The sequence below is a fragment of the Papaver somniferum genome, chromosome 10, assembly GCF_003573695.1.
Source record: "Papaver somniferum cultivar HN1 chromosome 10, ASM357369v1, whole genome shotgun sequence".
NCBI lineage: Eukaryota > Viridiplantae > Streptophyta > Magnoliopsida > Ranunculales > Papaveraceae > Papaver > Papaver somniferum.
The window spans coordinates 42197671-42268923 of NC_039367.1; the positions used below are offsets into that span (position 1 = coordinate 42197671).

At 38.6% G+C, this 71253-nt stretch overlaps 6 protein-coding genes across 8 annotated transcripts; 3 read left to right on the forward strand and 3 right to left on the reverse strand.

Moving 5' to 3' along the window:
- Nucleotides 1-10630: 10630 nt before the first annotated feature.
- Nucleotides 10631-13185, forward strand: LOC113318842 (transcription factor bHLH104-like). Its single transcript, XM_026567097.1, has 5 exons — nt 10631-10884; nt 11424-11492; nt 11700-11777; nt 12182-12344; nt 12671-13185. Exons 1-5 carry the CDS (start codon nt 10787-10789, stop codon nt 12917-12919), a joined length of 657 nt encoding a protein of 218 aa, XP_026422882.1. The 5' UTR covers nt 10631-10786; the 3' UTR covers nt 12920-13185.
- Nucleotides 13186-13351: 166 nt separating this feature from the next.
- On the reverse strand, nt 13352-15067 carry LOC113318843 (auxin-induced protein 5NG4-like). 3 transcript variants are annotated; one of them, XM_026567099.1, is made up of 5 exons: nt 14686-15067; nt 14552-14614; nt 14004-14352; nt 13767-13925; nt 13352-13678 (listed from the first exon to the last, which is right to left on the reverse strand). In XM_026567099.1, exons 3-5 carry the CDS (start codon nt 14193-14195, stop codon nt 13481-13483), a joined length of 549 nt encoding a protein of 182 aa, XP_026422884.1. In that variant the 5' UTR covers nt 14196-14352; nt 14552-14614; nt 14686-15067; the 3' UTR covers nt 13352-13480. The 3 variants fall into 3 exon arrangements, with proteins under 3 accessions (XP_026422884.1, XP_026422885.1, XP_026422883.1); XM_026567100.1 differs by having other exon boundaries at nt 14547-14614; XM_026567098.1 differs by having other exon boundaries at nt 14004-14614.
- Nucleotides 15068-16516: 1449 nt separating this feature from the next.
- Nucleotides 16517-18605, reverse strand: LOC113317618 (WAT1-related protein At2g39510-like). Its single transcript, XM_026565771.1, has 7 exons — nt 18287-18605; nt 18133-18195; nt 17911-18027; nt 17575-17806; nt 17277-17435; nt 17049-17200; nt 16517-16939 (listed from the first exon to the last, which is right to left on the reverse strand). Exons 1-7 carry the CDS (start codon nt 18490-18492, stop codon nt 16741-16743), a joined length of 1128 nt encoding a protein of 375 aa, XP_026421556.1. The 5' UTR covers nt 18493-18605; the 3' UTR covers nt 16517-16740.
- Nucleotides 18606-21920: 3315 nt separating this feature from the next.
- LOC113315566 lies at nt 21921-24295 on the forward strand. The gene is made up of 3 exons (XM_026563829.1): nt 21921-22779; nt 23010-23533; nt 23720-24295. The coding sequence occupies exons 1-3, from the start codon at nt 21921-21923 to the stop codon at nt 24293-24295; spliced, it is 1959 nt and encodes a 652-aa protein (XP_026419614.1).
- Nucleotides 24296-36408: 12113 nt separating this feature from the next.
- LOC113315567 lies at nt 36409-37512 on the forward strand. The gene has a single exon (XM_026563830.1). It carries the CDS (start codon nt 36409-36411, stop codon nt 37510-37512), a length of 1104 nt encoding a protein of 367 aa, XP_026419615.1.
- Nucleotides 37513-38772: 1260 nt separating this feature from the next.
- On the reverse strand, nt 38773-40618 carry LOC113318902 (CASP-like protein 5B3). The gene is made up of 3 exons (XM_026567183.1): nt 40190-40618; nt 39238-39370; nt 38773-39126 (listed from the first exon to the last, which is right to left on the reverse strand). Exons 1-3 carry the CDS (start codon nt 40318-40320, stop codon nt 38938-38940), a joined length of 453 nt encoding a protein of 150 aa, XP_026422968.1. The 5' UTR covers nt 40321-40618; the 3' UTR covers nt 38773-38937.
- Nucleotides 40619-71253: the final 30635 nt, after the last annotated feature.

Below are 71253 nucleotides of genomic sequence, written 5' to 3' on the forward strand. Positions count from 1 at the left end.
AATAGCCTTGCTTATTTGAGTTCTTTCTCTCCTTAATACGAGGAATTGGGAGTATACGTAAAAGCTACAGTTTACCGTATTGAATCTTCTCTCTTTCTCCTCCCTTTCTCAAAAGAAAAAAAAAATCTTTGAGCTGCCTTGCTCAGATCTGGTCCTTTGTACCAGATCTGAGCAAGAATTCTTTTTTTCTTTAAAAGTTTTTGGTAGTAGGTAATGAATAAGATGTTTTTACATCGTTTTTGGTGTCTTTTGACATATTTCTTCGCCGTTTTGGGACGATTTTTTTCATCGTTGTGGGGCGAGTTTTTCAAATTTTAATTGGTGGTTCGTGGCTTGCTTATCTCGATTCAAAAACATCGATGATTCATCATTACATCGCTTTCAATCAACATCCGTGTTTGTGTGGAGCATGGGCAAATTACTCCTTTGTTTTAGGAGCATCTCTTATCGAAGAAGACTACAATCTCATTAAATGGTCGAAAATTATTTCCGGATATACCATCATCTCTCCCTTATACATAAGAAGAAATTGGATATCTTTGCAGTTTATTGTTCTTTCTCTTCGCGATCTGTTTGTAATTGATGTCCTTATTTATATTAGGATCTTGATTATCTTGTATTTTGATATTTTTGATATTTTTGTAAGCGAATTTTGACTTGAATGAATTGAAATATGTTGATTGTCTAAAGAAAAATAAAAAAAAAAGTTTACCGTATTGAAAACATGTACGTGGTAGCAAAAATAGCCACGATAGTTGCTTCATATCGACTATGCCAATGCACTCTTTATCGGGTGCGTATGGCATCCAAACGTCCAAAGTTCTACATTTTACTACACGCTGAAATCATACAACGTGAGGACCTAGTTAGCAATTCGGGATTCGGCAAAGGTACGGAACGGCAAACGTACGAGTATTATACGGTTTTGTAAAATCCAGATTCGGTCCAAAATTCGGTCAACGGGACGTGATTCGTCAGTAATTCGGAACGGCATACGTACGTGTATAATTCGATTTATAAATGTGAGTTCGGCTCTGAAAATTCGGTATCTATATATAACAAATAATTTGTATTTATAAGGTCATAGACCAATTTTTATGCATATGTGTGAGTTATTTAAAGAAAAAATAAACTTAATATGATGATATTAATAATATATACAACATTAGTTATCCAAGAGGACATCGTATGGTGGTTTAGATGCTTGGTTAGTGAGTTTGAGATCTCTCTCACCTTCACCTTCAAATCTCTTCAGTCGTTTTTGTTTCATAAAAATTACAACACGTCTAATATTCGGTCGTGTATGCTCGGAAGGCAGTAAAGCCCAAAAAGTGGAGTCTTTGAAAAGTAAAAGCTAAAGAATTTATGGCGAATTAAGCGGACGTATCATTCGGAATACGTAAAATTCGTGAACGGTTCGCGAATAATCCGGGAATGCCACATAATACGCGACTTGGGTTCGGAGTTGCAAACGTACGCGAATAAGACGGTAAAATTCGTGATACGGAAAAATTCGCGAATGATTCGCGAATCATTCGCGAACTTACTAACTAGGCGTGAGGATATAAATTGTTGCGACTTTGATTTTATCTGGTGGTCAGCTCCAAATTGGGACCCACATTTACCTCTTTGACTAGTTTTTGAATGGAGTTTAGTAGGTCCCAGACGTTTTTCTTAAAATGGGCAAATGACCATTGAGATAGCTTCAAGGCCAACAACCCATCATAATCATTTGCTCATCACTAGACTTTTATCCCTTGTATTTTAGGGTCAGTTAGAATATTTAGTGGAGTTTTTTTTTTAACAAAGATTTAGTGGAGTTTAAAAACAATACTACTTGTTTGTTGTTGAAATCCCCACCGTCAGCTTTGTAATCAATCTTATCTAAAGGTGTGAACATGAATATTCTCATCATAAAAAATGTGATGCGACATAACTAAGCATGTCATTTCAATTTGCTCAACTTGAGAGTAACTATTTAGTGCATCACACCTTGGCCGTTCCATTGTCTTACATTATTTCATACTTTCCTCAGGTTTAAGACCTATAAGAGCACTCTGATTATTATAGATTGTGTAACGGACGTCAGACTTTTTTGTTTCTTGTATTCTGCGCGAGATAAGCACTATCATCGATAGACCTTATTCCATATTTCTATGGCTACTTCCTTTCTCTCTTTTATTTTAATGAAGATTATTATTGGGGCGTCACATTCTATTAAAGGGACGTCACCTAATAGGATAAAAACGGATTACCCGTAAATAATTTTAAAAATCTCTTATCTCAAATAATTGTGTAATAACCAAATAACCCTTATTTATTTAGTTAATTTTAATTAAATTTAATTATTATCTAATTAAATTAAGAAGATGAATTTTGATATATATTTGTAAAGTCTGGGATAAAGTTATGTGGGAAAAAAACTAGAGAGAAGAGGAAAAAGAAAAAATTGGAGATTTTTTTCAAAACCTAGATTGTTTGATTCACTCAACAAAAATGGATGAAACAAGTTACAAATTCGGGTGGGTGAATCTTTGTATGATAGATAAAACAAATTTTGCATTCCTCATGTTGGAGACCAAGAGATTGATGATTTGTTAGATGGTAGAGAGGGTTTAACACAAAGTGATGATGAATCTCTACCAATTGAAGAAATAAATCAACAAAGTGAAGAACCAATGGTTGAAAATCAACAGGTACACCTCTAAACTATCTCCTATGGGTTCAATTTCGCTCAAAACTAGCTTAAGTACGTAAAAAATTTAGATTTTTAGACTTTCATGGAAGATTACGTCTGGGTTGGGCTTGGTTTCCAACCGTAAGTTAGTTTTACGCCTGGGTTTGGAAGAGGGTTTGGTCTTCATTTCCAACCGTAAGTTGGGTTTACGCCTAGGTTTGGGATAAATCCGAGCGTAACTGGTTTCCAATAGGACAAAACTTGAGAATTACGCCTAGGTTAGATTCATCCAAAACACAGACGTAAATAGTTTTTGCATGGGTATTTATTACTTGTTTTACGTCTCGGTTAGGATTTTGGATTTCCAAACGTAAGTGAGAACGTCTAGGTTATATTTTCATCGTTTCCAACCGTAATTGAAAACGTCTAGGTTAGAGGTTGAATTTTTCAACCGTAACCTTTCCTATGCCTAAAACGTCTGGGTCCGTGTACCTTATAATCTGGACGTAATTCTAGTATTCTTTCTTTTTTTGACTAATAGTGTGATATTTTGGTTGATAGATTGTGCTTCCACCTAGCCCAATGCCTTCTCAACCTAATGCAAACGAAATTCTAACCGAAGATTCATCCCATCACTATTTGAATGACTTGGTAAGTGTTTTTAATCTTTTTTGAAACTAATGGAAAGATATGTTGCTCATTCACTATGTTTTTGTTTTTTTTATTAACTTTGAGTTTTTGGAACATGTAGAGATGGAAAGATAAAGAAGATGCAAAGAAATGGGCTAGAGAACGTGGCAAGTCAATTATGTGTGTTATAGTTTGTAATGGATCAACAAATGACCGCCACTTTCAAATGGTTTGCGAGTGTAGTGGAGAAAGTAAAAGTCATGTGAAAAAGGGTACCGTATATGAACCAAAGACGAATAGGAAGAATACTACTTTCACTAAGAAGATTAAATGCCCGTTTAAGCTTCAATTCAAGCACAACAAGAAAAGTGTGAAAAGTGAGGACTGGTATTGGTATTTGGAGAAAGTTGTATGCGGTCGTCATAACCATCCCATACCGGATACTTTGCCATCCCATCCTTATGCGGCGCGGCTTAATGATGAAGAAAAACTCATTGTAAGTTCCATGGCGGAAAACCGTATGAAACCTCTTGATATACTTGGTCATATAAAGCTCGTAAACCCAAAGAATGTTTCTACTTTGCCAACCATCTACAACGCCAAAACAAAATTGAAAAATCAACAATGGGAAAATAGAAATCAAATGCAACAATTAAGGCATTTGGGGGAGAAGTATAATTACTCGGTTTCCCATAATGAAGATGAGGATGAACAAATAAAGAATCTCATATTGGCTCATCCCGAGTTTATACAATTGGCGCGGTGCTCCAATCAAGTACTTTTAATGGATTGCACGTACAAGACCAACAAGTATGAGATGCCGGTGTTGAACATTGTTGGACAAACTTCCACCAACTCTCCGTTTAGTGTCGCGTTTTGCTTCTTGGAAAATGAGCTTGAAGAGAGTTATGTGTGGGCACTACAACAAGTGAAGTTATTCTACGTGGAGGGATATACTCCAAAGGTGATTGTCACCGACAAGGAACAAGCATTGTTGAATGCAATAAAGAGGGTTTTCCCGGATGCTCATCACCTTCTTTGCACGTTCCACCTATGGAATAACATTGATACTAAATATAAGACCATCATTCGTCCAACAAAGAAAAGTCAAATGGAAAGAATAAAGAAACTACCGGTTGATCAACAAAAGGAAGCCAAAGAGAAATTTAAGAAGGATGATGGGTTGGCGGAACTAAGATGGGTTAGTTTCCAAAAGGATTGGGAAGCCATGGCATATTCTCTCACCGTGGAAGACTATGAACAACGATCTCGTATGGTATTGGCTAGTTTGAGAAGTTATCCAACTATGGTGAAATACTTGGTGGACAATTGGTTGGATCCGCACAAAGAGAAGTTTGTAGCCGCATTCACAAACCAATATAGACACTTCGACAACCAAGCTACAAGTATGGTGGAATTGTCTCACAACCGGTTGAAGAAGAAGCTTCATAGTGGTGATGGTGGATTTGTTACGGTATTCCAAGCCATGCACGCCTATTTCCTCCGTGATCTCGATAGAGTTATGGAGTTTTTTGAAAAAAAACCGATCTAATAGACACACTAAATGGAAAGACAATGCTTGGCTTCATGGAATTAATCATAAAGTGTCGCAGCGTGCAATTGATTTGATCATGAAAGAAGTGATACAATTTGAGGCGGGTAACTATGACAGAAGAGAGCGTGTTTGTCCTAACATGACAAGTTTGGGCCTCCCATGTCGGCATGTCATAGCCAATTACAATTACAAAGTTATTCCGATACAAGATGTTGATCCCTTTTGGAAACAATTATCATTCCATGAAACAATAGTCGATCAAGATTTTGGAGGAACATTTGCCGATACCGAGATCGGAAAAATGCTAGCCACGAAATATGATACATTAACACGGGGGCAAAGGCAAATATGGTTGAGTAACTTCGTATACCCACAAACTAGGAACAATATGAAGGAACCACCTAAGAGAAAGAGAAAGGGGAGGCCTTCTACGAAAAAAAAGAGGAGTGTGGTAAGGAAAACGACAAAAGAATTGTTGGAATAATCAAAGAAAAGAGATCCTTCGGGTTATGAGTTGTTGAGAAAAGCCTATGAAGCGGAGGATGAGATGGAGGAGGATATTCAAGGTAGAAATAAACGAAGAAGAGGTCAAATGGAAAAAGGAGAACCTAGTCATCGAAATGTACAAGAAAAAGTTCTTGAGCCTCCCTCTCAAGAAAGTTCAACAAGCAAAGTTGATTTTAATGGAAAAGGTCCGGCCTTTCGTTCCAAACAACTAGCAAAAAGCGAAGTTGTTAAAGGAAAAGGTTCCAAAGAATGCGGAGCAAAAGTTGGGGGAGTTAAAGAAAAGAGTTTCAAAGAATGCGGAATAAAAATTGGAGAAGTTAAAGAAAAAGATTCCAAAGCATGTGGAACAAAAGACGGGGAAGTTAAAGGAAAAGGTTGCGAAATTCCCTCCCAAGGAAGCACAAGAAAAAAACTTGGCGGTAAAGCCGGTGTTAAACAATTAACAAGAAATATAGGAAAAAGTCTGATTGTTGGAATATTTCCTTCAAGTGAAAGGAACGGTACGGTTCGTATTCCAAACACAACTTACAAATCACCCCCTAAAGATGAGGAGGGTCGATATTTCCGGAATTTATATATCATATATGAAAATTACCTTCCTTTTTTCCCGAACTTTGTTCGTGACTATATTAAGGCCACGGATGAGGTAGATGGAGATGGGAATTGTGGTTACCACGTCTTCGTTGATCAACTTGGTCCCTTTGAAGACGCGAAAGATTGGGATTGCTCACAAGTTGACTATGTAAGGCAAAAATGTTTAATTGAACTACTGGGCACCAAGATTATTACATACCAATGATGAGATTTGAAAAAGACGAGTCTGAGACGGTGTTAAACGAAAGGTTTTTCGCATGGGAAAAGCGGTTACACGGCAATAAATGTTTGACAAGTGAGTATTGGATGTCCATGCCAATAAATGAGCTCCTTCATGCGGACTTGGTATAGTGCATTATTGTTGTCGTTCCAAATATCAATATTTGGCTTTGGGTTGTAGTTGAGCACGACATTGGCACTTTTTACGGAAGAAGCATTAGCTAACAATTTGAACAATTTATGAGTGACTTTTTCTTGCACATAACCATATTGGCGGAGAACTCGACGTGGATTGGCCATTACGTACCCATGAGGATGAAACAAAGGCCCGTTGTAAGATTCCAAACTTGAAAAAACACGATGATCAATCTCTTCTCCAAACTTATCTTCCTTTAGATCTATGTAAGGATCAAATATCACATCTTCAATAGTGAGAGCATCCATTTTCAACCTTAAATCAGTTATCTTCTCTTCTTTGTGCTTTATTTGGGTACCAGTGAATACAAACTTCTTTCCTGTAGGACGACCAATCTCATCGTCTGACCATGATGTAGAAGGTCTCATGGTCGGAAAGTGGTCATATACCCATGCCTAACAAATTATATATAACCATAAAAACTATATACATAAAACCAATAAAAAAAGAAATGATAAATATAACGAAGCCGAAACTATATAAATTACCTGAAAAAGACCAACATTCCCAGCAAGTTCAGTGGCTCCAACCCTCGAAGCTTTTCGAAAACTATCAAGTAAAAAAGCGAGGGTGGCAGTGCCCCAAGCATACTTTTTGGTCTCCTGGAAATTTTTTAACCATTGTATATAGTGAGCATTAACTCGATTCCCCGAGTTATCAGGAAAGAATATGGTACCAAGGGAATGCAATAGGAATGCGGTGGCTGTACGACGAGCTCTTGTTTCATCTATCACCTCATGACATTCTACTACAGCCTTTTGTGTTCCTCCAAACATATCTTTCAGATTCTTCAACAGTATCTTTGTGACAGGTATAGCTAGACCTTCTCTTGGTTCAGTTGGTTTATCTCCACCATCCCACTTAAACTGTTTCTCCGTCTCAGCTTTCTCCCATCCAAGTGTGTCTTTAACAAGGACATAAAGGTCTTCCCAACTCATATTGTTGTCAAAACTTTCAAAAACAGATTTTCCTTCAACGTTTAAGTTCAAGATTTGCTTCACATCATCCGGCGTTATTGTCATCTCGCCGAATGGAAGATGAAAGGTATCGGTTTCTAACCAGTATCGCTCTCTAAAGGCACATGCAGTAATAGAATCAAACTCATGCTGATGGTTGAGAATTCCATTACCTAGCCCTGTATCCACTACAAGATCACGAACCTCTTTACATTCTTCACCTAACGACCAATAACCAGCCTTTTTATGTTTTAGTTTCTTTATCGCAATTTCATGATCCTACAAAGAATGTATAAACAAAAAATTTGTTAAGAGAAAGTTGTTAAGGCAGTAATAGAATCAAACTCATGTCTAAATTATACCAAATAAACAATATATCAAGTTGAACAAAATCATGCAAAATAAGAGAACGTTATAGATTATTACCCTGATTTCGCAAACCTTAGCAGCCCATGAATGTGGATAACCGAATAAGACCGCAGATTTATCGGGCGCCTCACCCCAAAGTGCACCATTCTTTTTCTTAGGCAACAAATTACTGCCTTTAGGAATATGCTTGCCTTTTGGTGAAGGTTTCTTCCTCGGCTTCTTTTCCTTCACTTGAGGTTTAGGTGTAGCTTCAGGTGAAGCAACAACAACTTGTTTCCCTTTTCCTTGAACAACAACTTCTTCTTCTTCTTGTCGATTTGGTGTATCTCTAATCACGAGTGTACCTCCCGATATCACCGGTAGTTGAAATTGTTCCCCTTCAATTTCTAGATCTTGGAAAACATTATCTTCAATTTCAGGACATGTTGAGCTACTTCCTTGAATCATATCCTTCTTCTTCTTAGCATCCTTGTGGATACCTCTATGATCTACCCCACAATGAATATCATGGCGAGGTGGAGGAGTATCTTTTGGTGTTAAGTTATTTCCTCTATTCTTTTTAGGCTTTGCTCTATCATGATTCCTGCAAGTTACAAGAAATAGATCTTATAGAATCAGTATAGATGAATTAGTCACACAGGCCAATCTATTAAAAAAAAAAATTTGTTCAGGCTTAATTACGCCTAGACTCGACATATAGAAAACCTGGACGTCCAACTTTACGCCTGGGAAATGTAGTGCAAGAACCTAGGCGTAAACTCAAAGTTGGAATTCTTCAAAACATCCAGGAAGAATTACGCCTAGGATCGACATAGAGAAAACCTGGACGTCCAACATTACGCCTGGGAAGTGTAGTGCAAGAACCTAGGCGTAAACCAAAATTGGAATTCTTTAAAACATCCAGGAAGATTACGCCTAGCCTTTACATATAGCAAACCTAGACGTCCTAAATTACGCCTGGAAAAAGTGTGAAAGAAACTGGGCGTAAACCTAAAGTTCAAATTTCTTCAAAACATCTAGGAATAATTACGCCCAAGTTTCAATCGAAACGTAAAACTAGAATTACGCCTAGGTTCGCCATGGGAAAAATCAGTAACTAAACCTAGGCGTGAAATTGGAATTACGCCTGGAAATCAACTAAACCTAGACGTGAGCGACATGCAAATCAAAGTTTACGCTTGAATTGAACTAAACCTAGGCGTAAGTTCCTCAAAAACTAAATTACGACTGGAAAATCTAGTACCATACCCAGGCGTAACAGTAGCAGAAAGTAAATAAAACCCTAATTTTACTTCGATTTCATTCGATTTAAGCATAAAAACGAGTACAAAAGGATGGGTTTGTTAGATTATTACCTTACATACACCATGGGTTGTTGTTGAGGAGTTTGAAAACTTGATTCTTCAATTGATTGAATCGGTAGAATGAGTTGAGGATGAAGTTGAGGTTGATTGAGATGTTGATTACCATCACTGGGATCAGTCTGCTTGTTCCTCATCTTTCATACAGATTTCAATCCAACGATGTTAAGGTTTTCGAATCGCCGATTAATCGAAAGCGATGAAATAAATTGATGTGAAAATAGAAATTTACTGTGAAGAAGAAGAAGAGAAAGAGGAGAAGAAGAAGAGAGCAGGAGTCAAAAGGTTGAAAGTGTGAAAATTAGATTAAGTTTTTATTCTGTTTTAGTTTTAATTTTAATTGAAGGGTAATTTGGAAAAATTGCTATTGAATCAAAAGTTTCCCTTAACCAGATTTTTGGTCACCGGATATCCCAGTGAAATCCCTCTAATGGAGTGTGACTCCCCAATAATAGCCTTCTTTTTAATGGGTCTTCTTAACTTGCAGCCCTATATACATGTTAAGGAGTCATTAATAACCCACTTTTTGTCTTGGAGTTTGGTGAATTTTGTTGGAATTGTTGTTGTCTTGGAATATGATTTACATGTTTTTTATAAAATATTAATTCCGCTTATACCCTTTTCACTAAATAGTTTAATACTAACTCAACTTCCGTTTCTATGGCTTTTAATTTCGGTGCTCAAGTGGGCTTATCAAATATTTTTTGTAGGTAGCAAAATTTAATTTGTTATGTTTATTTAAAAATTTTGCAAAAAAGAAAAACGTTAATCTAAAAATACATTGACAACAGTTAAAATATTTCCGGTTAAACTTCACGATCAATTGGAGCAGTAGATGTCATTTGCCGACGAATTTGGTGTTAGTCAACTAATGGGAAGAAAATCGGCGAAGAAAATGGAGAATTTCAATCGATGAGATTATCTAAGAGGAGATATTAACTGAAATGTCAACTTTAAACAGAATATTAAGTTCTGTTAATTAATCCATCTGATATTTGTTACTAGTGGGACCAAGTATGTAAGTTCTTCTTAAATATCAAGGGTATTTACGTAAGTTTCTCTTTATATATTAATTACAAGTATTCAAGTCGTTTGACCAAATTGGGTACTAATTCTAGGTTTAGCAACACTAATTTAACACGAGTACGATTAACCTAGATTCTCCCACGTGGAACTTAAAAATGTGGCGCACATTCATTTAACCTACTCAATGCTTCAAAAAAAAAAAACCTACTCATTATAATCTAACGGCTAATGAATCACCTATATCTTCACCAGGAGATTGTGACACGTGGCAATGAATTCTACTAGGGAAATGTTCATCCATGATGTTTCTTATCTTATGTTAATTAATTAAAAAAAATAAAGGAAAAATAGATTTTTCACCCGAAATTGAAATTGAAATTGAAAGTAGAAAATACAGACTTTTTCTGACCCAAATATTCTGCTTAAGTAGCATCAGGTTTATTAAAGTACCTAAACAGCCCTTATAAGTATGCGTTAGTGGCCGAGTTGTGTAAGGGTAAATTAGTCCTGACGAAGTGTAAATATCAGAATGTGATTGTGGAGTCGTCGATTTACTTTCCGCTCAAATCTCCCAGCGCATGAAAGCAAAGAAAAACGAAACAAACAAAACAGAAAAGAAAGAAAAAAAAGGATTGCAAGTATTATTAAGTTTTCGGGAATTTAGAGGGTAAAGATTTACAGGGTTTGGTGAAGCAGATGGATTCATTTCAAGAGGATAATAATTGGCCTCTCATAGATTATTCTGCTATCATTGAAGATGCAGCTTCTACTGATTTTTATTGGAGTAATCAAAGGTATGTAATTGGGTTTTAATTTTTGTGATTGAAATGTTTGTTTTGTGGATTTTATTTTTTTAATTTAGGGTTTTAATGTTTTCTGCTTGAATTGGGTATTTTACACAAAAGTAGCTAAAGTTATCAAGCACATCTTACATGGGTAAAATTGCTGAGAGGGTTATGTTTTGGTAAAATTCTTAATTTTGTAGGTCAAATTTGAGAAACCTACACTTTATTCTTAGGGTTTTGTATCCAGTTGATGCAATCAATGCTAGTTTCAGATCATCACAGCATTCATGTGTTTCTTAAATTTCAAGCGGTAGAATATTGAAAGTTATAGATAGGGATTTCCTTACTTCATATACAATATTGGTCGCTTAGTTGTAGTCTAAAAAATGATTGACCTACTGTTTTTCAAGTGTATTAGACAAATCATAGATACGGGTAAGCGCTAATTCGGTTCTTCTTCCTTTTGTTTGATCACTGTGTGAGCAAGATTTGGTGTTTAATAACTTTGGAGGAAAATTTCCCCTTAACTTGGATTCTCCATTTTGCAGCTCATGCATGGAACTTGATCCTTCATCCACTGGCGTTTTAACTCAAGAAATTGGAGGCACGAAGAAAAGGTACACAACTCCTAAAACTAACCCCCTATTTTTGTTTTTGTTTTGATAATATCCTATTTAGTTTCTTGTTAATCTGGTAAGTGTGATGTATGTTTGGTATTAGGGTTGTTCATCAGTGTGTTAGAGGACATTTTTCGGTCATTCGAAACTGTTGGCTAGCGGTGATTTGATTTTGTTGTCTTGAGAATTTGAACTTGTTATGTGCAGGTCACGCAATGAGGCATCCAGCAAGTTGGGCACCAAAGCTTGCCGTGAAAAAATGCGAAGGGACAAGCTGAATGACAGGCATGCATCTGTTTGTGTTGCTTCTTTGAGTTTGTTTTTTTCTTTTTTATTTGTTGTGGAAAATCTCTGTTGATTGTTGCAAGTATTTGTGTATTTGCAAATAGAACATTCCATTTTGAGATATCTGTCCTGCTTTTTTTACATGTTGATGGGGAAAACATCTTCGTTCAGTTGTACAAAAAAGGGACCTTGTTTTATTTAAGATAGTTCTATAACTAGCTGCCCTCAATATTGACTTGCTGTGTCAGGCTGTCAGCTGATTTATTAGCAGTATTGTGTCTACTATTTGGAGTGTTACGGTCATTTCAGCTAAAAAAGTGCATACTATTCTGATATTTGTTGTTAGGCTAATCCAGTTTACTGGCAACAAATTTCTGATGTAAGGTCCTATGGTTATCATGCAGGTTTTCAGACTTGAGCTCCATTTTGGAGCCTGGGAGACCTGCCAAAACTGACAAATCTGCAATTCTCAGTGATGCTATAAGGGTATTAAACCAGCTAAGAACTGAAACTCAGGAGCTAAAAGACTCGAACGAAAAACTTCAAGAGGAGATTAAAAGTTTGAAGGTACTTCTCGATATAAGTGACATCTTCTTTCTGAATGATCTTTGTATAAATCTCAAATGACTGGAACATGGCTCAGAGTGTCAATCAGTATGTCTGTATGAATGTTAGGCCAGACCTTTGATGTTTGAACTAAAGGATCCTACATTTACCTTTTGGGTACTTATTTCAGTATTGGAGCTAGATTTCCTAACCAAAAGCATTTCCTCTGTGCTGGGTTTCTTACCTTCAGTTTGCAGACTATCCTTTATAACACCATGTTGATGATAAATCATCTTTTTGATCTTGATTTTCGGAAAGCTCTCTAAATTTTTGTGTTGCGATTGCAGACGGAGAAGAATGAGCTTCGTGAAGAAAAACTATTACTGAAGGCAGACAAAGAAAGGATAGAGCAACAGGTGAAATCCATGAATGTTCTCCCAACAGGTTTTGTATCACCACACCCAGCAGCATATACACCAGGAGTTAACAAGATGATGGCATACCCTAACTATGGTGGGTACCCGATGTGGCACTGGATACCTCAAACTTCCCTTGACACATCTCAAGATCATGTTCTCAGGCCTCCCGTGGCTTAGAAATTTGACAAGAGTTCTTTCAACACTCCCAGAAGCTTGTTCAAAAGTTTTACCTGCTACTAAATGTAAATCTCTCTATCACCTTTATCTGCCTTATTTTTTGCTGCAAATGATAGAGAATGTCTAAAATGTGATCTCTACATCTCTAGGATAAAAGAACTGATCAATATCCAGTGGTCTCTGGAAACAATTACATTGATTATCAAACTCATGGATTTCTGTATCACACAAGTTTTGGTCTAAATATGTTAACTGATGCAGAATAACTTCATCTTACTGAACTAACCCCGACGAAAGGCTGTATTCCTCTGAATGGAGGCAATATCAATATTGTGGTATATTTTGTGTTTTTCAGAATCACAAGAATTGTCTCCTTCATCTTCTTAGCTCTGAAGTAGAAATTAGTTCAATTTCCCCCAACTTTCCCTTCCATGAGGAGTAATAAATTTCTCGCTTAGACTATTCCCTCGTGTATTAGGCTCTGGTATGGATATTTCCTTCCCTAGCATTAAGAAGCTATTTGCATCTTGCTTTCCTTATGCTCATCATAGCTCAGATTCGTTAGTACTTGAGAATCGGTTTGAGGTTCATTGTCACCCTCTTTGCTCCACCCATGTACAATCTTTCACCAACAATAAAGTATGCCACGACAGCCACCTTTAATGTGGAAAGAGGATCAAACATGGTAACAAAAACTGGACCTTTTTGCTCTGTGCACCATAGTTGTACGTATATTATCAGACCAGAGCAAACCACTCCCTGCCATGGAACCATTCACAATTTAGAGTTCAAGAATATTTGGAAGTGTGACATTTCAACATTGTTCTGAATCCATCAAACTCCTTACAGCGTAAATGATATCCCAAAGTTCCACATTTATTCCGATTGCCCACGCTTTAGGTCTATGTTCTATAAATGCTGTTAAGACTGCTGATTGTGCTGCACCAAGAATACTCATCCATGCCGTTAATGAAAGTTGTGCAGGGTATTTCTTCAATGCAACGGCCTGCAGCGTTATCTTGCATGCATCATTAGCATGCCCTAGGTTGCTTCATATCTATTGTGTAAACTTTAGTCTAAATACCTGCATGATGTACCAAATAGACCATATTATGCAGCTAGCAACAGCAAGGAGTGAACTCCAATTCTCATGCTCGACACTGTTCCTTTCAATACGAATTACTGCACCCCATAAGTTTCTAATTGCAGGTCCTCTGAACAATGTCATGGTCAGTACACCAGCGAAGGAAACTGAGGTTCCAAGAATTTTTGCCATCCCTCGGCTTCTTCTAATGTCAAGACTCAAGAACTTCTAACCTTCATTTGACATACATATAGGAAGTACAAGCTAAAGGTATGCAGTTGAGAAGAAAGATTTTGTATGGGTCTTTGATAATATAAATTTTTCCACATGTGTACCCACCTCAAGACAACTGCAATTACAAGAGTCAAAGAAGCAACTGTGTTGATCATCGCCGCAATGAAAGTTGGTGAGGTATATTTCATGCTAAGAAAGTACATATTCAGAGTTAAACAGACCCTGTGATCTTGAAAGAAACTTGGTTTTAACCATTAAATCAAGAAATTAACTGAATTCACGAAAACTCCTTAATTCAGGAACCCTTACCCTACCCGATAAGTGATAGTGCAGATATCTCAGTAAACAATGCTAATGTCAACTTCGGCCTTACATTCCTGCAAGGAAAAAAGTTTCAGAAAAACAACTATGAGTAAGTTGAATACGTGCATAATTTCGCATTTAATACCTTTCTAGGAAATAGGCGAAAGGCAGCACAGCTAAACCAGATACAACATGCCGATAAGTTACATAGACATGAGGATTCATTCCATGATTGAAAGCAGCTTCAGTTATGAAATAAGCATTAGAAGGTGCGGTTTGAATTTCCTACAATAAGTTCGCCAAAGTACACATAACATAACTGCCATTCGTAATCTCTCGATCTAAATGTCAGCTCCAACGTCTCCTGTTTTTGTTAATTTCCTTACGCCTAAACTGGAAAAGATACAGTACATGTCACATGACTGCAGAAGAGTTTGATTAATTATTCTTTTGCATGTTGTTAGCATCATGTTCTTATGTAGGGCTTGATTACTTCCCGGCATATTATTTGTACAGAAATGAAATAAATAAATATAAGAAACGGAAAAGATATTCTTTCATCACTGTCTAGTTAAGCTTTAAGAATAAGATATTAACCCACAAGGCTACAACAGATAATAACTCTTCCGCCTAGCACCACTTTAAGTGTTCATGGATTGTGACATCATTACCACTCAATTAGAATACCCTTCATTTTTTTTATGGAAAAGCAGGTATTACAGATCTGGTAATGAGCAACCTCACATATCCCCTAATACTGCCCCTGGTTTGGCCAATGTATTATCATGACAAGTGGTTTTGGCACTTTGTGAGAGACCAATCCCACAGCTCTGGTATAACTCTCGCAGAAGTCCTCTCCAACATGTAAAGTTCGAGCAGACATTAAAGACCGAGCTCAACCCTCGCTCTAAGTTACAGGGATTATTTATTATTCCACATTTGTGGCTTGAGAAGTGCATTCAAGCCACATTTGTGGCTTTATTATTGGTGCATGATATTGGCAATGCAGAAATAATATCCAATATTCCGGATCGCAGAGTTTGGCTTCACTCGGCTACAGGTGAGTTCTCCGCTAAATCGTGCTACAATGTTCAAATTGAGGAGACATACCAAGAAGAAATTCACTTCACAAACCCCCATATTTTGTGGAATGATATAATCCCTATAAAAGTATCCTTCTTCATTTGGGCTACACTATGGAATGCTTCACCTACTATGGATGTATTGGTAAGACGAGCAGTGGTACCACCAACAACGGATATTAGATGTAAGCTGTGCCTCATGGAGGAGGAAACTAACAGCCACATTTTACTTCATTGTTCCTTTGTTTATGAGGTGTGGAGCTACTTTCTGAAATACACAGGAATGAATACAGCAATGCCTTTCACGACAGGGATGTGCCTTGATGGGTGGACAAGAAAGTGGCCTGATGTCAGGCACAATTTTATTTGGAATTGCCTTCCGCATGCTATCTGGTGAGCTGTCTGGTTGGAGAGGAATAGACGATTCTTCCATAATAAAAGCCAAAATGAAGCCGACACAATTATTGCGGTCAAAGCTATCTTATATCAGTGGGGACTTCCATCCAAAGTATTCGGTGGATTATACTTTGAAGATCTGGTGGCTAGGTGGGAGGAAAAGCTTTATCCGAAGTGATTGGGATGGCATTAAGTTGGTGTATGTATTGTTTGGGCGCATGAGCTCTCCTAAGTTGATGCTTGCTAGTTTAAACTGTATTGTTTATCTTTATCTTTATTTTTTTTCCCTTGTAACTCTCTGTAATCTATGCCTCCTCGGCATCCAGTTATCAATTTTAACCCCCCTTTTTAAAAAAAAAAAAGAGAAGTGCATTCAAGCATGAAGCATGCATCATTCTGAACTTTTTTAGTTTTAAATAAGTTTAGGGATTAATGTGGTTTACAGTCAGAAAGTGAAAAGGGAGAGGGAGCACTATCGCATGATCAGTCTACGACCCATTGGATGGAAGAATACTTCATATTATAGTAGTGCTGCTTTTCGTTCTTCAATATTATGTAAATCACGGGGCATCTGAAACCAATTATAGATTCTTCAATTTGATTGATATCTAACTTGGTTACATCCGCATTTGGGAAAGGAAAAGTTAATCTAAAACGCGCCTCGGTCAAGTTTGTGAAAATCTTGGTAAAACTAGCTCAAGTGTGGAACGGGAACTTTGCAACTATGTATTTGCATCACTTTTAGGCTTTTCTTCAGATTTCACCACCATCTCCATCGAAGAAATTTGTATCTTTGTTTCCTTTTGCTCTTCATCACTCGAACTGGAGGGTGCATGAAGCTCGGTTTGAAGTTCTTTATCCCCTTCTTTACCCCACAACACAGTGTAGAGACCAAAAATGACAATAACTCCTCCTATGACGCTACAAAATTTCAAAGAGAAAAAATGTTTTAAAAAATGACACAATTTTTACAGTAAAATGTACCAAAAAAGCATGGCTGCATGTATAACAGGCTACAACTTTGACTTACCTTCCCATATACAGTCTTTCACCTAAAACAAAATATGCCAAAACTGCCACCAATACTGTTGAAACAGGATTGAACATAGTAACAAAAACTGGACCCTTCTTTTCAGTGCACCATAGTTGGATGAAAACTATTAAGCCAGAGCACACCACTCCCTGCCATGTTTCATCCATACATTTAGTCACGATTTGGTGAACCCTATAATGGTGGAAAAACGTAAATTTTTCTTACAGAATAGATGATAGCCCATAAGTCTATGTTGAAGCCAATAGCCCATGGTTTTGGTTTATGCTGTACGATCACAGTGAAGACAGCTGATTGCGCAGCGCCAACAAAGCTCATCCATGTTGTCAATGAAAGTGGTGCTGGGTACCTTTTCAATGTAATGGCCTACAATTTGCATTTTGTAACATTAGCGTATACCCATATTCAGGAAGAAAAAGAAAAAGCATCAAAAGAATGATCAGGAATGGTTATTAGAGAAAGCATTGAAAAGCTAAAGGTGATCCAGTTTCTGGTGGACTTAAACCTGCATGATGTACCACATGGACCATGTTATGCAGCTAGCAACAACAAGAACTGAACCCTTCAACCAATTTTCTTGAATCGTACTATTTCCTCCAATGTGGATTATAGCACTCCATAGATTTTTTACTGCAGGTCCTCTGTATAATGTCATGGTCATGACACCGGCCAAGGAAACTACGGTCCCAAGAACTTTTGCCACTCCACGGATGCTCTTGATATCAATAACTTCCAACCTACACAAAACAAATTTTTGAGAAGAAAAAATATATTTGAGATGAGTGCACCAGAGAAAGTACATTTGTTCATAATTTTATGACTAATTATTGTACATCCCCACCTCAGGACAACTGCGATGATAAGAGTTAGAGAAGCAATCGTGTTGACCATAGAAGCGAGGAAGGTTGGAGACGTATATTTCAAGCTTGCAAAGTACATGTTTAGAGTTAAGCTAACCCTGTAAGAAAACAATTCGTTCAGTTACTTTAATTCATCATATCAAGTTTCTGATAGAAATTCCTAAGTTCAATTTTACTTTACATATATATGCAACCTAGCTTACCCGAGGAGAGAATGAACAAATATCTCGGCAAACAATGCCAGTGTCAGCTTGGGTCTTACTTTTCTGAAAAAGCAGAGAAAATTTGTATTAACCGAGGAAACTGTTCAGACTTGTTCAAGGATTATTCCAAAAAATTGATGTTAGCTAATATTACCTTTCCAGAAAATAAGCGAAAGGCAGTACGGCAAAACCAGACACAATGTGGCGATAAGTAATGTAAACATGAGGATTCAATCCATGGTTGAAGGAAGCTTCAGTTATGAAGTAGAGAAATGCATAACCCACTTGAGTCATAACCATAAGGAAGTGTGGTTTAAACCTACTATAAGTTGACAAAATTTCATACAATTGCACGCCCATGGTTAACAAGTGTGTTCTTCCCGAACTTCTTTCTTTTAGTAAAAAACAGAAAAGCTTCAACTTAAAACCACATTCGAATGTTTACATGTACATGATTTATTTACGAAAGATATACTGGTTTATGTTTTTCTTATTAGCATATTGTTGGTATCAGGTTCTTTTATTGATCATATTCCTATTCGATTCGACAATTGTCAGATGATAAAATGTGAATCATATTTTGTTCCTGCAGATCATATTCCTACTTGAAAATCTTACAATTTCACCTACTTATTATTTGAGTAATATGAATATGGGTGGCAAAGTGAACAAGGTGCTTGAGTTTTTCAACTTGCTCGTTAGGATAGGGTGGGTGTAGAGAATACAAAACAACAATTATACGATTTTCAGACGAAGTGGTCGAAGATTAGACTATGCTAAGATTTTTCATTTTGGTTCCTGTTTCCAAATGTCGAGCATAGTAACTTAAAGAAGAAAGTCTATTATTGGGACGTCACATTTCAATAGAGGGGCTTCACTTATGATTTTAAAGTCTATTTAATTGGTTAGGGGGTGTTCTAAAGGCATTTAAGAAGTCTAAATTGTCCTTTCATCTATTTAAACCTAATAAAATCAAATCAGAACCTAAAACTAAAATCAAAATCTAAATCAATTTTTCTTTCATCTCTTCTCTTAATCAATCGCAGTGGTGGTAATCAACAACAATCCAACTAAGAATTTATAATCAACAACCCAATCAAGATAACCAAGATGAAAACGGTGACCAATTTCAAATTCCTCGACCACACCTAACGGTTTTATGATGTTTGACACAAACCCATCTATTTTTTCCCACTTTTGTGTTTCAAATTGTTTGATTTATTAAGATGGGCAGAGAAATTAGGTTTTCAAAACCAGTTACGGTTAAGTTTCTAACCGTAAATACTTTTACTGTTGGGATCGACTTCAAAAAAAATAAAATAAACGTAAATATTCTTGAGTAACAATATAAGTAATCAATTTTGTTTGTTTTTTTTAAAATCAGTTATGATTGGATTTCATTCAAGTATTTCCCAACCGTAATTTTTGATACGGTTGGATTTTTATTTTTTTTTGTAAGTAATCGTAAAAAGATCTTGTGTTATTTTAGGTGTGAGCAGATCCTATCACTCAAAATTTCTGCTTAAATTCTACACTATTAAGGGCCATAGATTAGAAAATATCCAATGACCATAATATGAGGACAAATTTACTTTACTTAATTTAATTGATTGCCTTGACTTTGAGCCAGCCGAGCATCTCCAACCATATATTTCTTGTTGGCTAGGTAAGAACTAAGAGCAAGTCTTATGGTGAAACCCAACCTAATCCAAGTGTGGAAAAATCATGGAATGTCAAGTCTAGAGACTTCCAAGTTGGGGTGTTCCACAGAAAATCCAAACAGAGTTCCACGGTTTTGTGGAAGGGTCCGTGGAATCCATGTGAACCCCAATAAGAATTGCGCAGTAGAAGACAAGAAACGCTAATAAGAATAGCACTCAGTGCTATTAAGAATATCGTTTTTTTATCCGTAGATTTAAAATGAGTTGTTGAAATCTAACGACTGAGAAAAAAACGCTATTCTTATAGCACTTAGTGTTATTCTTAATAGCTTTTTTTTAGTGTTATTCTTAATAACGTTTTTTTAGTGTTATTAAGAATAGCGTTTTCACTATTCCACCATTACACTTGCGCTTCCATCCATAGTTCCAAGTGCTGAGGTGGCGTGGAAGATGAAAGATGGATGGATTCCTCCATAAGACTTGCTCTAATAAGATCTCCAAATCTTTGTTTGTGTAAGTCAAAACGCTTGAGCAATGAAAACGCATAAGGTTACGAGTAATTGAAGATTAATATCACGAAAAGAGGAAGACGATGCCTCATGAATATATTTAAACGTTTCGATTTTGTGAAAAATGATATACAAAGATTCTCTTATTTTTCTAATCCGTAAGGAGTCGTTCCCATTTGAAGAGAAGATGTGCGGCCATCAAAGTTAAAGATCTTCTTTTCCTTTTCTTCCTCACTTCACCTTCCAAGTCAAAAAAAAAAAAAAAAAAAAAAAAAAAAAAAAAAAAAAAAAAAAACTGAAATAACTGAAGAAAAGAAAGAAGAAAAAACACAAATAAGTTACTGTGGACATGAAAGACCAAAACCCAACCGTTAAAAAAAAGTTAAAACTTTGAGTTATGGTCGGATACGAAAGACCGGAACCCAACCGTAATTTTTTTAAGGTTGACTTTGAAATACAAAAACCCTATTGTAACCGGTTTGTGGTTGGTTTTTTCCGATTTTAATCCGTTACGGTTAGGAGTTCATCATTACCTAACCGTAAATTTGTCTTACGGTTGGATACGAATGAAGAACCCTACCGTAAATCGCTTTGAAATTCTAAAAACTTCAATTGTTTACATATTATCACCAACTTTAGCTAAGTTAGATGCATATTTGATTACTTTCGGTCATTGATTTCTTCGCTTTGGGTGAATTAAAATCTAGGGTCTTAAAAAGAAATCCCCCAAAAAAAGAATCCCTCTACTTTTTTCCTACCAAAACTAACAGTTTATCTGATTTAGTTTTTCATTAAGTATAAAAGAAATTCACTAATCTAATCATTAGGTAATTAGACTAATTTAATGAGGGTTGTTTAGTCATTATGAAAATATTTTAGATAAGGGGTTTATGAAATTACTAACCGGTGACTCATTTTGGTCCTATTAGTGAAGCCCCTCTATTGGAATGTGAAGCTCCGATAATAGGCTTCTAAAGAAGTGACGGGTCGTCATATATGCAAATTGTACCTCTATGGAATGTACTTCTGATCTTGACAAAGAAAGGAGACATTATACTATGCATCAGTTTGTAAGGAAACTGAATATCAGGTTTATTCTAAAATTCATATCTAGAATTGGAATAAATGCACGAAGCATGAGGGACACCGTCAAGGTAGTGAGGTGAATATTGTTAAGCATTCAGGAGAGAGGAGAGAGCTCTGAATCGGAGACGAGAAAGGCGATCAACTCAGTGTGAATCGGTCAATTTTTTCTTCGTTCTCGAGACAGAACTTCATTAATTCAGGTGAATATTAGTTGATTTTCTGATTCTCCATGATTGATAGCGTTTAATTACGTGGTTTTCCAATGGATTCTGGTCCTAAAACCACTCCAATTAATGAATATCATGGTGAAAAATTAGGATTTTCAGTTGAAAAAAATGTTCCATCAATAAACTTACCTGATGATTTATTTGAAGAAGCTATAAATCCTTGGAGTTTTCACTTATTTGAAGATTAAATTTAGAAAATACAAAGTTTAGCGATGCTTTTATGATTCTCAAGCAACAGTGGAAACTTACTGGGGATTTTAAACTCATCCCATTAGGTAAAGGTTTTTTCACCATTAAATTGGATAATGAAGTTGATCGAGATTATATCAAAAGATGGACAATGGGAGATTAATTATCAAATTCTCGGAGTTAGAAACTGGGTATCGAATTTTCGTCCTGCAATTGTCAGAAGTTCCAAAGCTCAAGTATGGATTCGTTTTCCAGGTTTAGGACTTGAATTCTGGAAAGAAATTTTTTTATTTGAGATCTGTAAGAAAATTGGGAATCCAATTAAGATTGATGTAGCTACTACAAAGTGTGAAATTGGGTATTATGCTAATGTATTGGTTGAGGTGGACTTTGCTCAATCAATACCTAGCAAAATTTGGATTAACACAAAATATGGAGGCTTCTTCCAGGAGGTATTGATTCATGATTGTCCAAAGTTTTTCACCACCTTCAAAATAGTTGGTCATTTAATCACTGAGTGTTATGTGGAAAGAAACAAAAATAAAACTCATGCTCCTTCTTATAGAGTAGTTTCACACAAAAACAAATCAGATGTTCCTTTTGATATTTGTGATCCTGCTGCCAGAGGAGAAGACTCAGTAGTAAATTCAATTGATACAACAACAATTATTAGTTCTTCAGTAGAAGTTGCATCTCCTAAGACTGGTAGGTTTGATTCTCTAGTAAATGAGCAAGCTGAAGAAGAGTCAGTAATTATAGAAATACCAAATTTTTTAGAAGTAGCAGAACAAAATTCAGTGCAAAATAGCTTTATTAAATTTGTGAATGGAAGTAATGGAAAGGTGACAAAAGAAGCTATTCCAGTTACATCTTGGGCCAAAATAGTAGAAAAAGAAATGGTGATTGATAATGCATCAGGGAAGAATAATTCTGCAAGTACTTCTAATTTCAAAACATATGAGCAGCTAAAGGTCAGTAAGATTGTTCCAACTAAATACAATTTTAGGAAAAATCCTGGAAAAAGGGTTAAAACCCCCCAATCCAATCAATGAAAACCATATATTGGAATTTAAGGGGCCTTAGAAGACCAAGTGCCCAAGATAAATTAAGGTCTTATGTTAACCAATTTAGTCCTGCACTAGTATGGATAGCTGAACCAAAGGTTTTTTGTAATGCTTCATTTTGTAAAAAGTTAAATCTGCCAGGTATGGAAAGTATGGTAATTCACAATTCTACTTCTTCAAATTCAAAAGGAAACATATGGTTATTCTGGAATAAGAATATATCAACTCCTCAAGTTATTTCTATGTCAAGTCAAATGATCATTGTTAGTGGCGGGGAAGTCTTAGTTTCTGGAGTTCATGCTCATGTTGGAATCAACCAAAGAAAATTCATGTGGTCTGAAATGGAAATAATCAGTGAATTGCAGAAGCCATGGATTGTCTTGGGTGATTTTAATGTGGTAACCTATATTGCAGAAAAAGTAGGTGGTAGAGCTCCAAATAAAACTGCTTTATTGGACTTCACAACTTGCTTGAATAATTATGAACTTATACAGGATCCTAAGACAGGTTTGGAATTTTCTTGGTCCAATTTTCAACATGGAAAAAAGAGAATTTTATGTAATCTAGATAGAGTGGTTTTTAATCAGAAATGGCTTCAAAGATATGGTGATTGGGGATATAAAGTAGGCTTAAGAATGGTTTCAGATCATGCTCCTTTGTTAGGGGTGTGTGTAAATATTCCAAAGCCAAAAAATACACCTAAAAGGTTTCAAAAAATGTGGATACAACATCCAGAGTTCCTTCAAGTAGTTAAAGACAGTTGGATGAATGAAGTTCATGGTGATCCAGCTTTTGTGTTCATGAGGAAAATGAAGAATCTTAAATAGATACTAAATGACTGGAACTGGAAGGTATTTGGAAATGTTAATGTCAAGATTCAAGAAGCTGAAGCTAAAGTTAGAATTGCAATGCAAAATTCAGATGATGAACCTTTTAATGAAGAAATTCTACAATCACTAGTGGAAGCTCAAAATGAACTATCAAGCAGAGAAGTCCAACACAATACTTTATTGAAGCAGAAGTCAAGAATTAAGTGGGTCAAGGAAGGTTCATCTAATACAAGCTTCTTTCACACAAATATAAAGATAAGGCAATCCATCAATCAAATAAGTGAATTAGAAGATGTAAATGGCAATATCATCACTGATCAAGAAAAAATCTCATCTGAACTTGTTGATTTCTTTGAGAAAAGATTTCAATTCAAAGAGGTACAAATAGTGAAAAAACTACTTGATGTCATTCCTCAGTTAATCACTGCTGAAGATCAACAAATGCTTGATTCTACTCCCACAGCTGAAGAAATAAAAGAAACAGTCTTTTCAATAGACTCAGATAGTTCTCCTGGTCCAGATGGATACTCTGGAGTATTTTATAAAACTTGCTGGGAAATCATTCAAAATGATCTTGTGGCAGCAATTCAATTTTGATGGAAGAGAAAATTTATTCCTAAAGGCTTGAACTCAAGTTTTTTATCTTTACTGCATGTTTATGGGTGAAAACGATTTCTGCCGGTTTTGGTAATTTGGGGTGTGTGGATGAGAAATGAATCTAAACCCTAAACAAATGCACTGCACGGGAGTGCTCTAGATTCGAGAAATCAATCTGTACAACTCTGGCCTAAACCAAGAAATGGTCGTTCCAGACTTGCTTCGGTCACAAAGTGAAGGAGATGGGGTTGATCTTAGGGAAGGAAGCGAAGAAGGTGTTGAGATTGTGGAGGTGTTGGCTGTGTATGACTTGTATCAAAAAGCTGAACTGGCTTGCAGAATGTAAGCTATCAGTTTTGGTGTTGGAATACGGTTGTATCAACACTTGGTTTCTGTTGTCTTGTTCTGTCTTGGAAATAGGGAGGAAAACCTATTTATACAAGTCATTGAGCCTAACCCACGTCTCTCATGGGAAGTGGAGAAAGTGGAGTGATAGAGTAGTGGAGTTGCGTGTGTTAGTGTCACACGATCAGTCTTGCCCACTTCTCCCATCATCACTAACCGTCCATGTCTTCCGGACACGTTCTTGTGATGGCGCGTTGTGCGCTGCACGCTGTAAACCGCCAGACCAATACCCCAGTAAGTATCCCCCAGTTTGTGACATGTTTGATGTCTCGAATGTGTGGACCGTGCGACCCACAAAAGGTAGCATGTGATGCTAGATTAAATAACTAAGTTATCTAGGAAGTCGATACTTGTTAAGTATCGTGTGTATTTTATGCAGGTAATGCATCGAATATATTCAGCATGTGTGAAGCATCGCTGTTTTAAGGCTTAACGAAGTAACTCGCGGATTAAGCATCTTATAATAGCATCACGTCCAGCCATCTTCGAGTGATCGTTTGGAGGTTGTACAGGTAAGTCCTGACTTGGCCGATCGCTTTGTGTGGAAGAGTGGTGGACGGTGATCGTGGTGATGCCTCACTGGTCTCCTAACTCCTGTCTTAGGCTGTCCGTCCAAGCTGGTGAAGTTGGACGGACGAGATGGCTTGCGACCCACATCTGCGACCGTCGGATTAGGGTTTAGGAGGTGCTCGAACACCAACCTTTAGCTTGGACGAATCCAAGCATGGGACACGGTTTTGGCAGGGCCGATTGGGCATGCGTGTAGACGACATGCTGGTGTAAGTGTCTGTACCTCACTGTCCCATGGAGATGCGATCTAAGCCACTCAATTTGTCTGGCAAAGAGGAGCGGCTGAGATTGATTTGCGACAGAAATCCCATGCAGCAAAGCAATTGAAGACCGCACGTCGTCCCTACTTCGGGCGCGCGTTTCAAGACGACCAACCATGGTCGGTCCTGGCCGATCAGTCAGGCGTGTAGCCGGCAGGCCAGTGTACACGTCCGTACCTTACTGTCCCGTGAAGATGTGATCTAAGCCACTCAATTTGTCCGGCAAAATTGAGTGGTCGAGATCGATTTGCAGTTGAAAACGCGTGGCCATGCCTAGTTTGGGCGCACGAATCGAGACGACCAACCATAGTTGGTCTTGACCGATTAGTCATGTATGTAGGAGGGCCCACGGAGATTGTGTTAACATGCTCTGGGCCGTTTGAATCTACATCTACACCCTTCATCTATGCCTGCGAAGATGAAAGGTTGAGACTGATTTGCGATACATGTGATGTGCCGCAAACCCTAATTAGGGTTTCACGTCCAAGATGCTTTGGATGAACGAATTGGCAAGCCACGTTTCTCTTTTTGGGAGGCCGACCATGTGGGGCCCATGTTGGACCGGTGGTGAACGCGCCAATACCTGTCTGGTGGCTATGGGTCCGATCTAAGCCATCCAATCATGCCGGTGAAATTGGATGGTCGTGATCAATTTGGGACCTTTAGTGGAATTTCCTACGACCCTCAATTCTTCACGCTGATACAACTTCGGACAAACGTATATTGCAGTCTGTTCAGGTTAAGGAAGAGTCGGTCATGCAGGTAGGAAGAAGGTCCGCCGGTGTACACCACGGTGCTTGTTCGACCGTCTTTGGGCTGATCCACGCCGTCCAACCACGCCAGTGAAGTTGGACGGACGTGATGAACTTGAGACTTCCATAGGCGGCCTTTGTTTGTACGATTCCTCCAAGCTGTTCCATACCAGTCTGGACATCCAACTTCAGGATGGTGCTCGGTGGTAGTTTGGGAGGCATGGTAGGTATTCGACCGACCAGGGCATAAGTGGGCCTGCTGGTGGTCATTAATGTAGTAGCCTGCTCCTGCTGAGGATAGTCTAGGCTGGTTAAATCGTGCGGCCGACTTGTGTGGCCGTGATTATTTCTGAGACTGATATGAACAGTCCAGATTCAAATATGTTTAATCGGGCTAGTATAACACACCGAGAGATGTAGCTTGTACGAGTATTTCGTGCATACCTCATTATCAACGTTTGGAGATTCATGTTACTCTGCTGAGAGCAACACTCAGTCGTCATGCTGCACTAATAATGAGAGTTCAGCGGAACAGGAAATACAAGGCTAGTCATGTATTAATTGATAACGCTATAAATTCACAGGGTATAAGAGATTGTTGCTACATGATCCAACCTGGATGAATTAGCGAAGTGAAGAAGTATTCATCATTTTATTAGTGGCTTTATCCTTTGCAGGATGTCAGCGCGTAATTTTGGCTTTTACAATTTTAGCCTCAAATGAAAATCCACCATCAACATTAAGTCCCCTGCCTAGCATATAATGGTTACACTATTGTGGGGTAGGCATGAGACGGTGACATACCTATGTGAGAAAGACAAGATAAAGGAAGCTTACCCGGAAGGACTTTGACCGACTGCTAGCAATTGTCCATGTGATCGTGCCGTGCAAGTATGGAATTTTTGGGTGGGACCGGTTTCCTTCCTTGGGCGTCTGAATCAAAAGAGGAATCCAATCACAAGAGGAATCCAATCAAAAGAGGAATCCTTGTTCTATTGAGATTCTTCCAATTGTTTGCTTATAAAAGGGACCGACCCCTTTTTATTTTCTCACGCATTTTCTTTTTATTTGGCAGCTCCCGTCCGTGACTCCTACCGCCGCTCCCGCTGACGTTGCCGCCGTTGCTACCGTCACCGGAATTTGCCGCTGCCACCGCACACGCACAAGGTAGGTACTTCGTCCGTTCTCCCTTGTTCTCACGTTTTTTTTTTGCAAACCTTAATTTCTTAGGTAAACTCTTTTTGCAAGATATATCATGATTAGTTAGCAAAACCGTCGATATTGCCAGGATTGCTTAGTAAAACAATCCGCGAATCCATGAACATGTTGTTTTTGCTTCCTTTTCATTGTTGCATGCAAAACCTAGCTTTTAGGTTATAACTTGAAAAACCCTTGGCTTGAATTTCGTAGACACGACTCCCATGAATAAAGAAAACCGTGTTATAATACGTGCGAATGAATGCGGGCCTCACCATATATGCTCGGTTGAACGTGAGTCCCACTATGTACGCCTGATTGAACATCGACCCTATACCAGTTTCGTGACCTCGACCGGTCTTGCTTGCTGACGTGTCCCAATACCATACTTGTGACCTTGATCGGTCCTGTACCGGCTTGACGTGACCCAACACCAAACTTGTGACTTTGATGACCAATACCGGCTTGACGTGACCCAACACCAGCCTACTGTCATGATATCAATCTTGCTTGCATGGCCCAATACCAGCCTTGTTTGAATGATTGTCCCAGCCTTGTGTACTCCAACGTGAATGTGTGTTCTGTCGTGTCTGACTACAGATCCCATGCGTTTTCATGCAAGTACTGACTCCCCTGCCTTTTATTGTAGAATGAACAAAAGGGCTCCTGTTAAGATGTCTTCTGGGGATAATGTTGATACCAAGTCAGGGAGTGTTGACAGCTTCAAAGATATGCCAAACATAGATGATGAGTTGTTCACCGTGTATTTTCCGAACATTAGAAAACATCCTTCTCACAAGATAGTCCTGCTCTCTGGTTCAGAAAATATGGAAGCTGATCCATCCTCTTCTTCAGCACTTGTGATGAGATTCTGTCTTCGGAGAAATGAGTATCCACCTTCACCTATTGACTTCAAGATTTGTCATACCCCGCTGGGTCCTTATGAAGGATGGATGAGGCGCATGCTGAATAATAAGAGTATTAAGGCTAATTTGATCAAAGCGCAAATCCTTGATGCGGTCATGGCATCCGCCACTCTTCAAGTTAAGAAAGATGTTGCAGGCTTGATCACTTTCATTTCTCGGTGGCGTCCCTCTACTCATACAGACATATGTAGATGGGGAGAGATGACCATTACTCTGGAAAGCGTAAATGGATTGATGAACCTGCCTGTCGCTGGAAGCTTCTTCTATAAACTTTCTGATGCAGAACGTCGTGATTATAATGCTATACTTCGAAAGGCGGGAGAATTCGATGATCTGGAGAAGGAGAAGAAAGACGCGAAATTCTTTTACACTTGGTGGGCGTCGGAGTGGTCTCCTGCAGACCCGAAACCCGGTCAGGAGTTGGAAGACGATCTCAGCGTGATTGCATTCCTGTCTTTGTGGTTATCCAGAGACATATTCGACGACGGTTCTAGAAGAAAGACCAGAAGAGGAGACCTTGTTATGTTTGCTATAAGGATGGCAAAAGGTGAGGTCCTTCCCCTAGGTGCCTTGCTTCTTGGATCACTGTATTCTCATCTGGATGTCTTAACGACGGACATGCATGCTTCCAATGGGTATAAGAAGGTGGAGTCGCATATCCACATTGCTTTTCTTCAGGCGTTTTTATGGGAACATTTCAAAAGCTATGCTCATGTTCCCGCGACTTCACTCAGCAGTTTGTATGGTGGTTCGAGAATACTCCGTTGGCAGAAGAGACGTCCTAAAACCGGTGTGAAGCTCGTGGATGTCTTCGACAACGAGTCCTCCATAGATTTTCATCCATGGGGGCCGATCCACCCTTCCATTGTTCAGACAACTACTTTTTCTACTGTTCCTGATGCTGTGTTGCGTACTGATGCTGAAACCTCAAGTCTAGGAAAACTCATTTACTTGCGAAGCTGCACTCCGGGATATGTCCCGTCTTTATTTGACGAAGAATTTACTGCGACTCCGTGCAATATTGACAGGGCTGCTCGGCAAATGAGAATTGACCAGGGTGTTCCATTTCTTCGTCCGTTGAAGGCTCCAAAAGAACTTTTCACGGACATTCTTAATGGTGACACATTTTTGTCAGTGCAGAGTCTTTCTTTCTGGCCTATCGGAAGAAAACCAGCGGTAACCGACATGTATAAGGAATTTTGGAGGGACCAATTTTTAACCTTTCAGAAATTCTCAGAGGAGGTTGTGACAGATTCCCGCGGCGAACCATCTTCTGACGTTTTGAAGGATCATTTTCGATTGAAACCACTCCCAGGTTAACGAACCAGAGCTGATGACTGCAGTCCCCAAGCAGGAGTGAGGTGTAAGAAGCAGGCATGTGGTTCGGTGATCCTCAATTCCTCCAATATGCAGGTATTTTAAATTTCTTTCTGTTTGATCCCTTGATTTCGTTCTTCCTGAGCAACTTTCACTAAACGTAATCCTTTGTTGGCGATCAGGGAATCTCGAAAGAAAATGCTTTCGCAAGAATGGCTCGTAGTCATAACGAGAGGTCTGGCGATACTGGTCTTCATGAGAAGTCTGGCGATGCTGGTCTTCATGAGAAGTCTGGCGATGCTGGTCTTCATGAGAAGTCTGGCGATGCTTTTAAGGAGAGGTCTGGTGATACTGATCCTCTTCAAGATAATGACAAAGATGGTGCAAGCTCGACTGAACGGAATGCCTCCCCAAGTGGTAACCTTAGTGAGCTTGTAGACGAGGTCGTGACGGAAATCAACATTCAGAGTGAAGTGGACATCCGGAGGAATGCAGGAGAGGAAACATCTGCTAATGCTGAGGCGACTCCCCTTAAAGATCTTCCTGAGCAGGTTCCTATTGATAAGGCAGTCATGGTGACTTCTTCTGAAAGTCCTCTTGCAGCTGACAAGGTTCCTGATGAAGTATTGGCAAGGTAACCTGTTGTTCATGGGGCTATCTTCGATCCTCCCTTTGATACCCCTCATGCAGATCATGTGTTGGTTGGGGGATTCAGTGTGCCAGCTCAGTTCGAGGAGTTATACATGGTGATATGGAAGAAGCACAACCACTTTGCTACCACTACGAAGCTCAAAAGTCGCCTTGCATTGGAAATCGCGTCCAAGAAGCTTTATTCTCCATTCACGGGATGAGCGTCACGACCGTTCGCAGTGTTTCTGAGGAGGTGATTGAAGACTGGAAGTGCCATCGGGACGTGTTTGTGCAGTACGACTTCAACGTTCCTTGGTTATTCAAAGGGTTCTCTGAAATCCAGGAGCTTCATAAATTGCAAGACGAAGCTCCTTCTGCATACTGTATTTCTCGCCAGGAAGAAGAGGTTGAAAAGTTGTCTAAGGAGTTGAAGCTGAAACACGCCGCACTCCAAAGGATGAAAGCTGCTCTTGCTCAGAAGGATGAGTTGCTGCTAAAGGACTTTCCTTGAAGGATTCGTGCCGCCTACTTGTGTTCTTTCTTTAGATGCTTTTGAGTGATTGTGAGGATTTCCTTTCACAATTTGATTTCAGGTTTTGAACTAATAGGTGGTTGAATTTTTTGAATTGGTTTTTGAGATAGTTTTGTGAACAATTGATTTTCTGAAAGAGATTATTCTAAATAGAATTTGCATCTTGGTTACGAATGATTATACATGTCACATGAAATTGTAAACATCGTGTGAAAAGGAAACAAACATGATCTTTGATCATCGAATCTCTTTCTCTGTGTGTGGGATGTCAAGTCCCCAGTAAATTCTAAAACTATCTTTGTCGTAAAATTGTTTGATAGAACTTACTTGCTCTTTGGAGCCTCATTTTCACGAAACTGAATCTTCCCGAGCAACCTCTCCAAGGAAATCGTCCGCACTAATTTTCAGAGAGGGAAAGCTACTCTCCTGAATTAAGCTTCTTCTGAACAATGCGTTTCAAGGCGTTGCATTCACTGGTAGGGTGGTGAAGGAACCGGTGATAATGACAATATCTCGGATCCATTATTTCTTGATTGGTCGGTGGACGCCATACAGGAGGCAGCTCCACCTCTCCGTTTTGTACCCACGCCTCCAACATCTCCAAAATCTTTTTCATTGGGAACGGGAAATGCAGGTACCTTGAGTCTAGCTGTTCTTGCGCTAGTGGACGTCGTGACATCTCTATGTGGCTTTGATGTGAAGCACGCTTCGGAAACGGAGTTGGAAGACCAGTGTGTGTCATCATATCCGCGGATCGCTTGACCGGGTGACGGAATGCGGAAGGCGTCGTAATATTACTGCTGAGTGAATGAATTGAACTCCCCCATCCTCTGTACTCACGTGTTCCTTGATTGATCTCTCCTTCCTCGAGCATTTCTTCACTTGGTTGAAAGGTCGTTGTGGATTGGGCAGTCTTCTGAGCTTCGGCAAGAGTCTTGAGATACAAATCTTCCAGCAAGGCTCCGTAAGCTACATGCTCCTTTTCTTTATCCGACAGACGTTGTGGAATCACGGACAAGTCTTTTCTTCTATGGAGTTGTCTCGAGTCTCTGTCGTCAGTTGGACCATGTTGTTCGTCTTTCTTGAGTCCCCTGTGGCTGCGCGCTCTCTCTGTATCTCCATTAGTAAAGGCATGACTTTTAGATAAGGATTCAACATTTCTTTCATTGTATGGGTAAATGCTTGCCGATATTTCTTGTAATTGAGTTGTTATATCATTCAAAAGGCGGAAGGTTTCGCTCTTCCTTCTAGCGATACCAGCTTGATTTGCCAGGACATCCTCTAGCATTCTATCCACACTTCCCATGATATCTGAATCATTTATGGTTTCCGAAGAATCTAGCGGGTGAAGATACATCGCGAGATGAAAACCGAAGATGAATAGGTTAATGATTGAATCGAAACCAAGATCTATCCCCAAAATTGAGAAGGTTGGAATGAATATTGAGAATTCAATTTTGCAACCGAGAGATTAATCTCCCACTGTGGTCGCCAATTGTTTATAGGTGAAAATTATTTCTGCCGGCTTTGGTAATTTGGGGTGTGTGGATGAGAAATGAATCTAAACCCTAAACAAATGCACTGCACGGGAGTGCTTTAGATTCGAGAAATCAATCTGTACAACTCTGGCCAAAACCAATAAATGACCGTCCCAAACTTGCTTCGGTCACAAAGTGAAGGAGATTGATCTTAGGGAGGGAAACGAAGAAGGTGTTGAGATTGTGAAGGTGTTGGTTGTGTATGACTTGTATCAGAAAGCTGAACTGGCTTGCAGAATATAAGCTATCAGTTCTGGTGTTTGAATACGATTGTATCAACACTTGGTTTCTGTTGTCTTGTTTTGTCTTGTAAATAGGGAGGAGAACCTATTTATACAAGTCATTGAGCCTAACCCACATCTCTCATGGGAAGTGGATAAAGTAGAGTGATGGAGTAGTGGAGTTGCGTGTGTTAGTGTCACACGATCATTCTTGCCCACTTCTCCCATCATCACTAACCGTCCATGTCTTCCTGACACGTTCTTGTGATGGCGCGTTGTGCGCTGCACGCTGTAAACCGCCAGACCAATACCCCAGTAAGTATCCCCCAGTTTGTGACATGTTTGATGTCTCGAATGTGTGGATCGTGGGACCCACAAAAGGTAGCATGTGATGCTAGATTAAATAACTAAGTTATCTAGGAAGTCGATACTTGTGAAGTATCGTGTGTATTTTATGCAGGTAATGCATCGAATATATTCAGCATGTGTGAAGCATCGCTGTTTTGAGGCTTTACGGAGTAAGTCGCGGATTAAGCATCTTAAAATAGCATCACGTCCAGCCATCTTCGAGTTATCGTTTGGAGGTTGTACAGGTAAGTCCTGACTTGGCCGATCGCTTTGTGTGGAAGAGTGGTGGACGGTGATCGTGGTGATACCTCCCTGGGACCGTCGGATTAGGGTTTAGGAGGTGCTCGAACACCAACCTTTAGCTTGGTCGAATCCAAGCATGAGACACGTTTTTGGCAGGGCCGATTGGGCATGCATGTAGACGGCATGCTGGTGTAGGTGTCTGCACCTCACTATCCGATGGATATGCGATCTAAGCCACTCAATTTGTCTGTCAAAGAGGAGCCGCTGAGATTGATTTGCGACAGAAATCCCATGCCGCAAACGAATTGAAGACCGCACGTCGTGCCTACTTCGGGCGCGCGTTTCGAGATGACCAACCATGGTCGGTCTTGGCCGATCAGTCAGGCGTGTAGTCGGCAGGCCAGTGTACACGTCCGTACCTTACTGTCCCGTGAAGATGTGATCTAAGCCACTCAATTTGTCCGGCAAAGTTGAGTGGTCGAGATTAATTTGCAGTTGAAAACGCGTGGTCATGCCTAGTTTGGGCGCACAAATCGAGACGACAACCATAGTTGGTATTGACCGATTAGTCATGTATGTAGGGGGCCCACGGTGATTTTGTTGACATGCTTTGGGCACTTTGAATCTACATCTACACCCTCCATCTATGCCTGTGAAGATGGATGGTTGAGACTGATTTGCGACACACGCAAACCCTAATTAGGGTTTCACGTCCACGCTGCTTTGGCTGGACAAATTGTCAAGCCACGCTTCTCTTTTGGGGAGGCCGACCATGTGGGGCCCATGTTGGGCCGGTGGTGAACGCGCCAATACCTGCCTGGTGGCTTTGGGTCCGATCTAAGCCATCCAATCATGCCGGTGAAATTGGATGGTCGTGATCAATTTGGGACCTTTAGTGGAATTTCCTGCGATCCTCAATTCTTCACGCTGACACAACTTCGGACAAACGTATATTGCAATCTGGTCAGGTTAAGGAAGAGTCGGTCATGCAGGTAGGAAGAAGGTCCGCTGGTGTACACCACAACGTTTGTTCGACCGACTTTGGGATGATCCACGCCGTCCAACCACGCCGGTGAAGTTGGACGGAGGTGATGAACTTGATACTGCCATAGGCGGACTTTGTTTGTACGATTCCTCCAAGCTGCTCCATACCAGTCTGGACATCCAACTTCAAGCTGGTGTTCGGTGGTAGTTTGGGAGGCATGGTAGGTATTCGACCGACCAGGGCATAAATGGGCCTGCTGGTGGTCATTAATGTAGTAGCCTGCTCCTGCTGAGGATCGTCTAGGCTAGTTAAATCGTGCGGCCGACTTGTGTGGCCGTGATTGTTTCTGAGACTGATATGGACAATCCATATTCAAATATGTTTAATCGGGCTAGTATAACACACCGAGAGATGTAGCCTGTACGAGTATTTCGTGCATACCTCATTATCAATGTTTGGAGATTCATGTTACTCTGCTGAGAGCAACACTCAGTCGTCATGCCGCACTAATAATGAGAGTTCAGCGGAACAGGAAATACAAGGCTAGTCATGTATTAATTGATAACGTTATAAATTCACAGGGTATAAGATATTGTTGCTACATGCTCCAACCTGGATGAATTAGCGAAGTGAAGAAGTATTCATCATTTTATTAGTGGCTTTATCCTTTGCAGGATGTCAGCGCGTAATTTTGGCTTTTACAATTTTAGCCTCAAATGAAAATCCATTATCAACACTGCCAAAATGTCAAGGTGCAAAAACTGCTGCTCAATTCAGGCCCATTGGATTAAGCAATGTCTCTTCAAGATTATTACTAAGCTAATTACTTCAAGGATGAGTACTATAATTGGAAAGCTTGTATCTCCCCAACAAACTTCTTACATCAAAGGGAGAAACATCCATGAACAAGTTTTCTTAGCATCTGAAATGATCAATGAAATGAAGAAAAAGAGAAGAGGGGGAAATGTATGACTGATATTAGATATTTCACAAGCATATGATGCTGTCAGCTGGGAGTTCCTTGTTAAAGTTCTGCTTAAATATGACTTCTCTGCTTCTTGGTGTCAATGGTTATTAAATATTCTCAACTCTGCAAGAATTTCTATAATGGTGAATGGTGGACCATGTGGATTCATCACCTTTATTATTCATTCTAATGGAAGATGTGCTGAGCAGAAATATTTCTCATTTGGTTCATGAAGGAAAAATCATGCCTATGGTGGTAAAAAAAGGTATTCATCCAACCCATCTATTCTTTGCTGATGATGTGTTTATATTTGTAATGGAGCTAAAAAAAAGTCTACAAAATCTTATGAAACTGCTTGATCAATACCAGTCTAGTTCAGGGCAATGTATTAATAGGGTAAAAAGCAAGTGTTTCATAGATGGAGTAAGTAATGCACAAAAACATATTATTAGTGGAAGACTAAATATGTGTAGCTAAATTTCTTGATAAATATCTTGGAGTACTGCTTGCTCCAGGTAGAGTCACAGTATCCATGGTATGTCCCATTGTAGAAATTCTTCAAGACAAATTAGTTGTGTGGAAGGGTAAACTGGTATCTTTTCAGGACATGTTGGTATTAATCAAATCAATACTGAGTAGTGTGCCCATATACAACATGGCAATTTATAAGTGGCCAGCTTCAGTGACTAAGATATATGAAAGAATCATAAGAAACTTCTTATGGTCAGGGGATGCAGATGTCAGAAAATTCAAAACATTGGCATGGAAAAAGGTGTGCACACCATTTAGTGAAGTTGGATTAGGCATAAGAAGATTGGAAACAATAAATAAAGCATTGCTAATGAAAATGATGTGGAGAATTTTAAACTCAAAAGAAGAATGGGCTATGTTTTTCATTGCAAAGTATACAGATAAAAATGGTCAATGAAATACAAATTAGAAGCAATCATCTGTTTGGCCTGGACTGAAATGGGCTTGGTCTACACTGCAAGATGAAGTCAGATGGTGCATTGGTGATGGCTCAAGAATATCAGTATGGTTTGATACTTGGATAGGTGATAAGCCTCTCATAAATGATATTGGCTTTAACAATTTTGTTAAAAGCAACATTGACATGAAGGTAAGTGAATTACTTGATGGCAAGACCTAGAGCATTCCTGATGAACTGGTGCAATATTTTAACTCAACTACTCTCCCTGATGTTAGTGGTGGATTGGATATTATGGTATGGAGTGCTGACTTAAAAGGCAAATTTTCAACATCCGCAGCTGTGGAAAGAATTAGGTCAAGAGAACCAAAAGTTAATTGGCCTGCTTACATATGGAAACCATTTTTACATCCAGCTATTGCAAGCAATATTTGGAAACTACAACAACAAATTTATGTGGATGATAAAGTGATGATAAAGAATGGTTTTGAAGTAGTCTCAAGATGTTGCATATGCACTGCAGAGCAAGACTGTATGGAACACACACTGTGGAAATGTCAGTTTAGTATAAATGCATGGGCTTGGATCTGTTCAATCTTTGAATTTGAGATTCCTCAATCCTTTATTGATGTCTGCAAATTAGCTCACCACAAGAGTCCTCTGAGTAAAGAAGTATGGATGATTGTTGCTTGCTCTATTATAAAAGAACTGTGGTTTCAAAAGAACAAGAAGCTCTTTGAAGAAAAATCTCCTCAGCTCAATGAATTTAAAAGAAAAATATGGCAATTTGTATATGAGGGTGGTTTCAGGATGAAAGACACCAAATGGGGACAAAGCTATGATCAGCATATTATTGATATTTTCCAACTGGGTGTTAGACAAATCAAATACAGTTACATCAAAGAATGCTTTTGGAAGGCCCCAGATCAAAATTTTATATTATTCTGTTGTGATGGCTCTTCATTTGGTAATCCTGGTGCAGCTGGTTTTGGTATCATTGCCAGGGATTCTTCATGTGAGGTCATTGGAGAAATGTCAGGGGGAGTAGGGACTGCAACAAACTATATAGCAGAGATTCTTGCAGTGATCTATGCACTTGAATGGGCTTTTGTGTTGAAAGCTCAAAAGGTAATAATCAGATCAGACTCAAAAACTGTTATTAATGACTTCTGCAATGATTGTGTTCCTTGGATGTTTAGAGCAAGATGGCTAAATGCAAAGCAAAATTCGGAGAACATCATCTTTCAACACTGTTTCCGTGAAGTTAATTTTTCTGCAGATGATCTAGCCAAAAGAGGAGCAGGCCTGAGAGCTGGTGAAAGAATAATCCATAATGGAAGGCCCAGTTTCTTAAAAGGAGTTGAAATGCTCAATATTGTCTATTATAGGATTTGCTAGCCTGTTCATTTGAGTTCCATCCTTTGTTTATTATTCCGTAAGCTCCTTTTTATAAGAAACATTTTGTATTTTGGCTCTTCATTTTAATAAAAATATATGTGATTAAGCAAAAAAAAATAAAAATAAATAAGGGACACCGTGTTTTTGTTTTTGGTACAATAAAGCAGATCGTGAGCTCGTGGCTAAGTTAGTCACAAGGAGGCGTCCAAACTCCAAATATACCCTCGCATAAAATTAGTCGATAGCTAAAGCCAACTCTAGTAAGAGGTGGCTGTGATTTAGAGTCAGAAATACATCCAACAATCTAAATTTGCTGATGTCCCATTAATTTCTCGTAATAAATTTTCTATCAATAAGTCATTCTAATTTTTCCGATTGGCCAATAATTATACCACTGAACCATACTGGCGACTGTAGTAGTAACATGAGAGTGGCAGACAGGCAGAGGATTCTTGGGGGTTGGGGGAGGAGGGGTTCAAAATTGTTTCCTATCCCCTAATTCCTATCCTTACCCCAAATTTGTCCACCATCTCACATAACACACATAAATGGGCAACATGTTTTCCCAGCATCATCTCACTTGTTGAATCAATAGCCAAGATCAATGCCACCTAATGGCGGAAGGAAGTGGCGGAAGGGCAACAGCTTCGGACAGACTTCATATGGGTTGAAACTCGCAGCTTAATTGCAGCTTAAAGTTTCTTTGCTTGTTTACCCCAAGATCTTTCAGCGCTTTGATACTTGCCATAGCGCTTTGGGTACAAACCATTGGGGTGGTACCTCTCCCTTGCTAGCCAAGGAACCTACCCAACGAGTCACCCGAACAAAGGTACTTGAGGCTCAACACTATTCGCACTCGTGATGAGATTTTTCCCATGAATGATAAAAATTTTGGTGTAACCTTATCTCGATTCAGTCCACTCTCCAAGTCGCTTTGGTAGATTTATCTCCACATTTTCCTGGCTCCGGAAAGGAAAAACTCTGGGCATGAATCAGAAAATTAGAATACCAAGTTGGCTTCCACTTTTGGATCCTACTAGTATTAAATGGCCGTAAGGATGGTGCTGATTCAAGGCAGGCTGATTTTTCACCTGTAAATTATGACCAATGAACAAGTACCAAATGCAACCATGAACCATTTATCATTTGTGACCTCTCCATTAGGATATGAATTTGCTGGTCATGTTCGCCGTCACTAAAGTTCTAACATGATGTATGTGTTTGACTGTTATCCATGTTCATCATCAAGAACAAGGGTACTAAAGTCGAACATATATAGGCATATATCAACTGTAGTTTACAATGAACTATGGAGTATAGTATTTTTCACTTTATCTTTCTGAACACAAGTTCTCTCTCTACATTTCCGTACACTAAGTGCATTACAATTAGAGAAATGAGAAACCACGAGCCCCTGTTAAAGGGCTAACCCGCAGCCAAAAGCCAAAACATTATAAGAGAAGATATTTCAATCATTACCCAACTCATGAAAGCTAGGGTGATGGACATCCAATATTTCAGGCAGTCACTTTGGCATTTTCCTAGATCTCTGAAATACAAAATAAGTAATCCAGCAGAAGCTGATGCAGCTGCAAGAGACAGCATTCCTGTAACCTGTATCATTAATCAGTAACCATCAGATAAGGCCTCAATTTGATGCAAAATAAGTTTGTTGCCGGACCAAAAACCATAAGTGAGAAGGAAAAAGACTTATTAGAGTCTGACCCAGTCCCCGATCGCAAAGAGGCTAACCAAAACAAGATTGTGAAGGATCTTCTTTGTAATCAATGCTTTTGCATCAAATAATGCGATCCCAAAGCTCCATATAACTTGCAAACCCATTGATGCAATCAAATAGCTGCAGGATACAATGTTGGTAGTCGATATTAATGATCCCTTGGTAGTCGATATTAATGATCCCGACATAGACACAACATAGAAATAGAACAAATATGAGGTTTGTCAATTTGACATTGAAGGTTGATAATATCAATATTTTGTTAGGATAATAGCCATGACCACCAACTAGTGGGATGTGCAGATGACTAGGACGAATAAGATATCCAACAATTTCTTCCGAATGATTTCCAGATTTTACTCTTTGTGACTATTGTTTTCAACCTGGTGGTAGTAAACTTGGAATGGTAGGAAAATGGATAATATGCCAACTCGTTCTTTTTACTCGATTAATCAAATCCTCATGGGGTCAAAAAGAATTCTGACATGACGATTCAACGGCATATATAGGACTAATGGTGTATACTGGATCTGCAACTATAAGTTTTAACTTTCTTCTATGGACACACTAGTTATGATACAAATCCACCTTACGCACTATAAACTTGGTTTACGCTTGCTACTTATCAAGTTGACACAACACATTGATCCCCAAACTAATGAGAATGGCTTAGTAGTTGACACAATGCATTGATCCCGATACTAATCAGAACAACCTACTAAGCGAGGAACTAGAAAAGTACCTTACTCCCAACACATTTTCTAACAATCAGACTACCCAAACTCCCGATAATCGAACAAAACATTATGACAACATCGATAGTGAGGCTTAACTAATTCATGTTATCCAAATAACCAATTCACATTGAAAATTATATCTATAGGCAAAATTCTAACTACACAAAAAAGCGCATTACAAAGTAGTAGAGTAAAGATATACCAGAGAGCTGTGTATTCGAAGAAACCAGGTGTAGTTGTCATACACACAATTGAACCTGCTGCAAATGAAAACTGCAAAACCCTAAGAGTAAGTGCAGTAAAAGTCCCAGGTGTCCCTGGGAAATCCTTCATCCTTTTAATTTTCTTTTCATCACCAACCTAAAACTCTATAAATCTAAAATCTTAACTGAGAGAAGCCTAAAAAGAAAACCCTTTTCGTTACATCATACGGAACACATGAAGATATTGAAATCTTTATCTAACTCACCACCAACCCTTAAAAATATCCTAAAAGCAAACCATCTGTAGAAATCACTCAGGAAAATTGAGAAGCTACTGGAGGAAATTCAGATACAAAATTGCTGCTGACTGAGGATTAAGGGCAGAGGAGAGAAAACAAAGGGGTGTGTTTACGAACTAAACTAACCAACGACAAGACTGAAATAAATGAAAGAACTGTGTTACCATCATTCTTTGGCATTCGTCCTTGAAATGGATGTTTCCACACCACGGACAATTTTACGACCATACTGAGTTGCGTGTCGTCTTTTGGAAACCGACAGGATGGCCAAATGGTTTTGGCATCCCTTCACACTTTTATCCTTACATTATCACCTGGGACAATTTTTTTTGTATATAATAAAATATATATATATAATAGTAGTAGTCCCTTCGTCCCTAAGAGCATCTCTAATGGGTTGTGATGTGTATCCTACGTGATATTTGTATCGAAAGGCATCCTTACAAAATGTGAAATCCAAAATTTCCTACATTTTAGGAATTTGAGAGACACTATCTCCGACCGGAAGATGTGTAGATTGTTATTGAAATTTAGTTGTATTTATCTAATTGGTTGAACTAATTTCGATTGATTTACCATTAATTTGATTGGTTAGATATTTTGACTAGATTTATCACATCATGTACAAGAACCTCTAAAACTAGAGGATGGATTAAAGGATGTCTTAACAACTAACACACCAAATCATCCTGATATTTTGCTTCACATCTCCGTTGGAGAAGTTTTTTTTGCAAAAATTGTAAAAATCCTAGGTGGCCTGAAATCTAGGAATTTTGGAAACTCCTGTTGGAGATGCTCTAAATAGATGAACTAGTTAAAATTTGCACAATTCTTAAGATAGGGAAGAGCATGGAGTATATATCTATTACAATTATACCGTTATGGATAATAAATAGTAAAATTTTGAAATTACTTATCTCTCAAACTACACCACGGATATTCGTAAACTCTTTACCATTGAAAAGCATTTTAATAAACCTACTAACGAATATAAACATGGCTATGAAATTATACATATTTTTTATACTAACAATAATCAATTAAAAGTGTAGTTTTAGAAATATTCCCTTATTTAAGATATATGTTACCTATTAGTGGGACAAAATTTAAAAATGAACAGGTCATCTATTTCCTGGTTAGTTTGGGGCCTAGTGTGATTATTGGGGCCTACGACTACAAGACAAAAAAGAATATTTTGAAGTAAAATGGATAACCCCTTATCCAACTATTTTATTAAATGGCAAAACAACCTTGAAATCAACTACCATTAATTCATCATCAAAACTTGAAAAAATTTTAATTTTTTTTTTAAAACTCGAACCAAAATCGGTTGATGTTAGTATAGTTGTAAACCGATTCTGGGTTGAGTTTTTTCAAATGATGATATAAACCCAGAATCGGGTTGTTTCAATACCCAGATAAACTGATTGGTGAAATCGGTGTTTATGGATGTCCACACATACTTTCATAAACAAAATATTCATTACATAGTTTACGAAATTAGCTCATTACATATATAGGATTCAGTATGGGAATTCTAGAATTCGACACATCAAATGTTCGTCAATGAACCTCTGAGCACGTCGGTACAACGTCGTATATTCTTTGTGGTGAATGAACTTAATTTCCCCATTATGAATTCTCCATAGCCCATTGAAACGTTCCAGCTGAAATTCAATGAATTTTTAAATGTTAGTATGCGAATTTTTAACGATGTCATAAGTATAAATATTATCGGATTACTCACTTTTCCCTAAGAGGAGCTTGTGGATGATGTTGGTACACCATATTTCTAACTTTAACATACTCTTACATTGCACTTTTTATGTAGTTGAATCGAAATTCCAAGTCTCTCCATTTGCGGTTATTGGGATTCGCGGTACGCCCATAAAAGAACTCTTTAACTCTCTTCCAGAACATTGAATAGATTTCATTCGTACGTTCACAGAACGTATTAGCAAATGATTTAACGAGACACAAATTCATACGGTTCCCATTTCACGAGCTGCTTATCTACTCCCGGATCCCATTTCATTTTCTACGCTAAGTGTATGTGATGTGGGAGTGTCTCAAAGAGGTTGTCCTTATACAGATAAAGACTCAACAACTATTTTTTTCGAATTCAATTCACACAATCGGATTTTAGGGGTGTCCACATATACCGATTCTATCCTTGCAAAATCATATAAATATGCCTCTCATTAATCTGTTTTTAATATTGCACATGTAATCCGATTCTTGGCAAAAAAAAGTTACAAAAAAGGTGACACTTTTCCTTGCAAGAATCGGATTAAATGTGATGTCCACATAAAATGATTATGAAGGTTATCAAAATCTGCCTCTAAACAATCGATTTTTAATATTTCACTTGTAATCCGATTCTTGTCAAAAAAAATACAGAAAAATTATCACTTTTCCTCACAAGAATCGGATTAATTGAAATGCCCACATAGACCGATTCTTAAGGTTATCAAAACTCTGGATTATTTTGTTTTCTCAGAATCAGACTTTAAAAGTATCTGTATATACCGATTCTGAACACTTACAAACCAGGTGAACAAAATTTTCAGAATCGGTCTACATGGTGCACCCACAAAACCCGATTTTGAAAGTGTACCCCTAGAGAACTGTCAGAATCGGATTTTATGTACATGTAAACCGATTCTGATAGAAAAACTGTCAGAATCCTGCATTTTATGCACACACACATTGTAGTTGGTTCTTTTGTCGCGTCTTAGGCAAACACAAACAATTTTCAAAAGAAACCAGATTCAGTCATTCATAAATTAGGAATATAACCAAACATAATTCAACAATAAGTTTAAGACATAAGTTTTGACTCCATAATTATCCATTTTAAAGACATAAGCTTGAAACCATTTATTCATGAATATCCCCACCACGACCACGACCACGACCATGACCACTTCGTCTTCGTTTAGCAGGTTGGGCGCTGCTCGATGCACCTTCAAAATTCCTTTTTGTGGTGACTCTCTACCTCTTTTTCTTTGGCTCCTCCACCACCGGTTCCCCAAACTTTGCACCCGCTTCTACATCTTCGAGTTTGTTCAATTCAGCAATCATATTTTCATTGGCCTTAATATTTTTCCCTTTCCTGATATCTAGCTTTGCTTGGGTTATCAAGTGCATGACTCGTCTTCTCTGTTTCCATTTTAAACAACAAACATTCAACAAATAATGCTAAAACAATTAACAAAACTGTAATTGAGTAACAATACACACCAGTTATTCGAGAGTTGTATCTTTGTCCTCTATCTGGGACCTCTCATCTACTCGTATCACTCGAGTATGCGAAACATTGAGGTACCACGACATGTAAACCGGAATTGCCTCATCATCTGTTTTCGATCAACCCTCCATACCATATCCGTCGAACCTTTTGTCTTCCTAATATTCACTTGATGGTAAAGGACGGTGAACAATCTCAATATCATTATCGAATGACTCACTTTTTTTCTCATTGATTTTAAACTTATTGTGCTCCTTTGGGATTTTTTGTACGGATCCACATTGTCTTGCGACTCTGGTCAGGTTGTACATTACATATCCTCTTGGGTGAAACAAAGATCCAAAATAATGAGTTTGCTTGGCGCACCCAACCATCTTTCCTTTTCCTTTAGCCGAATCCTTCATGTAAGGGTCAAAGACAACATCTTTCGTCGTCAAGTTGTCCAACTGGCGTCTCAACTTCAGATAATCTACATCTTGGGACTTCACTTACTGTTGTAGGTGTACATGTCCCCATAAAAGTTACTGTCTCAATCCTTGTTCTCAAAATCCCTTTCAGCAAATATCGGGAAGTGCAAATATATCCACGCATGCAGAAAATCCATATTCCCTCCGATTTGGTTCCTTTCATCCCTGGAAGCCTTTCTCAACTCGTTCAACGAGTATGCAAGGATGGCAATGCCCCAAGAGTATTCGTGAATCTTGTCAAATGGTTGCAACAGCGGGCATTCACACGGGGACCGAAACGTCGGGAAAGATAACAGATCCAAGGATGTAGATGACATACACATTTGCAGTGGCGAAGATACGTTCCTTGGTCACCTCTTTTACCTATGCACGAAGTTTCTTTGTTCCCACGAAGAGGTCCCTCAACTTCGAGAGATGGAATATCCTCTGGTTTGCTTTGCCTACTATCATCTGTGACTTGGTCATCTCCTCATCCCGTTGGAACACATGTGTAAATCTTGTCCCACTCAAGATCTTGCGCGTAGCCTTTGTGCTTTACGGTTTTACCTTCTATGCTTAGCCCGGTAATGAACTTCGCATCATTTGGAGTTATCGTCATTTCGCCAAACGGAAAATGCAAAATATCCGTTTCCCCGTAGTATCTCTCGGCAAATGCGGAACAAAGAGGTTCGTCATAACCAAGAACCAAATTGTCGACCGCAGGCAACAACACCGTAGATTTGACTAGCTCGACTACTTCCCCAACTTCTCTAATAGTTGATTCTGGTGCTTCCAGTGGGCAATTCTTCATCATAGTCCCTGACGTTCCTGGCTTCATACGACGAACGACATCCTTGTGATCCTATAAAACAAAACAAATCTGATGGATAATAATCAAAACACTACCCGGATAATGTTTTATGTTACATAGCATAAGGTTTAGGTAGTTACTATGGTATGACAGACGACAGCGGCCCAACTCTCTTTGTACCCCCATAACAAATTTCCTCCATCACTGGGTAACTCGTAAACGGTATCAGTAGGGCCGCGAGGAAACATCTTCATTGGGTGGGGCATGTGGTCCCCTTTCTTCTTATTTGGAGCATCAATCTTACCATCTGTCTTACCTTGTTCTTAAGCGTATCCTCCTTGGACTTGTTGTTAAACTTATACTTGTTATTGAACTTCTCCTATCTTTTCATCAACTTCATTCTCACTTTCTTCTCCATCACCTTCATTCTTACTTTCTTCTTCATCACCTTCATCCTCACTTTCTTCTTCATCAACTTCCTTGCCACCACTTTCTTCTTCATTAACTTCCTGCTCACGACTTTCTTCTTCAGCAACTTCTCTATCACCACCTCCTTATTCAGTAGGTGTATCGGAATCAGATTCTTCTTGTGTTGGTTGCTCCCCTGAGGTGGTGGGTCATTGATGCGGATCTCTTTGGCTTTACTCCCCAAGCCTCTTCAGTGGGAAGCATTTAAATTTTTACCACCCTCTCGATGAGGTCTCAAACTCTGAGGAGAATCAAAGTCATTTTTCCTCTTATATTTATTTTCGGCTTGCTTTTGTTGCTTTCCCTTATTTGGCCTGTAGAATACGGAGATACGCGAAAAACAACAATAAAATTGAATATATATCTTTGAATTCAAGGTATACAATCAGTTTACTCGATACACATTTAGAATCTGATTCCTAACATAACACATAATAATCGAATTATATAAGTGCTCATGTAATCTGATTCTAACAAAAAAAAAGGAACAAAAAATTTGGGCATTTTCTCTTACAAGAATCGGTTTACTCGATAAACATGTATGTAGTTGCAGGAAATACCACAACACACCCCTTGTACTATCATGATTATGATTTCTAGATCTAAACTTATTTGATATGAAAATAAAGATTAAAGTGCTTGAATTGTAAAGATGGACACAAGAGTTTTTTTACATGGTTCGATCATTGTGATCTACATCCATGGTTCTTCACTATGATTGTTGATATTACAATTGAGTTACAATGAGACTCCATTAATGAGTATTTGGAGCTCTCTTTGGGGAAGAAGAAGGAGATAATACTACACAATAGAAAATTCTCTCATAATAATAATCCTCCCCTTTCTCTCTCCTGCCTTTCTCTTTATATAGGTGTTTACATAGTGGACGACAGATCATATGTAGTGGGGTACAGCTCATATTATCTCGCGCCCAAACTACATTCTCGCAAGCTTCACTACCTTCTCGCAAACTCTCTCTATAACTTCGCAGGCTCTATCTATAATTTCGCAAACTCTTACCGTTGTGCGATATTTGGATCCTACAATGTAAAATACGATTCTAGCATTACAATCAACAATCGGTTTTTATAAGTGCTCATGTAATCCGATTATGGACTAAGCAGATAAGAATTCAAAGGCTACACAATCGGATTTTGTCGACACATATGTAATCTGATTTTAACAACAACAAAAACGTTACAGAAAAACGGTTATCCCTATAGTAACCGAATCGGGCTATGTGGACATTAACATTGTCCGATTCTGGTTCAAATTTCTCGAACCAGAAAAGACATGCAGGACAATTGGGTATGTGACCAAGAATATCAACCGTTTCTAAACACAATCGATTCACAAGTACATTAACATCATCCGATTCTGGGAAACCCGAAAAATTTTGATTTCAAAATTTTCGATTTTTGAGCGATTGCATGTTACTAAAACCTAGTTTAGAGGATTGGGTTGATAGAAAAGTACCTGATTCGACCCATTTCCACCCCTTGTGCGATAAAAGATGCTTCGTCTTCCTCAGTCGTTTTCTTCGTTTTGTTTCGAATCACTTCAACAATTCTGGGATTATCGTCACTAGGAAATTTCATGTTAGTAGGATGATTCACTTGCGTTGGTTTCGACGATATTTTATAGAAAAAAGGAAGCGATTAATCATTTTTGGATCGTCGATAATCGACGATGTTTTGGTATCAAAAAAAAAAGGGAGAAGAAGAGAAGAGAGAATCAGTTTTAGAGGGAGATGAAAATGAAATTGATTTTGGTTTTAGGTTTTATTATTAAGAGTTAATGGGGTAAATTGGCAGTATTAATATTTTTAGAGGGTAAACTGGTAGTTTCGGCAAATTTAGACACCCCTTATCAGTTGAACCCGCAATTCGGGGATAAAAAAAGTAATTGGGGGATATTGATTACTTCCCCCAACCCATGGTGTGTGCTAAGGGGTGATTTTTGGGTATGAAAATACTAAAATACCCTTTGGTTAATTAAAAAACGTTATGAAATGACTATAATACCCTTTCTACTAAAACTTAAAATCTAAAAACCAAATACATATCCCCCATTCTCGATTTACTTACGGAACTCATTAGGTTTAGGATTTTCGGAAAAAAAAAATCTTCATCGTTCTTCATCCGTTTTTCGTCAATTAATCGTCGATTCAAAAATTTCTTCGTCGATTAACCTACCGGAATCATAAAAATGCCTCCACGAAAGAAAACAAATGCCGAATCGTCAAAATCGATAGGTCAACAAAAACACGAACAAAGAATTGCTAAGATTGCTCAAGAGCAAGAAGAAGAAAAAGCAGCGGATTCGGACAATCAACCTCTCGCAACCATGGCTTCTGTGAGAAGGTAAGTGGTTTTAAACTACTTTATGAGTGTTTAAATCGGTTTATAGCAATGGCTTTAGGTCAGAATCGCGAAACCTAACTGAAACTGTTGAGTTTCAGTAAGTACCGGCATTGGAATATGTATGAATACAGTGTCGGTTTTGTGTTCTGGCATTCAATCTTGGATGAATGCAATGCCGTTTCCAACCCCAGATTCACCTGAAACTGAATTTTCCTTACCGGCATAGAAATTGGGTCGAAGTCTATATCGGTTTTTAGTACCGGCAGTCTTTAATAATAATTTGTGTATGCCGGTAGTGGACTTAAAACATACAGGAGAGTTTATGAATTTGTCACCAGTACCGGCATAGATTTTGGGTTGCATTATATGCCGGTTTTGGGTACCGGCATTCTTTTGTAATAATTCGAGCATGCCAGTAGTGGACTTAAAACATACATGAATTGATTTGTTTGCCGGTACAAAGTTACGGCATGGAATTGATTTATTTCGAGAGTGCCCGTAGTAGTCTTTTGATATCCAGGAGAATTACATATGACTACCGACATTCTCGATAGTCAATGTTCACTGCCGGAGCATTTAACCGGCGTGGTTAGTTTAAGTAAGTCAATGCCGGTACAAAAACTGAAAGTGAGTTGTCTCACATTCATTTCGTGTGCTTATGATATAGGTCAAAAGCCAAGGAATCTAACAAAAGAAAAACTAAAGATGTGGTCACTAAGAGAAGAAGGAAGGACGGTCTTGATACTACTCAATCTCTCCCTCCTCAAGGGAAAGATGAAGGTCGCAAAAAGCGTTTGGGGGCTGAGACAAGAGGGATAATTTTGGAGAGTGGTGGTGACTGTAGTCGAGTTGTAATCCGTGAGCACGATGATCAAGATGAACAAGATGAAGAGAAAAGTGAGGATGAAGATAATGTGGTTCCTCCAAGTCAATTAGCAAGCCAAAGAGAAGTTGGTGGGCCAAGTCAACAACCAACACAAGGAAATGGGAAGAAGGGCAATGACAAAGTGAAAGTTAAAGGTTCCCACCTTCCTCATATTAATGACATGATACCTGACCTTAAACGTGGTAGAATTTTGGGTGAAGCTCCGGAACCGAAAACACTATTTGGATACAAGCACTCCTGGGCTCGTACTATCTATCAAACCTATGTAAGCATTTTTTATCTTGTGCATATGTATTGTTATGTATTTACGTAAAATATCTTAATTATATTGTCTCCTAATTGTAGGATCATAAGAAGGTTGTGCGTGTTTGCCGAAACCAAGCCACGGATTGTTGGAAATTGTCCGAGGAATGTGAAGAGGTCCAACAAATAGTAATGGATTCTGGTCTATATACTTTGGTTGAAAATTATGTGAAGCCTAATTCCGTGACTGTCAATTGGTTCGTCGAAAGGTATCATGGTGAAACCGATACCATGCACTTTCCTTTTGGGGAGATGACCTTCGTCCCTGAAGATGCTCAGAACATTCTAGGCTTGAGTGTTATCGGCAAATCAATTGCAAAAGGAGTTGAGTCTCTGGACCTAGAATGGTCGAAGTTGCACGCTCTGGCTAACAAGCTGTTTGGTTGGGACTACAAAACTTCTGTGGAGAGCTTTTATGAATCCACGTCTGGTAAGACAAAGACAATCAAGTTGACGCTGCTTAAGAAGAAGTTTGAAAACACAAAGAAAATAAGTTTGGAGGATGGATGGGACCCTAAACAAATTCGTTATACTGCCGCTGCATACATGTTATACATCTTGGGCACTAGGGTATTCCCTGACACTAATGACAACAGGGTTAGTGCGAACTACCTTCAGTACTTGGATCAGTTGGAAGATGTCTATGGGTATTCTTGGGGCACCGCGGTAATGGCACATTTGATGACGGAGATGAGAAGGGCCTCTAAGGCTAAAACCAACCAATTTGTCGGGAATTTCACTCTACTGCAGGTAATTTTGTTTTTAAACTTATGTTATTATGTATATTTTTCACATGTACCCTTATTGTGAACTTAGAAACAAAACTTATTGATTCACATTGGAATAGGTGTGGGCTTATGAACACTTCCCAACCTTGTTCAATGACTGGACCTCCTTGAAGATCCAAGACCTTCCCGAACCCGATACGCCTATAGCTAACAGATACGAGTTCAACAATACTCCTAAGCCCGGTAACATAGGTCGACTGATCGATATGAGATTGGATTTGGACGCGATGAGTACCAAAGATGTTGTGTTCGACCCTTACAAGGAGGTTAGAGGAAACTACCAAGATTTGAGGTTTGGTAACGTTGCATTCTACCATGGGCCGTTGTTCCACCCAAAAGGATACGTTATGGCCAATCCTACACGTGTGATGCGCCAACTTGGATATAAGCAATTATCACATTTCGAGACGGAGTCTTTTCAATGTTTTGTTCTTGACCTTTCTCGGTGATTTTCATCTCCTAATCGGTTGCATGTAGATTATGATCCAAAACCAGATCCAACAGATTGGAGGGATAGGGAACCACGTCGTTTGGTAGATATTAGTCAGTGGGATAAGTGGGATCTTGCGGAAAACGTTGATGAGGTTGATGCGGACTACATGGAAGATTACCTGCAACGGTCACATCCTTTTGTCGTCCGCCCGGATGACGTCCAAGTTCCACCCCAGAAACACCCTCCCGTTCCAACTCCCGCACAGGCACCACCTACGATCGCCCAACTTAATAAGACCGTTGGATTGATAGTAAGTATTGTTAATTACTTAGTCGTTTAATGTACACATAATCTTATATTAGCATATATATACTAATTATGTGTTGTATGTATGAAACTAGCGGCGTCGGCTTCGCAAGTTGAGGAACCAGTTATGTTGCAAGTACGATGAAGGAGAGGGGATATCCAATAAAGAAGTAAAGGAAATCGTGGAGAAGCTTGATAAAATTGAAGAAACCGACCCTAGTGCAAGAGATTTGTTCGGGGAAATTAAGAAGAAACCGGCACAAAATAAGCAAAAGACCAAGTGATTAACTATTTAGTTGTGTTTCTTTTTCTGGATGGTGGTTGTTACGTCTTGAAAAATTCCAAACTTGTTTTCGTTTGTACCTCATGGTTAAATCTTTAGTTGTTTGGTTTGCTTTTAGTTTATGTTACCTGGATTAAGAACATTTAAGCAGAATCCAGTTGTTTGGTTTATGTTGAACATGTTTTGATTTCTAGTGATTGCTTTATGTTGAACATGTTTAGATTTCTAGTGAAATATTATTTTTGCAAGATTTATTTACGACTGGTGCCGGCATGGAAAAGCTTAGGTTCAACAACGTTGGTACTGGTTCCGGCATGCACGGAAATTACAGTTCATTGCCGGTTCCTGGTACCGGCAATGAAATGTTTTATAAAACCATACCGGAACTAGAAGATTAAAAATTTCATGTTCCTGTATAGAAATTGGAAGGTACCGGCATAGTCGTTTTTCTAAAATCTATGCCGGTTTTATGATTTTTTCCAAATTTTCATAGTTGACAGAAAACCGACACTGCAAGCTTGGTTGCTTCTTTGCCGACACTCTGCTAGTTTTGAGTATAAATCCATTTCGAATGCTCTTTTATTTCATTCCTAAGTAGTCTATTACATTGGATTTGAAACTTTAAATTAAAACATGCTAAAAAAAATAGAATGGATTACATTTAGTTAAAGGTTATCTATTTCCATCCCTTTTCAACAATTGCGGAACCTTTGAGCGTTTTACGAATCTGTTCGAAGACATCGTCCGAGATGGGGGTGTCAAGGATCATCTTCATTGGTTCTTCTTCTCTTTCAACATATTCCTTTCCCTTCATATAACACCCATCAGACCCATCGATAGGCTTGCATTGTCCCTTGTGGTTTTCTTTGGACTCTACAAGTTCAACAGCTTTGTCAAACCATTGAAACTCATCGCACTTTGGGTGATTCAAACACCTTAGAAACATTCTTCCATTTTCAGCATCATCAGTTTTTGCAATCCAAAACCGGCGTGTCCCATCACAGCTTCTACACTTTGAATAAATAAAAGGACAGTCCATGGCTAAATGAGAAGGTGACTTGCAAATTTGACACTTGCAATGATGACTCTGTAAGAGAAGATTATATTAGTTATGCGTCATAGTAGTGAAGATTATATTGTTAGTAATGTTTAATCTACTTACTTTGCAAATAGAGTTAGATGATGAATCTCCCATCCCTTGTGAAGCTTTAACTGTGCTTGCTTTCTTGAGAGAATGATTTTTTTTATTTGGTCGATAGTTTGTATAGATTTTTCCCAAGGAATGGGGGGTATTATATAGAAATGAATCACCAACGGTCTTATTTTTCACAGAAAACCGGCACTGTTATTATGTTAACTTCTATGCCGGCGAATTTACTGATTTATCTGGATGTTTTTTCTGTATTCCTGGCATGATTTCAAAACAATAATCTACGCCGGAACCAAAGTTCCAGCGTCATAATTATAAAACACAACTATGCCGGCAAAGGCACCAAAATATGATTTAATGTTTACAATTCAAACTTCCAAAAAAACAAAAGGTTGTGTATTAGTGAACCACATATATCCAAATTACTCATCATCGCTTCCACACGCATTAACTTGAATCTCCTCCTCTTGAAGAGGTTTCTTTGATAAGGCCAACACATCCCAAAATTGGTGATTCTCCTCATACAATGCCATCCATCCCTTCCAGATATTGGGATCTAGATCCTTGTTTTTTACCATCCTACAAACAGGTGGGAATGGACAATTGTCCTTGAGTTTTGGAATAACGAAATGGTTATCGTTCACGAACGCCAAAACAATTCTTCTCTTCTTAAGGGATCCTTCGCATTTTTGCCACTTTGGGGTAAATGTTACTTCTACGGTGGAGGTAAAATAATGAACAACACATCTAAATGTATCCGCCACTAGATGCCCACAAAGCGACATTCTCATCCAATATTGAGAAGGAAGAAAGTTCATCTCTTGCTCGGGCCCTAATACTTGAGAATGCATATCATCAAATCCCTCGCCTACACCAAGCAATTGCTCATAAAAGCTCCTCTTGTTCACAAGTTGTTCGACCATCCTCGTTCTAGCATATCGGCATGGTGGCATACCTCTACTAACCACCGTGTCAAAGATTCCTAATTGTTCTGTCACAACATGATAGCCACAATTTCCATCTCCATCGACATCATCCGTATATACAATATACTCGTGAATAACCTCAGGAAGTTGGTTTATGTAAGACTGTATCTTGGTATGATAACTTCTAATTGTCATACCTGTTCTGGGATCCTTATAAATCTTCATATTACCCTTTTCTAACTTGATTATATCCAAACCATCCTCTGCAATCTCTACACTTGCACTGCCTTCGATATGTGATGGGAGTCCGTACTTCCTTGGCCTACCCCTTCGCCTTGGAACTAAAACTACATCAACTTTGCTATTACTTGGGTTTGTCACCACCTTTGCCTCGTCACCTTGTTGTTCTATGTCACTTGATGTTGATACCTTTGGAGGCCTACTCCTTTTCCTTGTAACCTCCGCTAGATCGACTATGGGTATGGCTTCAGAATGATCACCTTGTTGTTCTATGTCACTTGATGTTGATACCTTTGGATGCCTACCCCTTTTCCTTGGAACCTCCGCTAGATCGACTATGGGTATGGCTTCGGAATGCTCACCTTGTTGTTTTTTGTCACTTGATGTTGATACCTTTGGTGGCCTACCACTTTTTCTTGGAACCTCCGCTAGATCGACTATGGGTATGGCTTCGGAATGCTCACCTTGTTGTTCTTTGTCACTTGATATTGATACCTTTGGCGGCCTACCCCTTTTCCTTGGAACCTCCGCTAGATCGACTATGGGTATGGTTTCGGAATGCTCACCTTGTTGCTCTTTGTAACTTGATGTTGATACCTTTGGCGGCCTACCCCTCTTCATTGGAATCTCCGATGAGTTGGATTTTGGCGTGGATACGGAATCCTTCGTTTGTTGTTCACTTGATAGTGGTTCCTTCCTCGGCCTACCTATTTTGTTTGGAAACTGCGCTTCCACGAACCTTTGTTCCGAAATCTCACATGTGGTTAGATTTCTTTTCTTACTTGCCGCAAGTTCTTCTTCACGTTGAGTCATTTCTTTCAATTCTACCCTTTGTTTTCTCCTCGACGTTTTAGTTTGTGGTCTACCTATTGGATCTCCCTTTCTTGGCTCTTCGCTTTGTGCGATCCATGGACGAGTAATTAGCCTTAGTTGGCTCAACAAGACTTGCCGGCCTACCGAGTTACCACGTGAGTAAGCTTCGAAGAATTCCTTTGCTTCGTTCGTATCCCATGGAGATTGTCGGGATCTCCCGAAGGGGGAGGGTCGAAAGATAGTTGCTTCCAAAACGGATCAATAACCTCAATAGGTATCACTTCTTCATACTTCACAAGCATATGACGACACGGAAGCCCCAATGAAGACATGTCGGGACAAATACACACATCACCCGGTTTTCCGTAATTTTTCTCATATTCCATTTGTCTCATCATATATTTTATTGCCCAATGAGAGACATTGAATTCTATTCCTTGGAAAAACTTACCATAACGAAGAAATTGAGTCATCCTTTCCATTGAGATTTTCTCAAAAGCCACCTTGATCCTATTGATATCAGCCTTAAAGTATTGCTCCATTGCCTCGGTGACCGTAACCACATTGCCTTGACCGGACTGGATGAGATCTTTAAATCTCCCATGAGCGGACTCCGCTGCACTAGTTGCTTTACTCTTGAAGTGTTTATATCGGTTTGTCCATGCACACACAAATTTTTCCTTGAACTTATCCAACCATTGAGTCCGACAATACCAGATGGCAGTCGGATAAACTTCGTTCCAATCGGCAATAAACTTCTCCAATCTCTTTTCGTACATAACCTCGGTAAGAAACCAATAAACTTTATCCCAATCTCTTAGAAATTCCAACCACTTTTTATGATTTTCTGCATGTTCTTTGTCCACTCGCTCCTTTATCTTTCCTCTCTCATCTTCTTCTTCTTCGGGGGATAGTTTGTTCTTCCGAACATCTTCCTCTAGTTGAACAATCATTCTCTTCTTAATATCCGCCTTAGTGGGTTCAAACAAGGCATGACAAGTTTTTTTGACATTTTCACGTATATGATACGTACATAGGAAATTTTGTGCGTCCGGGAAGACGTCGGATATTGCTTTCATTAATGCGTCATCTTGATCGGTTACGATGACCCTCGGAAGTTGATTTTTCCGGAAGAATAATTTCAATTGTCGTAATTCCCAATGATAATCATAGTCCCTCTCGTTTTCCATTAAATACCAAGCCACTGTGAATGTTACCTTGTCCGAGGTTTGCCCCACGATGTTGAACAACGACATATTGTATTTATTTGTCTTGTAGGTAAAATCCATCAAAAGAACACCACAACATGTATTTTCCAATTGTGAAAGCAAAGGATGCGAAATGAATATTTGAAGGGGCTTCTCGTCTGGCCCTATTTTAATGATACGCGTGTAGTTGTAATCCCAAGATATCTTCTCAAATTCTTGCATAACGGACCTCCCTTCCCATTCCACCCTTCTAATAGTTGCTTGTGCGCATTAAATTGTACTTAGAGAATACACGTTAGACTCATCCTTTTCCTTGAAGCCTCTGAGAATTTGTCTCGGTTTGATAAGTGCTTTGGTCAATCTCTTTACATCCTCGAACTTATGAGGTTTTAGCTTCGCAACTTGGGAGTGACCAACAAAATCTTTCGGATCCCGGTGGTTATGACAGCCACACAAAACCTCACAATCCCAATTGTTCATGTCATTTAAACGGAATACAAGCTTAAACGGGCAATCATTCTTCCTCGTACGAGTCTTGTATACCCTATTAGTCTTCTTTGGATATACATAATCCTTTCTCTTGTGGCTATTCTTCTCCTTGTATTTCCCACTTCTCTCGCAAGCCATCTCAAAACGCCTCTTTGAACCTTCGGTATTCCTCACCAACACACACATGTTCTTAAGAGCCGTTAGCCCAAGCGATTGCTTCATTTCGATCTATTATTCCCTACATAAGATCAATTTCACGTTCATTAGAAGGTTCATTACTAGAAATCCATTAGTAAAGTTCAAGATACTAGGTGAAAAGTATTCTTTGGTCACATACCGGAGGTATTTTATAGTATTTCGACGTATCCCGATGAAGCGGCTTTGCATTTGTTGGATCAATATATGTCACCACCTAAAGATCGAATGAAAATTAGTTTCAAACGAAATTAAACACTATGCCGGAAACCCGTACCGGCATGCTCGACCAATGTTCCGGCATAGTCGAACTTAACCAAAACTGAAGACCAAATTTGAAACGTATTCTGGCAATAAAAGATTCATTAGACAACAACGCCGGAAGCAAAGGTGCCGACATTCTCGTAATTTATTGTCCCAAGCCGATACACGCTTCCGACATTAAAAATAATTCATATGTAATGCCGGTATTTAGCTTTGGAAAATATTTATTCCTGTATGTTTTTTGTAGGTACCGGCATTGTAAATTTGAAACTTAACAACGCCGGTTGCGCTGCCGGCAATCTCGATATTGATGGTACCACGCCGGTACGGAGTTCCGGCGTTGATGTTTATTAATTTCCCATGCTGGTATTTGGTTTTAGATGGAAATGTTTCCTGTATTTTTTTCATGCAGTTCCGGCATGGTAACCTATCAATGAAACCATGTCGGTTGATTATTCCGTAGTATATTCCTTGGTATGTAAAAAAGTTAACTGCGTACCGGCATAGTTTTTTGGTATAATACTATGCTGGATCAATATTCAAAATGGGGGATATCGCTCTACCGGCATGGTCGTAGTATGAATATTATGTCGGTAATGATTCTGCCGGCATGGTATTCATACCATTTCCATGCCGGCACCGAGGTTTTACAGTTGAAAAAATGGCGGGTTTAAAGAAAAAACGATTTTTTAACCTCCTAACAGCTTTACCTGTGTATTGGGGATGCTTGCATGTTATGCAAGTTTACTTTCTTGTGTAGCTTCTTCGAAAAACTCTCCATACTCGTCAAAATCATCATTCAAGGGTGTTGGCTCAACAAAGAGTTGCAATTGAGAGTTGTTGTCGTTAGCTGAAGATTCAAGATATGCTCCTTGTTGTAGTTGAGCTAAAGACTCAGCAGCTGCAATTCTCTCCTCACAATCATCTTCCATTTTCACAAAAAAATTTCCACTCAAAAATATTTTTCCCTGATGTGATCTCAATAATGTTGTAGTAAAAAGGTTCGTTGAGGCTTGTGAAAGCAATGGATTTTTAGACTTATAAAACTTAAAAGTAAAGAAAACTTATTACAAAATTGACTTCAAGATATTAGAAAACAACCAAGACACTGATTTCACTATTACACATGAATAAATTATGGTAAACAATCTAAAACTCTAATTATCTTTTAAGACTCTTATTTCTTAATTCACAAATAATCTGGAAAATTCTCAAAAATTAATTGTATCCATAAGCATAGATTATCTAAACAAAGCATAACCTATCTAATTGAATCACAACTAATGAAGAAATTTTTTGCAAACAATTAAAAACTCTGCAAAAGCAGTGATTGAGTGAATTATAAATTATAAATTAGAGGAAATAAATGATTACCAATTATTCATGCGTAAATAGCTTCCTCATTGCCTTGGTTGTGGGAGAAATTAGCCTCTCATCATGTTGGAAACACGTTCAAAAGTTGATTTCATTTATGCTCAAAGATGGGTTTACAAATGATAAAAGTGTGAAAATAATTAAAGTTACAGAGAACGATATATGTTGACTGTCGTTGTCACTGTAACAAATAAGACTGTCCTGCGGCAGTCGCTATTGTAGCTTTTAAGACTGTTCTGTAACAGTCGCAATCACTGTAGCATAAACGACACAAGGGTGTGCGTCTTATGTTCTTCGTGTTCTTCAGCAGCAACAGAAAAATGGCAGCTCTGTAACTTGATTTTTTTCGACTTTCTGGTGCTCTAAAACTCTCCCAAACTATCCTGCCCCCTTACTGATATCCCATCACCTATTTATAACCTAGAAACAACAAAATCTCACGTAATAACTTCACATAATCCTCCATTACTCGGAAGTGAAGAAAAATATTCTCGGGAATATTTTCTTCCCTGATTTGCTTTCTCATGCGCATGTTGTACATGGAATTGCTCCAGCACGTTTCTACCTAATACCAGTAGCAGTTATACATGCAATATCCTCACGAAATCTCCTCAACATGGCACAAAAATCCCGAGTATTTTTCCCATACGTGGCTTGCCCTGTTTTCTTCTTGCGAGTTATCCAGCCAAATTCAATCGAAACAAACACCCATACCAGCTTTGTTATGACATATCACGTCTACCCACTAAGTTTCAGGGATTGAATCTCACTAAATCACGTCCGAATTTGATCGAAAATTCTGCCAGCAACTGTGACTATTTTCCCGCCAATTTTCATTTTTGAATTTTTGGAAGAAGATGTCCTCCCCTTAATCATGTACGGGTGTCCCTTTAGCACTTGCCCTGGGGTGCAAATAGTATTTTTGGGCGTAAATAGTAATTTTTCTGGGATTCCTTCAGCGCATTTCTGGGGTGCCTTTAACACATTTCGGGGGTGTAAAACACCACTTTTCGAGCCAATTTCGCTGCAAGAGCTTGTTTTTCCAAAAACATCTACAAAAACATAAAACACCATAATAAGTACGAAATCGAGTACTAACAATACAGAACATTGAGGACAAATTAGACACAAAAGTGTGTCTATCAAAATACCCCCAAACTTATTATTTGCTAGTCCTCGAGCAAAACTAATAAAAAATAAAACCTAGTTAATCTCGGGAGGGTTTACCAGAGGTGTACCCACAAAACCATTACTTCTAATTGGTCACAAGTATCTAAAGAGCTATGAGGACATACATATTCTCAACATATCTCCAAGTAACTAGAATGCCATAGAAATTAAAGGTGTCAGCTCTAAAGCTGACTGAAGAAAAGGGGAGACACATCCGCAACACTGTTAGATAAAGAGATATCCGCTACACAGCTAGATAAACATTGTAAGATGCGTCCTCTGCTTTACAGCTTGATAAGATTAGGAAAGAGATAAAGATGAGAGGGACATCTGCTACACAGCTGGACTAATTACGTGTGACGAGTTAAACCAGTGCTAGAAATATCTTGTTCCAGATTGAAAGCGAACTAACAAAGCAACCAAATGTATCTTTCTTCGACTCTCTCATAGTGCTCAGTAGAAACAACGTCTTCTTCGGTCTTCAACTGTTAATGATAAACTATCGAACCTCATAGAACCTTGACAATTAACTCTTCTCTTTGATTTCTTGCTTGACTTATAAATTTATACTTCCCTTTGGCCTTATTGAACAAAACGTAACGATGATTTTTTTCATTTTTCATTTTTTTCATTTTTTTTTGAAAACAAAAATTACACGACAACAATTTACATGGCCATGAGAGAAAGACTTTCAAAACTTGGATCTTCGCAACTTGTGATGTCTTGGTATCATGAATTCTAACAACTTATATCATTTGTTCTTATAACTTCAACTTTGATTTTTGAATTATTCTTTTCTATTGTTGTTTCTAAACCTAAAACGTTTTCAACTTTCTTCATAGATTTTGATGTCGCTCCGCTTGTTGATGATGATAAGTTTCTACTGAGAGAGAGTCGCAATCCAGTAACTAAGACTACATTGTGAGGCTGCTTTGTCTTTTCTGGCATTTCCTGACCTACTTGGCTTTCCATCATGTATGGTTAGGTCCATCACGGTTACCCTCTAAAAGGAAAAAGTTCTCTCCTGAATTTCAAGGATCTCAATGTCTTTTTCTCTAATGTCTCAAAAGGTTGTTATCCCTAGCATTCCAATTTCTATCTTTTCAGTGAGAAACAGTATGTAAACTTAGCTAACCGGATACCATGTGACGCTAGAAGTTTCAAAAGTGCAACTAAAAAGTTCTTCCCCACCCCCAAACTTAAATCTAACATTGTCCTCAATGTTTCTAATGAAAGAGCAATACCAACAGTAAAATAACACGAGGAGAATTTGGAAAGATAGTACCTGGGTGAAGAAAATCAAAAACTAATATACAACATACAACTTCCTCGATGGTCAATCAAGGGTAAACAGGGTCCTCCAGAGGGACCTCCTCAACATCACCTGTAGGAAAGGGCTCTAAAAAGGGTTTCAATCTATGACCGTTAACCTTCGAAGAACTACTACCATCCGGTGTCTCAATTTCAACAGCTCCATGAGGAAAGACAGTGCGAACAATAAAAGGACCCGTCCACCGAGAACGTAACTTCCCAGGGAAAAGATGTAAACGGGTATCATACAGAAGAACTTTTTGACCTGGAGAAAATGACTTCCGTAAAATATTTATATCATGCACAAGTTTCATTTTGTTCTTATACTCCTTCGTACTATCGTAAGCATCTATACGATCTCGTCCAACTCATTGAGCTGGAGTTTCCTATGGGCTTCTGCTTTGTCAAGTGAAAAATTTAGTTGCTTAACAGCCCAATAAGCTCTATGTTTTAACTCAACAGGTAAATGACATGCCTTGCCATGCATAAGCCGATAAGGCGACATTCCAATGGGGGTATTAAACGCTGTACGGTAAGCCCATAAGGCATCAGTAAGCCTAGACGACCAGTCTTTCCGATTAGGATTAACTGTTTTCTCTAATATACGTTTTATCTCCCTATTGGAAACCTCTACCTGACCACTAGTCTGCGGATGATACGGGGTAGCTACCTTATGTGTAATACTATATTTCTTCATCAGAAGTCTAAAAGGTCCATTACAAAAGTGCGACCCTCCATCACTAATTATAGCTCGCGGTGTACCAAAACGTGTAAGTATATTATTTTTCAAGAACTCAATCACAACCCTATGGTCATTGGTTTTACACGCAACCGCCTCAATCCACTTAGAGACATAGTCTACGGCGACAAGGATGTATAGGTTACCAAAAGAATTAGGAAACGGACCCATAAAGTCAATACCCCACACATCAAAGACCTCAACAACTAAAATAGGGTTCAAGGGCATCATGTTCATACGGGAAATGGTTCCTAATTTCTGGCAACGCTCACAAGTAACACAGTAACTATGGGAGTCTTTAAACAACGAAGGTCAATAGAATCCACACTGCAATATCTTAGCAGCAGTCTTCTTAGCACTAAAGTGACCTCCACAAGCATGATCATGACAAAAGGAAATAATACTGGACTGGTCACTCTCAGGTATACATCTCCTAATAATCTGGTCTGGACAATACTTAAAAAAATAAGGATCATCCCAAAAGAAGTGCTTAACCTCGGATGAAAACCTAGAACGATCTTGTTTACCCCAATGTTGGGGCATTCGACCAGTAACAAGATAATTCACTATATTCTCATACCAAGGTGCTTGGGTAACAAAGAAAAGTTGTTCATCAGGAAAACTATCCCTTATAGGAAGGGAATCATCAGGGGAATCAACAACTAGCCTAGACAAGTGGTCTGCTACTACATTTTCGGCACCCTTTTTGTCTCTAATGTCTGGAGAAAACTCTTGCAACAAAAGTATCCACCTAATCAGTCTAGGTTTTGTATCCTTCTCGGACAAAAGATATTTCAAAGCAGCATGATCAGTATATATGACGATCTTAGAACCTAAGAGATAGGGTCTAAACTTGTCTAAGGCAAACACAATGGCTAATAGTTCCTTCTCGGTAGTGGTATAGTTCAACTGGGCATCATTCAGAGTTTTACAAGCATAGTAAATCACATGAATTAATTTGTTTTCTTGCTGACCTAGCACAACACCAATAGCATAATCTGAAGCATCACACATGATCTCAAAGGGTAAGTTCCAGTTGGGTGCCTGGACTATGGGGGCGGCAGTGAGTAAAGTCTTAAGATTCTCAAAAGCCTCTAAACAAGCATCATCAAAGACAAACTTAACATCTTTTGCAAGCAAGTTGCAAAGAGGTCTAGAAATCAAGCTAAAATCCTTAATGAATCGACGATAAAAACCTGCATGCCCTAAGAATGACCTAATATCTCTTACGGTTTTTGGGACATGTAAAGTCTTGATAAGGTCAACTTTGGCTTTATCTACCTCTATACCCTTAGAATATACTATATGCCCTAAGACAATTCCTGATCGAACCATGAAATGACATTTTTCCCAGTTAGTCACTAGATTCTTTTCCTTACACCTAGTCAACACCAATGACAAATGATGCAAGCACTCATCGAAAGACGAACCAAACACTGAAAAATCATCCATAAAGACCTCTAAAAACTTTTTTACCATATCGGAAAATATGCTCATCATGCAACGCTGAAAAGTCGCAGGGGCGTTACATATCCCGAAAGGCATGCGTCTATACGCAAAGGTACCAAAGGGACAAGTAAAATTAGTTTTTTCTTGGTCTTCTGGGGCAATAATGATCTGATTGTAGCCTGAGTAGCCATCTAGAAAACAGTAATGACTATGTCCAGCTAATCTCTCTAGCATTTGGTTGATAAAGGGAAGGGTAAAGTGGTCCTTCCTAGTGACCTTGTTCAATTTCCTATAGTCAATACAAACACGGCAACCCGTGGTCACTCGGGTCGGGATTAACTCATTGTTATCATTCTGGACTACAGTAATACTGGATTTCTTGGGAACAACCTGAACGGGGATGACCCACTTACTGTCTGAAATGGGGTAGATAATGCCTGCATCTAACAGCTTAAAAACCTCGGTTTGAACTACTTCTTTCATATTAGGGTTTAGTCTTCGTTGCATCTCCCTAGAAGGTTTGGTATCTTCCTATAAATAGATCTGATGCATACAAACAGTAGGACTTATACCCTTAATGTCTGCTATGGTCCACCCTAAAGCTTCCTTGTTGTTTTGAAGGACGGTCACTAGCCTACTTTCCTGATCACTATCCAAGTCGGAAGCAACAATCACAGGTAAAGTTTCAGACGGGCCTAAAAACACATACTTCAGGGTATCTGGCAATGGTTTTAGGTCCAACTTAGGAGGCTCTTCTAACGAAGGAACTAGGGTAGACTTAGAAACTGGTAGTGGTTCGAACTTAGGTTTCCACCCGTTAACTAGTGTCTAACAAAGGGGTTGAATCTAACAAAGCATTCACCTCATTAATCACATTATCATCATCGAAATCAATCCCAAAGTGAGCTAGGCATTTCTCTAACGGATCTTCTAACAAAGTGTTTGGTAATGACTCCTCGACTAATGTTCCTATCATGTTTACCTCTTCTATGCTCGAGTCATCTAGTTCAGAGGGTATCTTACTAATATGAAAGACGTTCAACTCAATAGTCATATTAACAAAAGACAAGTTCATAATACCAGTTTGACAATTAATGATCGCATTGGATGTTGCTAAAAATGGGCGACCTAAAATCACTGGTATCTGGTTCTATGGGTCAGGGACAGGTTGGGTATCTAGGATAACAAAATCCACTGGATAAATAAACTTGTCTACCTCAATAAGAATATCCTCGATCATACCACGGGGAATTTTAACGGACCTATCAACTAACTGAAGTGTCTGGGTAGGTTTCATATCACCAAGTCCTAGCTTGAGGTACACAAGGTATGGAAGTAAATTCACACTGGCTCCTAAGTCAAGCAAATCTTTCTCAAAACGGTATTTACCTATTGTGCAATAAATGGTAGGGGACCCTGGGTATTTATACTTAGGAGTAGTGGTATTCTGAATGATGGAACTCACGTGACTAGCTAGGAAGGTTTCTTTTGGACACTAAGCTTACGCTTTCGTGTACACAAGTCCTTAAGAAACTTAGCATAAGCGGGAATCTGCTTAATCGCATCCAACAATGGAAGGTTGATGGTTACCTGCTTAAAAACCTCCAATATATCATTAAAGGTGGACTCCCTCTTTGTTGTAACTAGTATTTGTGGGAATGGGGCTCTAGGAGAAAAGTCGGGCTCAATATGACCCTCATTGGTCTCTTTAGAGACTCTATCAGTCTCCTCAGTTTCTGGTTCAGAAGGGTGAACTGCAGTATGTTTACTATCAGGCATGGCAACCATGTTGTCTATCACTCTACCACTCCTAAGGGTTTTAATAGCATTCACATGATCGGATGGTCTTTCACCTATTTCATTAATTCCTGTAGGGTTGGGTTGAAACTGACTAGGAAACTTACCTCTTTCTCTTAAAGACTCATTTATCTGACTAACCTGGGTTTTCAACTCGGAAATAGCCTGAGAGTTAGCCTGACCTATTCTCTTATTTTCTTCTAAACCTTGAGCAACAGATTGCTGAAACTGCACAGTGCTACGAGTTAACAAAGCAAGAGACTCTTCTAAACTCATAATCTTTTTATCTGAAGGGTTCTGAAACTGTTCCGGAGCTGAAGGATTCTTAGTGTAGCCAAAACCTGGTGGAACCTGAGCATTACTTGACTGACCTTGATTTTGGCCCTTAGACCAAGAGAAATTAGGATGGTTTCTCCAACCAGGGTTGTATGTCTCTGAGTATGGATCAATCTTCTGACGGTTTTCAAACCTAGCATTGTTATAGACAACATGGGATTGTTCTTCACTAACCTGATGATTATAATTTTTTGAGGGTTGTAGTAATGAGGTTCAAACTCTCGGACTTGTGAAGATTAAATTTAATGATTTAATAAAATTATATACAAAATTTTTAACAATCGGTGCGAGAGGTAACCAAGACACTAGATTTCACTATTATGCAAAATTGAATGATAAATATTTCAAAACTCTATTCAATTCTTAAGTCCTCTTTTATCTTTAATTCACTATCAATCATACAGATTCTCAAACATTATTTGTAAACCTTAAGCATAGATTATCAAGAGATTAAACCAAGCATAACCTATCAAACTGAATAACAATAATTAAGACAATCATTCAAACAATTTAAAACTCTGCAAAAGTAGCGATTAGGTGAATTATATAATTAAATGAAATAGTTACCCATTTATGTTGCGTGAATAGCTTCCTCCATTGCGTTGGTTACGAGGAATTAGCTCATCATAGTATAAATGCTCTCAAAATAATTTATTATGGCTCAAAAATGGTTTACAAATGATGAGAAGAAGAGAAAATGGTGTAAAAATCTAATGTGCGACCCACAGGAAGCGTCACACAAGAACGATACATATGAAATGCTGTAGTCTTTGGGAAACTACGACCCACACTCCACTGTCGCTGTCACTGTTGAAGAACGACAGTCTCTTACAGTCTATTGTTATTCGTGTTCATCTTCATGCAGCAGCAGAAACAGAGTTTTGTTAAACTATGATTTCGTCTTCTCTAGCTCTCCCTAGCTCCCAAAACTCTCGACACCTTTCCCAAACTGTTTTGCCTTGTAATCATAGTGAATTGGAGCCAAAAATCCGACCATTGATTGCATATATTCTCCATTTAATCCAAATATTCTCGGCTGCCAATAATAACAAAAATTTCCATTTTTAATCTCATGCACGCGTTAACTTTGATCCTACCCGCTCCCAAATGTCTTCTCCACGCCTCAACACTTTTCCAACGCTAGTAGGACTCTTCAATGCACACAAGAACTCCATTTTTGCTCGTGTTACAGTGCACGTGCTCTGTTTTGGGCTCAAGGATCATCACGCGTTTTCCAGCCACTTATGATCGAACCCACTGCCCATACTGTGTTCCTCATGCCATATCACATCTTTCTACCAAGTTTGAGCGATTGAATCTACCTAAAACACCTTCATTTTGTTGATTGAAACTCTAACAGTTGAGAACTTCATTTCCCGCAAAAAAAAAAAGTTTTTGAATTTAAAGAGATGAAGTGCCCCTAATCGTCTGTGGAGTGTAAATAGCAAATGCCCAACTGAGGTGCCCCTTAGTAATTGGGTTTCCCTTTAACCAAAATGAGAGTCCGAATAACAAATGTCCTCCGGGATGCCCCGCATAATTTTTCGAGCAGATCTTTCCAAAAATGTTTATTTCCTAAAAATACATAAAAACACAATATTAGTACAAAAATAGAGTTCCAACAATACGGACATTGAGGACAAATTAGACACAAAAATGTGTCTATCAAATACCCCCAAACTTATTATTTGCTAGTCCTCGATCAAATCTAATCTAGAAATTAAAATGACTACACTTAGGACGTGCAGCAAGCCGTTAAACCACTAGGTGGCCCTAGTGGCGGAGTGTTGTCTCCGGAGGGTTTACCAGAGGTGTACCCACAAAACCTTTACTCCAGACCCTAGCTATCTACACCGAACCTTGGAAGGCACTAAAGAATCTCCTTGGTTGGCTTACAATCACTGACTACAGGAGGAAGTACCCTGATGCGAAATTCCAATTGTTGTACACGAGTTTACACTCAAGCGTACTAAAATTCATATAAAGTGACAGAGCTCTACTCAGATAGTTGCACTATGGACATCATATTCGGAGTCAAACTAATCATATGGATAGAAAAATGAGATGGAAATAGAAAAATGTAGATGGTTTTGATGTTAACCAAATGATCGACGTTTCACATATCTGTCTGAAGGCCACTGCCAGAATGAACCTATCCTAATGGACTGAGATACCGGTCTGACTAATATCAACACAACTGGCATATACAAGGGAACCAGTGGTCAATAACTTAAATCTAGATCAACAAACTTGCAAATACAAGGGAACCAGCAGTTGACTAAACAGAACAATAACCATTTTTTTTTTAACTTAACGGCATGAATAGATCTTTTTGATCCAAGCGCATGCTTCTTGTCAGCAGATTACACGATAGTTCCCACGGGTCATGCATTCCACGCTTGCTTAGGCGACGGAAACAGGGAGAACACACGCATATTGCTATCCAAGTGTTAATACTTATTCCGATTGGTCTAACTGGTCCGGTCTTTTTTTTTTTTTTAGTAACTCGGTCACTCTAATTCACCCTAGCAGTGGTAACAACTTGAATCGTGTGCCCCACCTAATCACTTAGAGAAACATAGTTTAAAATGAAAAAAAGAAATGTAAAGGACTCAACGAGATATGGTGCAACTATCATGTTATTTCTAACATCCGAGCTCTGTGCTTTTATGAATAGACTCTATAGATGTTTCCATCTAATCAGATTGGTTCCTCAACTCCTACAACCAAGATGCTTCCATCCACTTATATTAGTTAGTGCCATCCTGAATACGCATAAATTTCTAGGTTCTGGAGTTTATTTATTGCAACTAAAAAGTTTCTCCCATACCCCCAAACTTAAATCTAACATTGTCCTCAATGTTCTAAAGATGAAACTAAAAGCATGAACAAGGAGAAACTGTTACCATTTGAAGCGAAAGAGTTAAGTAAAGATATTACCGTGTTGCATGAGCATGGGATACCTCCCAAGAAGTGCTAAGTTTAAAGTCTTCAGCCAGACTTAGGAAAGGATTAGTCAACTCGAACCATAAAGTAACCGTCGAAATAACTGTGGGTCTTCAAAACTAAATAAAGCTGACCAAAGGAAACTGCAATGAACCAAGAAAGTGAACAAGACTAGCATGCCCTTACTTAGTTTCCTGATTAAGAAATTTATATCTAATTGTGGTTCAGGTTCAGGTTCTACGAAAGGGTCTAAATAGAAAATTTTCATTGGTTGCGTTTCTTCATAGGTGGGATCCGAATCATTAGGTCCTAGAGTCTGGAAAAACTCAAATATGATCTTAGAAGCGCACAATAATAACCTAAATAAATGAGGATCCTCTAAGTCAATAAGATTTGACTTACATAATTGACCACAATGAGAGTATTGGTCATTCTTAAGCAAATGTGTCGATTCTAATTTCCTAAAGCATTTAGGTTTAGTCTCACAACTTAATATTCGACACATTTGGAATATAAACGTTCCCACAGTTGGAAGAAAACTATTTGGTGGGAAAACAAAGTCAATCTGGGGATCATATCCTGGGAAAACCACATCAACCATATGATGGGTTTCTAACGACTGAACTTCTTCCTGGACATCATTAGGTTCGGGAAAACGAGTATGAAGGTAATCTTGTAAAATTGTCGAGGCAGAGATATCAAGTCCTAAGTGAAGGGACTTTCTGAGAGTTAAAGGTAAGGCACTAGGAGGTGATAATCACCCCCAAACTTAGAGTTTTCAGTGTCTCTAGATAGACTAGTTACAATCTCCCTAATTTCTAGATCATTGGAATCCTGGAAATAGTCAATTGCTCCTTCGAGGTTATACTCAAGCGACGCATCCTTACTCATATTTAATAGCTCTACGAGTTCATTTTCTTCGTCTAAGACTATTGTTTCTAAGTCGCTAGACTCTAAAACAGCATTTTCGGAATAAACCCGTTCCTCTAAAGCATTATCGGCTTCGTAATCAAAAGGAAAAACTACATCGTCTAAAACGGTGGTATCCCTAATCAAATCCTCGTCCTTTTGAATAGGTGAATAATCATAAAAATTATTTGGATTTGAACTAGAATCATTATAAAGCTCAATTGGATTAATAGATTCCTGATCACTATGCCTACACATTTCAGATTCTTCATTACTACTATCCTCATCATAATAGTACGAAGATGATTGAACCTTATCTAAATAAGTAGTGTCTTTTATTCTAACCTCGTCCTCTAAATTAGGCAAATATTCACTATTGATATCAAGGGTAGAATTAGAAACATTATTTTGGAAATTTAGATCATTTCGAGCAGCATTAGCTAACTGTTCATTTTCTGCCTCTAGACGTGCCTGAATTTCACTGAGCATAACACTTATACGTTCACTACTCTCTTTTATCATCTCAGAATATCGTGTACACTCTTCTTTTGAACTATTCATTGCAACTAAACGTTTATACGTCCTTTCAATCCGTTGTTGGGTCTCTTCTAGAGATGGAACAGGTTCAGAAATATCACAATCAGGACTAGTTTCCAAAAACGAGTAACCAGTACTACAGTGTTCCTGATTTTCTTGCTCGTAAGACCAATTCGCGTGTGGATAGTAATTGGGCTCACCATGGTATGAACCATAACCTTGAAAAGGTTGGCGTTCCCAATTATTATTCCCACCATGGTCATAAAAAGGATGATGTCCATATTCAAATTCAGGTCGATACTCATTGTATTGGCTTCTATCATACCAGTTCGACATTCTTAATTGCAAGGGAATTCTATACAATCACAAACAAGGCTGACTCGACCAAATCAAACCTATAGAATCTAGCAAACAAAAAGCATGATGACTCCACTTAGACTGTTTTCTAGACCAGCTTCTATTCCTTCGAAAAGGAATTCGTTACAATTTGAGCACACCCTTCTGGAAACAATCCGAGCTAATGTAAGTTGAATCGAGGCGAGGGAAGCTCAGTGGAGCTTTGATACCCAAAGCCTCACCGGTATTACAAGGCGGCGCAGTCACGCATTCAACTTACAGAAACCATCAAGAACTTTGAAGTATGCTTAAAAGAGTAACCAATATTTTTCGAAAGATTTTCCTACCAAGCTCGTTACCCTATCGGTCTCGTTCTAATCAGATTTTAAGCTTGGGTTCGCGTTAGGTTTCGTTTTCCTAAGGCGGGCAAGAAGGGAGCGGTGATGAAATCCGAACCCTTATCTTGTATTGGCCAGGCCTTGCCCTTTACTAGGAATTTAAAAACATTCCAAATTCGTCCTCAATCAATGAATCACCTTAAGGAATACAATAACTCGCTTACAGGAGATTCGCGAGTGTTTCGATGGACTTACCTCCCGTACCAAACGGGGGATGAACCGTTGAAGTCGACTCGGGCCACGACTCCTATGTCATGTAATAACCCGAGGGGCCGAGACGATATTGTAATCGTCGTCCTTCCCTGCAAACAGTTTATATTAAAAAAAAAAATTATATAACCCTTCTGTAGGGTTTAAAATTAAAATAAATTGTCCAAAGTCCAGTCCAATGAAAAGAAATACAAAAAATAATAATAATAATTACAAAAAAAAAAATGGAAAGTCTCTAAAAAATAAAAAATAATAATTCTCTCTATTTTTTTCTCTCTTTTTTCTTTATTTTTTTGCTTTGTCTTTTTTCCTTCTCTTTTAGCTTTAAGCTTTGATTCCAAGGTCTTTAGTATCCAACTTCAAACCTGTAATACAAAGACACAACCAAAGAGACGTAAAAAGAATAAATGGAATAATAAAAAATAATAAAAACCTAAAAATTCTACCTAAGCACAAATCCGCGTCGGCGGCGCCAAAATGATTATAATTTTTTGAGGGTTGTAGTAATGAGGTTCAAACTCTCGGACTTGTGAAGATTAAATTTAATGATTTAATAAAATTATATACAAAATTATTAACAATCGGTGCGAGAGGTAACCAAGACACTAGATTCCACTATTATGCAAAATTGAATGATAAATATTACAAAACTCTATTCAATTCTTAAGTCCTCTTTTATCTTTAATTCACTATCAATCATACAGATTCTCAAACATTATTTGTAAACCTTAAGCATAAATTATCAAGAGATTAAACCAAGCATAACCTATCAAACTGAATAACAAATAATTAAGACAATCATTCAAACAATTTAAAACTCTGCAAAAGCAGCGATTAGGTGAATTATATAATTAAATGAAATAGTTACCCATTTATGTTGCGTGAATAGCTTCCTCCATTTCCTTGGTTACGAGGAATTAGCTCATCATAGTATAAATGCTCTCAAAATAATTTATTATGGCTCAAAAATGGTTTACAAATGATGAGAAGAAGAGAAAATGGTGTAAACAGCTAATGTGCGACCCACAGGAAGCGTCACACAAGAACGATACATATGAAATGTTGTAGTCTTTGGGAAACTACGACCCACACTCCACTGTCGCTGTCACTGTTAAAGAACGACAGTCTCTTACAGTCTATTGTTCTTCCTGTTCATCTTCATGCAGCAGCAGAAACAGAGTTTTGTTAAACTCTGATTTCGTCTTCTCTAGCTCTCCCTAGCTCCCAAAACTCTCGACACCTTTCCCAAACTGTTTTGCCTTGTAATCATAGTGAAATGGAGCCAAAAATCCGACCATTGATTGCATATATTCTCCATTTAATCCAAATATTCTCGGCTGCCAATAATAACGAAAATTTCCATTTTTAATACCATGCACGGGTTAAATTTGATCATGCACGCTCCCAAATGTCTTCTCCACGCCTCAACACTCTTCCAACGCTAGTAGGACTCTTCCATGCACACAAGAACTCCATTTTTGCTTGTGTTACAGTGAACGTGCTCTGTTTTGGGCTCAAGGATCATCACGCGTTTTCCAGCCACTTCTGATCGAACCCACTGCCCATAATGTGTTCCTCATGCCATATCACATCTTCCTACCAAGTTTGAGCGATTGAATCTCCCTAAAAC

Excerpts from the sequence above, each read along its gene's own strand:
- LOC113315567 (XM_026563830.1), top strand. The coding sequence starts at position 36,409 with ATGGTATGGAGTGCTGACTTAAAAGGCAAATTTTCAACATCCGCAGCT.
- LOC113317618 (XM_026565771.1), bottom strand. The coding sequence starts at position 18,492 with ATGGGCGTGCAATTGTATGAAATTTTGTCAACTTATAGTAGGTTTAAA. Across the intron at positions 18,028-18,132 it reads TTTGTTCATTCTCTCCTCGG|GGTTAGCTTAACTCTAAACA; the intron begins GTAAGCTAGGTT and ends GTTTTCTTACAG. Across the intron at positions 17,201-17,276 it reads TATGGGCTATCATCTATTCT|GGAGTGGTGTGCTCTGGCTT; the intron begins GTAAGAAAAATT and ends GAAACATGGCAG.
- LOC113318842 (XM_026567097.1), top strand. The coding sequence starts at position 10,787 with ATGGATTCATTTCAAGAGGATAATAATTGGCCTCTCATAGATTATTCT. Across the intron at positions 10,885-11,423 it reads TTTTATTGGAGTAATCAAAG|CTCATGCATGGAACTTGATC; the intron begins GTATGTAATTGG and ends TCCATTTTGCAG. Across the intron at positions 11,493-11,699 it reads ATTGGAGGCACGAAGAAAAG|GTCACGCAATGAGGCATCCA; the intron begins GTACACAACTCC and ends TGTTATGTGCAG.
- LOC113318843 (XM_026567099.1), bottom strand. The coding sequence starts at position 14,195 with ATGGCAAAAATTCTTGGAACCTCAGTTTCCTTCGCTGGTGTACTGACC. Across the intron at positions 13,926-14,003 it reads CTATTTGGTACATCATGCAG|GCCGTTGCATTGAAGAAATA; the intron begins GTATTTAGACTA and ends ATAACGCTGCAG. Across the intron at positions 13,679-13,766 it reads TTTGGGATATCATTTACGCT|GGAGTGGTTTGCTCTGGTCT; the intron begins GTAAGGAGTTTG and ends GTTCCATGGCAG.
- LOC113318902 (XM_026567183.1), bottom strand. The coding sequence starts at position 40,320 with ATGAAGGATTTCCCAGGGACACCTGGGACTTTTACTGCACTTACTCTT. Across the intron at positions 39,371-40,189 it reads TTCGAATACACAGCTCTCTG|CTATTTGATTGCATCAATGG; the intron begins GTATATCTTTAC and ends TGTATCCTGCAG. Across the intron at positions 39,127-39,237 it reads TCTTTGCGATCGGGGACTGG|GTTACAGGAATGCTGTCTCT; the intron begins GTCAGACTCTAA and ends TTAATGATACAG.
- LOC113315566 (XM_026563829.1), top strand. The coding sequence starts at position 21,921 with ATGAAGTTGATCGAGATTATATCAAAAGATGGACAATGGGAGATTAAT. Across the intron at positions 22,780-23,009 it reads ATATGAGCAGCTAAAGGTCA|GTATGGAAAGTATGGTAATT; the intron begins GTAAGATTGTTC and ends TAAATCTGCCAG. Across the intron at positions 23,534-23,719 it reads ATCATGCTCCTTTGTTAGGG|GTATTTGGAAATGTTAATGT; the intron begins GTGTGTGTAAAT and ends TGGAACTGGAAG.